The following is a 71156-nucleotide window of genomic DNA, read 5'->3' on the forward strand; positions in this document are numbered from 1 at the left end:
GACTATGTTTGGCTCCAGTGAAAATAGAGAGAATGGAAAAGAAATGGAGAGAAAATATGAGAGATTTTAGGTGAGAGGAGTGTTTGGTTGAAGTGATTTTAGAGAAGAGAAAATGGTAGGATCCGACTGTTTTTTCCATGGGCACATCATTTTACAACCCCCAAATTAGAGAGAACATTGGGAGAAGGGTTTGGATGAAAATTGCTCATCTATAGCTTCCCCTCCCCCCAAACTAAATTCAACTTTTTTTTTTTGGGGTTCCTTGCTTTACCTTTGGGTTGGTTATTTTATTCCAAAACAATAATTTTCTTTCCTTTATAAAATATTTATATAAAAAAGTTATACAATAGGATATAAAAGTAAATTTATACAAACTATTTTATACTCTATGTCTCTCAAATTTTTTACCCTCCAACCAAATACAAATTAAAAAAAACTGAAATATTTTTTATCTTCCCACATTTCCATCCTCTAACTAAACCAACCGGTTTAACCTCAACTCTCCTCCCCTTATTTTGTCACGATTCATAATTTTCCCGACCAGAAAAACTTACTATCGTCAGCCAGCCAACAAGTTCCAAATGCCCCCCACTACACTATACTCTACATTACAGAGTACTACTACACACATGCACTCAGTTAAAAAAACACAAGGGGACACGGCTGCACATAACAAATACAGTTTACCCCAAATCCAAAGGAATCTTAACCTTTCCCAACTCCTCACTCAAAACCCGCGAAAATCAAAACCCCTAAGAAATTAAAAAAAGAAAAAAACAACAACAACTAGTAGTTCCAACAAGCACTCAATTTTAAATTTCCAGTGCAATTAAGCGCCGTTACATGAAATGGATCGAATCGAAGCAACAAACGAGCTCTCTTTCCGGGTCGGGTTTTCCGGCCACAGTGGCCATCTCAGAGTGGAGCCAATATCCACCGTCGAGCGCTCCGACCCCGTCAATTCCCTTCCCGATTTCATTCTGGTCAGTGTTCAATCTCATTTCACACCGCACTTTTTAAATTATTGCTTCTGCTCTGCTTAGTTTGCTTGTTCAACTTTGGCCTTTTGTCGTGAACTCTGTGACATTCTTCTTGGCTTTTAGGGTTTGGCTAATGTCATTGTGCTATAATTTTCCATAGATTGTTGTAATTTTTTTGTTGTTTAATTGAGAACCTTTACTGCGTTTTGAATTTCTTGTTCAGCAATTCTATTAAATATTTGTTGGATCATTTTTTGTTATGAGCATTTGGCACTATGAAACTTTCAAATATTAGGAGCTAAGTGAAGCATTCAATGTCAAATTGGACAGGTTATAGAAACCTAAAGTTTCAAGTAGCTAACTCCTTTTTGTTTACTATAGTATTGTTTTCAGTCGCCAAAGTTTGCATGAATTTCAATTTTCGTCCCTAAAACTGTTGAAAAATGTTTCACTTTTATCCCTAAACTAAGAAATATTCATACCTATGTTCGCGCCTAAACTAGTGAAAAGGCACTTTAAAAAGTAAGTGTAGATGAAAAATGAACTTTATGCAAACTTTAGGGACGAAAACAATATTTTAGTCTTTTAATTATGCTACAAAAAGTGAGCACTCATTCTTTGCATTGATAACTTATGTAATTTCTGTTTCAGCCACCTGCATTTCCGAGGGAAACACCCAAGTCGATTAAAACGTATGTAGAAGAGACATATCTATTGCCTAGATTAGACCCTGAAGAATTTTCGCCTGAAAAGGTTGGAAGGCAGTGGGATTTTGATTGGTTTGGAAGGGCAAAAGTACCCCTAGAGCCATCATTACCACGCTCTATTGTGGTTCCTACATGGGAATTGCCATTTAGACGCCAGAAGAAAGGGTTGATGCAAGAAATATGGGAACCCAAGTCTGTTCAGGTATGAGATTACCGTTTCTTCAATGTGTGTTATTGGTCACTAATACTTCATTTGGCCTAATATTGACAAATCAAGAATGGTTGCTGTTGTTTATATTGCTATTTTGCAATTGATAATAAAGCTTACCAAAAGAAATTTGGCAGTATTCTTCATTGCGGTCATTATTACCTCCTCTGTTCCTGACTTAGTCTTGGGAGTTGGTTTATTATATTGTTTTAGGTGGATGTATCAGAACTAATTGTTGGAGCTCAAGACTCTTTGCCACGCACAGCTGGACCTGCAAAGGATTTTCTAAGGGGCAGCATAAATAACCGCCCTTTTCGTCCTGGAGGTTTGGATGAGTCCCAGTCTTTAGAAAGGATTCATCCTGAAGGTGCTTCAAATGGTGAATGGGTACGTGAAGTTTTGAATGGTGGCCCTGCTCAGGCCGTTACTCCAAGCTTGAAGAAAGGGTTGGACCTTGGCAATCTCAAGGTTAATTGACTTATCGATCGTTCATAAAACTTTTGACAAATTACTCTATATAAAGATTTTATACTGTAGACTTATTAAATACAAGATCTTTTCCACTTCCTTCTTCTACAGGTTTATCCATCCTCATGGAATGTTTACAAGGACCAAAGTTCGGTCAAGAGCACATCAGATGAAAAGCTGGTGAGTCTAGATTCTTGTTTACATATTAATTCCCTCTCAAGCTTGGGCTTCCTGGTGTTAGGATTGTCTAGACACCCACCCAATTGGACCCACTCGCTTGACCCAGACCGACTTGTCATGATTCGACTGGTTTCGACAGCAGTAGGTGGTTGATGGCAGTTTGTTTGTTTCCAGCAAGTTTTCCACCCAGATATGGTGGAGATCTTGAGACCTCCACCTCTCCTCTCCCCATCGCCACTAGCCCCATATTATACCATTGTCGCCAGATCTACAACTACCATTGTTTTTAGCCTGTTGCGACTGAATACACCCAAATGGTTGAGTTGCCGCTTTTGTTTAGTCGACAGCAGGTTTTGCCCTCCCCCACCTGATTTGCTCGGGTCGAGTGATGGGTTGAGCCCAAACTCGACTCAACTTGACCAGTGGACACCCCTACTTGGTCTCATGAATGCATGTTATTGTCTGGTATTTTATGCCTGGGTACTGATTTCCGTTATTTGAATATGCAGGGTGAGTTATCTGTACAGTTTGATGACTTGTTCATGAAGGCTTGGGAAGACGATATTGTTCCTGAATATGAGGGAGATGGTATGTATGATCTGCATTTTGATATTCTCTTCATGGATGCATCTGTTTTTGAAGTTATGATCTCATGAGCAAACTGACATGAAGGAGCAGAGCAAGCAAGGCTTGTTCAGCTTGGGCTTATGAATGACCCAGGTTGTCCTTGCATTGCATCAAGTAGATTCTTCTTTATTTATACATATAGAAAAAGGAATATTCTTAAAGTAGTTCATTTTCATTCAGAAGGCTACTAAAAGTCCTCTAAACAGAGATGGTTGGGGTGGCTTGCTCATTGTGATTTTTATATCCAGCTCAAGGACCAAATTTTAAACTGACTAGATCCAAGTGGGGCAAAATGGAATTTCACAGAAGTTTTGCATATTCTGTGATCTGCATTTTGCACTGGATTCTAGTATGTTTGTATTCTGTCACAATAGAACTGTTCTAAAAGAACAATATAGAGGAGATGAGATGAGAAGATAAGTGAATCTGGTCCCACTACCTCTTGTTTGGTGATGGTGCAGGAAGAGAAATTATAGACTCTGGGTTGCATGAAGGTTTTGTTATGAGTGGTTTGTAGCTCTGTGCTTTATATGTTCTACACAGACAAATCTTTTTTTTTTTCTCTGCTAGAGAAGTATTTAGAAAAGAATTTAATGAGAAAGATTAAAAATGACTACCCATACAATATTGACTTAACACTTAAAATCTCTCCTCTTCTGGAGAGATTTGAAAAATGGCCCTCAAAATATGTTTGTTTGTTTGTTTGTTTTTTTTTTTTTTTTTTTTAATCTCACTACTCTTCTCTTTATTTTTCATCTAGGTAGTGAAAGGGGAGAAGCAATGAACTTCTCTTTGTTTCGTTTCTCATAATCCAAATACACCGTCCAACTTTTTATGTGTGAAGGATTGAAGAACTATGGATTTTTTTTATCATTATTATTATTATTATTATTATTATTATTATTTTAAATATGCTTTTATGGATACATGGTTTTTATTGTAAGGTTTGTGTGGAAAGTTTTAATATTTATATATTGAAATAATATTGGTGTATCAATTTTAGCTTGGGAAAGATTGGTTTGGATGCATTTAGTCTTTTTTTCTTTCTTGGCTAATGTTCAATGCTGCTTTGAAGGTCCATTGTCGGAGGCAGAGTCTGTTAAATTGGAAGATGAATCAAATAAGGCTGATGTGTCCAGCAGCCCAAATGAGCCTGAATTATCTCTATTGGATGATATCTTGTCAGTTGAATCAAGAGGATCAACAACAAAATTGGATGGCATAAGTGATGGTGGTGGACAGCAGAAGCAGCAGGTGAGTTCTCCAAATGTGTATAATATCATGTTATTTGCCTTGCTGTCTGCCCCTTTCGCTGTTGGTTATGCCGTTCTTTTATAAGTTTATCAATTGGCAGGGGGCTGTTATTGGAGGTGGTGAAGGGATTGCAGAGCGCTTCCATGAACTTGTTCCTGATATGGCTTTAGATTTTCCCTTTGAATTGGATAAATTCCAGAAAGAGGTATTGGTCAAAGCAAATCATTTTTGCCATCTGTTCATATATTAGTTTTCTATGGCAAGAATAAAATGGTTAACCTAAACTTGCAACAGTAATTTTTTTTTAATGAAATGAAGCAGGGAGGAATATACTTTCCTCTAACTTTTAGGATTTTATTTTTCTCATGTTCTTAAATTTAATACCCTCTACCGGTCATGGTAGAAACCAGTATATTTTAAATTTTGGGTCTTTTGTAGAAATTAATGTTGAGGCCTGTAAGAACCTTTTTGGTATATCTTTAATTTCATTTATTATCATTAAACCATCCATTGCATTTTTTTCATTGAGTTAGTTCTAATTTTGTCATGTTTTAGAAGCTTAGGAGTTCTGGTAATATTTTGATTGTGCTACATTCCATTATAAATGGATTCCAAAAAAAAAGAAATATAATTTGCATTAAGCACATTAAAGAGGGCTGAATTGGACATTGCATTTTCTTCTTTACAACATCTACATATTATTTGTGATACAGCAGGTCTTCCTAGAAATGGCATCAAAGCTTTTGCTGTGTAGTAGCATATATGTTTTATTGACAAGTTTCATGCATGTGTAAAACCTTTGTGTGTTGTGCTATCTATTATTTCTTTTCTTTTTAACTGTAGTAGCTTGAAGGGTTATCTGCATCTTAACTAAGATTTATATTTTGGGTAATAATTACAGGCTATATATTATCTTGAAAGGGGAGAGTCTGTTTTTGTGGCTGCTCATACATCAGCTGGAAAGACGGTCGTTGCAGAATATGCGTTTGCTTTGGCATCAAAAGTATGACATGAGCTTTGAACTAGTGGTTTAATTTTTTAATTTTAAATAGTTAATTTAATTGAGTTGTTGAATGTAGCGCGTTGATTTTCAGATCTCCCGAATGTTGAGGATCTACTTATGCGTTAGAATAGTTATATTCAAGCATGAGTTGTTGTAGTTTTACTCATTTTCTATGCTAAGAATTTTTACTTGATCCTTATGCCATGCAGCATTGCACAAGAGCTGTATATACCGCTCCTATTAAAACCATCAGCAATCAAAAATATAGGGATTTCTGTGGGAAATTTGATGTTGGACTTCTCACTGGTGACATTAGCTTGAGGCCAGAGGCTTCATGTCTCATCATGACCACTGAAATATTAAGGTCAATGCTTTACCGGGGTGCAGATATTATACGTGACATTGAATGGGTAAAGGGGCTCCTTTTTTTTAACAGTAATTTCCCCCCTTCTTTTTACCAATTAAGTTCTTTCATTACTTTTAATTTTGCGATTCTAGGTATTTCATTATAAATTAGTAAAAATATTTTCTTTATTAATTTTTTTTTTTTGCTTCATTTATGAAACAGGTTATATTTGATGAGGTGCATTATGTCAATGATGTTGAAAGAGGTGTTGTTTGGGAAGAAGTTATAATCATGCTTCCAAGACATATTAACTTTGTTCTCCTTTCGGCCACGGTATTTGCTTTTTCCTAATATACATATTTAATGAACATTGCTTTTGAGATGAGTTGCTTCAATATCAGTGATGATTACTTTGATGATTTTTCATAGCTTTAGTGATCTTAGAGGGCTGGTACTGCCAGTTTATTTGTTACTCGCTTCTAAACCAGCTTTAAGCAAGTGAAGCATTTCATTGGAATGTCACATTTGTTAGCTTGAGGCCAGGGATTTCTTGTTGTTATGTGTAAACTATTGGTCATTTAAATTTCTCTTATATGTACCTGTCATTTCATTTATTCCTTAATTGTACACGTAAACTCTGCATTTATTTGCTGTTGTTAATTACGCCAATTTTTGAATTTGTTTATCATCCTGTTATCATGAAGTACACAGCTCAGTTGTTGACTTTCTGATGATGTTAATGTTGATTCATATTTTGGGATAATTTACAGTTAAGCTTTGCATTTATGTACAATGTACACTATGTTAAATTCATTAAGTTGTTTTGGGTTCTAGTCTTGCTTTGCCACTTGCTCAAGGTTTAAAATGCTACTTCCAGAACCTCCTTTTTTTGTTGTGAATGGAGGTTCTTCCAAGTTAATTGTACAGATAGAAGCACCATCAATTTTTGTGCTGGGTAATTAGTGAAGAGCTTAAGTTACTTTGCCTAACAACATTAGAATCAGATGAAAAGGAAGATTTTCTTGTTACTTGGGTTCGGCCTATCTATATATTGTAAATGCTCATTTCCTGAAATTGTAAGGAAAAAAAATTATATTGTTTCTTACAGACAAATGTGTTGGTTTACTGCATTATTAAACTTTTCTAATAAAAGTCAGCTCATGTAAAGATATGTATTAGTTGCATATCTTTGATGTTTAGTCTTTGTTTCTGCTATGTCTCTCTTTTTCATAGCCTCAAGATGTTATTATCATTTTACAGGTACCAAACACATTTGAGTTTGCTGACTGGATTGGGCGGACAAAGCAAAAGGAAATCCGTGTAACTGGGTAAGTAGTAAATCTGTATGCTTACTGGAGTTCTTTGTTTTTTTTTTTTTTGTTTGGGGGGGGGGGGGGGGAGGAAGGTCTTACTAGAAGCCCATTGGGACTATGGGCCACACAACAGGAGGTACCCTCTCCCTTCGCTCAAACCCCCCTTCCCTGGTATAGGCAAGATTCACTTTAGTTTCATGATCTTGAGAGCTTTGAAGTTTTTGAAATTATTGGTTTTTTCTTGCTTTCTTTTCTTCATTTTTACATGTTTGCTTTTCTTAAATAAGGATACAGCAGTAAGGGGATTTATATTATGCCTTTCCTGTTTGCTTACCTAAATTTCTGTAATTAAGTATGTTTTTGTTATCAGGACTACAAAAAGACCAGTACCACTGGAGCACTGCCTATTTTATTCTGGAGAACTTTACAAAATATGTGAAAATGAAAAATTTATGCCTGAGGGATTTAAAACTGCCAAAGATGCATTCAAGAAAAAGAATTTGATTGGTGTTGGTGGTGGTACTGGATCTTATGCTGGGGTCCCAGCTGCTATTGATGGCCGAGCTCAGAGACGCGAACATTCTAATCGGGGCAAGCAGAATAAGCATTCTGGGAGCCAAAATCTGGGGAACTTTACTGGGACTGTTGGGGGGAGTCGAAACTATGGGAACAGCCAAAATAACTGGGGGTCAAGGAGATCAGATGCTTCTCTGTGGTTGCAGCTTATTAACAATCTATCAAAGAAATCTCTATTGCCTGTATGTTAGAATATATCTTCCTTCAGTATATCACTGTTAATCATGCTTTTTTTATTTTTTATTTTTTAATTCTGGTGATTCTGAAAACGACACCGAGAACATTTTTAGAATTTGTGGTTTTGTAGCTCTGTTTCAATGTTTTAGAATTAGTTGTATGCTGCTGATTTTCTTTCTTAACTATAAAATGAAATGAAAACATAAAACTGCCTTTGGAAGATAACAAAGGTAGGTAGTTTTGTTAGATAAGTGTTTTATAAAGTGTTTTGTTTTCAGCCATTGAATGTTTCCCTCAACTAGGAAAAAAAACCCTGCTCTTTCCATTAGCTGTGTCACCTTCATTTTTATCAACGGAAGATAATATTTGTTTTTCCAACAAACATGAACTCATATTTCACTCTGATATCTATGAATTACTAGACTGTTTTATACAAATAGTGCACTGGATATAATTAGTTGCAACTTAGTGTTCTTGAAGAGCTGCGATAATTTAGAAGGGATTTTTGTTTTATTTTATTATTATTATTTTTAATGAATGATAATGTAGAAGTATTTTTTTTTGTTGATAGGTAGCTGTAGAATTCTAGCTGGTGCTTATTTGGGATCACTTTGGAATTGTTGTTTATATGATGTGCTTATGTTTGGATCATTTTGGACTAGATTAGGGTAGCTTAATTTGTGTGAGTTAGCATTAAATTATCTTGACTGTTTCTTTGTTAAATTTGTAGTTTTTAAGAAATAAGTTAGGAGCTTATTCTTGCCTTTACTCACATGTGTAGGTGGTTATATTTTGTTTCTCAAAGAATCGCTGTGATAAATCAGCTGATAGTATGTATGGAACTGACCTCACTAGTAGTTCTGAGAAAAGTGAGATTCGTGTTTTCTGTGACAAAGCATTTTCCCGACTAAAGGGATCTGACAGGAATTTACCACAGGTTTGGTCGCTTACTGATTATTTTTTTTTTCCCAATTTACACCGTTATTTGGGTGTTAGAGATAATAAAATAATGTGATGTACAGATTGTTAGAGTTCAAAGCCTACTTCATAGAGGGATTGGTGTCCATCATGCAGGGCTGCTTCCAATTGTTAAGGAAGTGGTTGAGATGCTTTTCTGCCGTGGTGTAATCAAGGTAAATATGCTTCTAGACTGTTTCAGTGTTGTATGACATTCAAATTTGGTTTCTCAAAATGATGTTTCAGTTATCCCTAATGCTCTTAGGAGGTTGAGGAAATGCTGCAATCAAATTCTTTATAATGCATCAGAGTTGAGGTTTCACTAATGTTATTTTTGTGCGTAATTGAGTTTTAATGGTCAGAGAAGCTATAGTGGGTTGATGCTTATCTCTGTTATTTTTAGGTTCTATTTTCAACGGAGACATTTGCAATGGGGGTCAATGCTCCAGCAAGAACGGTGAGGCTTGTTTGATGGTTTTACTTTTACCATAATTAGGAGTTGTTCACTGCTCCAGTATTCAATCGTTGTACTAGGTTTATAACTGACCTGTATGTTTTGCATACATCTTTTAATTACTGAAACCTTGAATGTTCAGGTTTTTGAAAGTCAATAAAACTGGCTGCTATTCTGATCGATCAAGTAGTTAGTTCCATGACATTCTAGGTCGTAGTAACTTTTGTTTTTGACTTTTTAATTGTTGTTGCATTAGTAACAAAAACGTTTTCTGTTTGCAATGTAAGCATCAAGCTACAGATTAGCTGTTATGGTCATGCTAGTGTTCCTCAGCTTGATGAAGTTGTATGAACAGTCACCTATGAAGGATAAAACATAGTTGGGCATAAGGTCCCCTCTTGTCATCCATTAAATATGGCATTGTGTGTATTGGTTTATGGTTTTATGTCCAGAAGTAGAAACATCAAGAATTACTAATTATGACGAATTAGTTTTTGTTTTCCATTTCTTTATGTGCTATGCTATATCCAGTTGTAGGTTTGACATTTTTGTATTAGAATTTAACCTAACTGAGGTTTTTGCAGGTTGTTTTTGATACTTTAAGGAAGTTTGATGGCAAGGAATTTAGACAATTATTGCCAGGAGAGTATACTCAAATGGCAGGCCGTGCTGGCAGAAGAGGACTTGATTCTATTGGTACAGTGGTTGTTATGTGTCGTGATGAAATCTTAGAAGAGAGTGATTTGAAGCATGTTATAGTTGGAAGTGCAACTAGGCTTGAGTCTCAGTTTCGGCTGACCTATATCATGATTCTACATCTTCTCCGTGTTGAAGAATTGAAGGTACAATATTTAATTTATGCAACTCCTATCTTAGAATAAGGGTTTTGGATAAAATTCTCTATGAAAGCTGAGCTTCTTTCCAAAAGTGGTTGTAGCTTGGGCTATCAGTACAGATACTAGTCATCCATACTTATGTAGGACATGAATGAGAAAGCAATACATAGATATTTTTATGATATAGTGGGCATATTCTTCAGGCTAATCAGTGAGATGTTTTCAGTTTTATAGAGAAATGGTGGTTGAGGATCTGTATCTACAATAAACCTTTTTGGACTGACGTCCTGTCAAGGGTTGTTTTTTTGGAAAACCTTGCATGTTCTTGAGGATTCTCCTTTAATAATTACAGTCCAACAGATTGTCTCCTGCATTCTATCATCAATCATTATTCTGCTTAAGTTTTTTCTCAGCCATTTCAACTAATCAAGGGAGTTTATTTAACCAATGTTGGTTGGGGGGACCCTAATTGCAGGTGGAAGACATGCTGAAAAGAAGTTTTGCTGAATTCCATGCTCAGAAGAAACTTCCCGAGCAACAACAACTTCTAATGCGAAAGCTTGCTCAACCCACAAAAACTATTGAGTATGTCAGCAGAATCTTGGTTATTAACGGACATATACTCTTCACAATAAATATTCTTTACTTTAGGCTTCAATGCATGCTAGTACTGCTGATGTTTTGTCTTGTCTGATTTTGGATACCTAAATGTGTTTTCTCTAATTGTTCGTCACTTACTGTGTATATCATATCATTAGTTTGGCCTCCTATGCATGAGGATAAACTGCTTAGCCTGTCAAGGGTGAAAGCCCCTGGATTACTTAGTAACTGGTTCTAGCGGGTGGGGTCAGTTGCCCATAAAAGTTTAATTAATAGTGAGGATTGTTTTACATTATGCTCTTCGCAACTAATTTGAGTGAAGTTATCTTATGTCAACCAAAAAAAAAAAAAAAAGTTAGGTCTTAGATGTCGTAGTTGTGACAAGTGGATATTCTTCCTTAATGCCACGTGTATGATAAAAAGCCCTCACTGCACTATAAATATATTAAGAGAATTAAGAGAATTTTTTTCTAGATGACTCTGTTACCAAAGTTTCAACAAGGTTGAAAACACTACTTCAAATAAAAATTCACTACCAATAGTTTCAAGAAATTTAAAATAAGTTTCACTATTTTTTAAAAAGTATTTTAATCATCTACATATTTTTATGTTTTATTAATAAAAGCTGGTCTTACGCATTGTGCTTGCACTAAGCGTTAGTGTGTCATATTAAAATAGTTTGCTTTAATTGAACTCTATTACAAAAATCAATTTCTTATACTTTCGTCATTTGGTTGTATCTAGTGCACAAAGCTACCACTTTTGTGAGGTTTGGAAAAGGTCATGGTAGGCAGCCTTACAGCCTTACCCCCAGTTTATTAGAAAGGTTGATTATCGGACTTGAACCTGTGACTTGTCGCTTTTGGTGGAAGGCGCTGGCTATCACCTCTGTACTTTCATCATTTGACTACATTAAAATTAATTCTTTGGTGACTTGCTGTATTTGTCTTGGAATTTTCTCTTACTCCATTTTTTTTTTTTTATGTTCATTCTTTAAAAGATGGTTTCTCAACTTTTTTGAATGCTGAAATAGCAATTTATTAGTCCTGGGTTGGAAAAAGTAACACTTTTCGCCATGATAAAAACTTTTATCATGAAGAAATTAAGCACCTTGTTTTATCAGATGTGGCATTTCTGGCTGTATTGTGGATTTTATGCTGTTTTAATTGTGAAGGGGAGAGGGGACCATCTAACATTTATGATTTGGTTATGCACACATCCTATGGACATGAAAAAGTATCATTGATGAATGTAAAGATAATTTATAATTTCATTACATTTTCATTAATTGCATATGGTTTATCCTTTAATATCAGTTTATCTTTCTTAGGGTGGATCCAATTTTTGTCACACACCTCTGGGAAAAAAAGATTCAATTTTTGTCCTCTGTACTCACATGTTTTTTTAGATGAATCCTATGTACTTACATTTCCATCTAAGACATGAGGGTAAGGGAAGGGTATTCGGGTTTAGTTGTTAGATGCCTACTTATGATGCTCTTTTTTGTCTTCCACTGTCTGAAGCATGTCTGTTTGCATGTAGATGTATAAAAGGTGAACCAGCCATTGAGGAATACTATGAGATGTACTCAGATGCTGAGAAATATGACAGTGCGATATCTGAAAAAGTAATGCAGTTACCTGCTGCCCAACAATGTCTTACTCCTGGAAGAGTGGTAGTTGTGAAATCAACATCGGTTAGTTCCTATTTATACTGTATCCTGGTATTCCAATACTTATATAATCGAGACTCCATTAAATTTACTACCTTATAATTTCTTTATTCTTTTTGTTCTTTGTTTTTTTGTGGGGGGGGTGGGGGTTTGCACCACGTGTGTCCTGGACTGTGAAGTGTTGGTATTTTTTGCTGGCCTGCATGCAATTATGTATTCATACACATGTTTTACTTAGTAAATTTCTTGATTGCTGATATTTAATCTAACCATTCATCATCTTCCAGGACCAGGAACTAATTTGGACCAGAACTGATAGTATCTTGTGATATGGGTTGGTTTTGATTGGGGTATGATAACAAAAAAAATACTTTTTGAACAAAGTGTGACTAAAATTATACATACATTTAAGAGAAAAAAAATGCATGAATAACAACTAGGATTAGACTTCAAAAAAAAAAAAAAAAAAGATTTTCCTAGAGTCATAAATTTCTCTTTTAATTCATACCTGAGGAAGAAAATCAAGGTGACATCTTTAACCTGTAGTTTGATGAGGTGGCACTTTAAATGTTTATATAGCTGACTGGTTCTGCAGTGATGACATTAACTCCCTTGACCATACGTTTAGTGGAATATGCTGTTAGATTCATAATAGCTGCATCTATATTAGCCTCATTGAACTATATTATTAAAATTCCTTCATTTAGCTGTTTGGATATATATAATTATGGGGGCTAAACCTAAATCATTCACAATTGGCAGGCCCAGGACCACTTGCTTGGAGTTGTTGTGAAAGCAATTTCTGCTAATAGTAATAACAAACAATACATTGTTTTAGTGCTGAAACCTAATTTACCAGTAACAGCACAAAGTCCCCCGGCTAGCATTAATTCACAAGATAAAAGAAATGCAGATTTCCCAGGAGGTTATTTATTGGCACCAAAAGCAAAACGTGCCCTTGAGGAAGACTATTGTTCTTCTGTCACTTCTCGCAAAGGATCTGGGGTTATCAACATAAAATTACCTTACTGTGGTGCTGCTGCTGGGGTGAGTTATGAGGTTCGAGGAATTGATGTTACAGGGTTTTTATGCATATGCAATTGCAAAATAAGAATTGACCAAGTTCGACTTCTTGAAGATGGTAGTAGTGTTGCTTACTCCAAGACAGTTCAACAGCTATTGGAACTGAAATCTGATGGAAATAAGTACCCTCCAGCCCTAGATCCAAAGAAAGGTATGACCATGTCTCAACTAAATTAAAATATCAGTTTTGGGGAAAAGTAACCTTTTGACTTGTGCATTCACTCTATATTGAATATGAAGCAAATCGTGTGTAAAATTTGATAGTAGGGTACATGTAAACACTTGGTGATTCTGTTTCAGATCTAAAGTTGAAAGACGTGAATCTTGTGGAAGCTTACAACAAGTGGACTGACCTGTTGGAAAAGATGTCAAAGAATAAGTGCCATGGGTGTATAAAATTGGAAGAGCACATTAAACTAGCAAAAGAGATAAAGAGACACAAAGAGGAAGTTAATGCTCTAAAATTTGAAATGTCAGATGAAGCACTTCAGCAGATGCCAGACTTTCAGGGTCGAGTATGTTCTCATGACATTCACCTCTCTTTTAATTGTTCAACTTTGTGGCAGTTTGATAATCTGAAGTAAAATGTGTCAATACTCAATCACAAAACATTCTGCCGAACATTTTATGTTGTTCATTTGCAGATAGATGTTCTGAAGGATATTGGATGTATAGATGCTGACCTTGTAGTTCAAATAAAAGGCCGTGTTGCTTGTGAGATGAACTCAGGGGAGGAGTTGATTTGCACAGAGTGTTTATTTGAGAATCAGCTAGATGATCTGGAACCAGAAGAAGCGGTGGCATTAATGTCAGCCTTTGTGTTTCAGCAGAAGAATACTTCTGAACCTTCTCTTACTCGCAAGCTGTCTCAGGCCAAAAAGAGGTTAGTTCCCCCTTCTTTTTCCCCATCATCTTTCTCCTTGTGTCTTAAAGATCTGATAATTAGATTTCTTGCTGTACTTGGTAGATTGCTCCCCATTATAGTATGCTGTGGATGTATAGGGTTGGAGGATAGATCAGTAGCTTTGCCTCTACTAGGAGATCATTGTGGGGGGTTTTTGTATAATTTTCTTTGGTGATAGCCATGAATTTGCAAATTTTGAATTTATCCTGGCAAGTGGTATGTATGGGAGAAGTTATGTGCTTATAAAGATCTGGCTTTTTGAGTTCTCATATTGAACAATTTTGCCCATGGAACTATTCTCTTTAGGGAGGTTCTGTGCTTTGGCAGGTGTCATGAAATTCCTAGATGGTAGTCTTGAAAATTGAGTACTGATATGATGGACATTGAGGTTTTGCATTTCCCCCACTTTCTTCCTGGTCCCCCACCCCAACAAAATAAATAAATAAATAAAAAATATTTATATAATCATTGTATTTTGCTATTTTCTTTCCAGATTATATGACACAGCAATAAGACTTGGGGAGCTTCAAGCCCAGTTCAATGTACAGATTAACCCTGAAGAGTATGCCAGAGACAATCTCAAGTTTGGTCTTGTTGAAGTGGTTTATGAATGGGCAAAGGTTGTCTTTTAGAGCACTTAAATTAGATTTATCCCTTGTTTTTGGAGTGGCTCACCGTCTCACGTTGCTTTTTTTTTTTTTTTCCTCTCCTGGCAGGGCACTCCATTTGCAGATATCTGTGAACTTACAGATGTTCCTGAAGGCCTGATAGTGCGCACCATTGTAAGACTGGATGAGACATGTCGTGAATATAAAAATGCTGCAGCTATTATGGGTAATTCTGCACTCTACAAGAAAATGGAAATTGCTTCCAATGCAATAAAGCGAGACATTGTTTTCGCAGCTAGCTTGTACATCACTGGAGTGTAACCATATCATAAATATGGAAATATGGAAGGGGATCTGGAGAAGCAAAGTATGGTGCTCTTACATGTGCATTAATCAATGACCTGCTCAACGTGCTCAAATTCAGCAGATTTGGTTGAAAGGCTCAAATTCAGCAGATTTTGTTGATCTTTCAACCATATTAGTTTCTGATAAACAGGATAGTGCTATAGATTACCTATCAAAAAAGTGATAGAGATCTATTAGAGCAACACTCACTCATTCTGCACTTTTAGTTCAGAATGCTTGCTTCATCTTAAAATTTCTGCCGCTTATTACAATCTTGTTAAGAGCATTAATGTCAATGTACAGTATTCCTATTTGTGTCCTATAGGTATATTTTGTTAGTAATTTGTTTATTTGTTTATTTTGCTGACTTTGTTAGCTAATTTAGTTGTTGCAAAATTGACCCAACCTGTTAATCCAGTGTACTGGATAGCTGATTGTTGTTCATACTTCATAATAGTATAAAACTGAACATTTGATTCTTTTTTTATTTTTTTTTTATAAGTAAGACAACCGGTCTCCTAAATAAAGGAAAGCAGGTTATAAAACTGAACGTCTGATTCTATCTGTTAAATAATAATTTTCATTATTAAATAATGTGGGCCATGCTCTTAAACATTACTTTTCAAAGATTGTATTGGTAGTTGGTACTGCAGTACTGCTAGAATAAGCGATTAGCCTTGAATTCAAGTGGCATGTCCTGGTGTTTCCATCCTTCAATTTTCAAGGTTCAAATCCCCATATTCCCCATCCCCAGCTATTGGATAATCATAAAATTATCATAAAAATAGTTGGAATGACTAATAATTACCTTTTCTTTCATAAGGTTTGTACAGAGATCGAATGCATAAGTGACAGTTTAATAGCTAGAATAAGTAGGATTCAAACCCCAAGAACCCACTCCCCTAATTTACCTAGCAAAATTAAAAAATATATATATATATATTGAATTTCTATCCAAACCTCTCATCACTTGGAATATATTGAAGTATTTGTGCTCTCCTGTTTAACTACATGTAAAGAATATTGAATAATTACCCGTACTGAAAATTATTATTTAATAAATTGGAGGAATACATTATTCCTTCTATTTAGTTTGTGAATCTCATTATGAGAGGGTTAATGCATCTATTTGAGGGTTGTGGGGTTCTCAAAAAAATAATGTATATATCTAATTATGTATGCATGAAATATCTTTTCTTAGCCTTGTTTAATGTAAATTTCGCTAGAACTTGATAAAATGTTTCCCTCTTTAGACCAAGAAGGAGAATTTTCTTAAGAGCTAGAATCTGAGTACAAAGGCTACATAGCACAGTCCAAACACAACCATCCTTACCTCTCTTAAACCCAAGCAGGTACCACGCAGATACCATTTCATATCCAACAGACATTTTTCATACGAAGTCACAATAAACATGCCTAGAAAATATGCAAATTCTAGATCTTTATTGAAAACAATGGCTGAATCAGAATGGCACCCATTCTCCAAATTTTTAATTCTCACTCCTTTTTGGCTTGTCTGAAGCATGAATTACCTAAAACAAAATTCATCCAAATAATTTAGTTAAAACCCAACTTGGAAATTTGGTGAAAAAACAAATTAATTTTAAGTGCTCATAGAAGCAAGCAGACTGGTGTGTACCGTATTAGCAGAACCAGGAATCCAATCATTAGTGGCTGGGTTACATTGGCAAGAGGTGTGGCAGCTGGTCACAGACTCAGGTTCTAGGTGGAAGCATTGGCCATTATTGTCCCCCATTTTGATGAACCCTGTTCCTGTCTAAATTACAAATACTTGTACAATCAATTTTTTTTCTCTGCTAGGTAAAGACCCAATTATAAAATTTTAATTGTTTTATCACACGGTCTTTCATATGTTATGTCTCAGCATTGAATGAGTAGCCATATGATTTTATCGGTTTGAAGTTAAGGAAACACACTGTCAAAACTCAAAACAAATAATAAAACTACTTGGGCATTTTTCTGCCTTAAAATTTTTTTTTTCAATTAATACAATTTTGTGAATGGAACATATAAATATTTGGAACATTTTTTTTTCTTTCCTTTTGGTTTATGAAACATTTTGAAAATCATATAGTAGCTGATTTTGTTAGATATTAGTGATGTATTGTACAAAAATGGCCAAATAGGCTACTAGTCTCTTAACTAGAGAAGAAAAAGAGAGAAACAAAATTGCACTGTAGCCTATTGGTGATAGTATTAGTACCGTGTGGTGCTCTTTGTCAACACAGTTGAGATCCTTGTAATACTCTGTCTCCACAAATTCCTCTGTCACTTTGCCTCCATTGTAGATCAGCTTCTAATTTAGTCCAGTTTCAGAATAGAGCACGTCAGATTTTATAGACATGGCTAAATAATAATAAACAATAAGACATTCCAACAAGCGTTTGTAGTCCAACGGTTAGGATAATTGCCTTCCAAGCAATAGACCCGGGTTCGACTCCCGGCAGACGCAAAAACATTTTTTCTGATAATTATTTTTTTCATTTTTTTCAAACAAAGAAATTGAGAAATAAATAGAAGTTGTCCAAAAAGAAAAACCAACCTGAGGATCATTTTCGAGACGCTGAAACTCAACGAGTTCGGGGATGAAATTGTTGTTGTTGTTGTTGTTGTTGTTGTCATTATTTGAGTTTGAGTTAGAGAGAGCATCGACATATTGAGTAGAATACTCACTACGCTGAGGCTTAGTGTGGCGCTTTGGAGCTGCTTCATCAAAGTACTCTCTTGCCTTTGCTTCCAACTTTGCTTCTTCTTCCACCGACAAGTGATCGTCACTCCTATTTGGCCTTTCCCTACAGCACTCCATTTTTTTCTCTTATTAAAATTTCTCTCTCTCTCTCTCTCTCTTTCTTTTTGCTATAATTGAGCTACAGAATTCAGATATGCCTATGCCTATGCTTAAATAGATGATATCAGATTTTTTTTTGTCTTTGGTTTTGTCGACTTGATAGTACAATCATTTGGGAAAAATATCAACCTTTTTGGAAAAATATCTTGGAAAGCTGGTCTCAGGGACTGGTAGATAGGTGGCAAGTTGGACTTTTTCTGCTAACCGACTAGTAGTTGATTACAAGAAGATATTACATACACATATTACATCTATATAATTTTGTGCTCTTGTTTTTAAATTTAAAAAATATATAGATATCAAAATATTTTGTTTTAAAGTAATAGTCAAATTAGAATGTTTAATGGATAGATTTTAAAACTTTGGTCAAATTAGTTTTTTGAAATATATGATAGAATTTTAAACATCAATTAGTTTATGGTGTAAGATGTAAGTAAAATTCAAACTACAGATTTCTTATTTAAAGGCAATAGATTTTATTAGTTGAAACCCCAGTCTCTTGTTAGCAATAACCTCTATATGCAAATACAATTTTACATTTTATCATATAACAATACAGCCTCACGCTGTAAAAATGTGTAAAAGAATTGTCTATTAATATGATAATCATCTGTCTTAACTACAAAAATGTGTAAGATATTGTCTTTTTTTTTTTTTTTTTTCCTTTTTTTTGCTACATTAAGAGTTCCACTATAGGAGATTGAACCCTACGGGCCTACACGTCTCCTATAGGAGGTACCTTAGACAAAGATGTTTGGTAGTTAGTCAATTGTAATATAAATGTTTTATTGCTGAACTCCTAAAAGCAAGTATACCCCAAAATATTAATTTATTGACTCTTTAATAAGAGCTTAGGACAAATGAAGTGTAATTTTTTTTTTAATGAAATTGGCAAAAAAATTATTGCTAATAAAATTATTTACAAGGAGTACATGTTGGAGGAAGACACCTCAAAGCAAATTACAAAGAAAATATAGCCAAATAATTATACAAATTGTAAATCATAAAGATGCGACCAATACAATTTTCTATAACAAAAAATCTATAACAGAGAAAAAAAAAATGAAGATTATTAAAATCTTAAAAAAAAAAAAAAAAAAATCCTAAGCTAAATGCATGGGAAATAAGGGTTGACAACCCCTAAAAGCAAAGAAGAAAGGCAGAGAGATCAATAAGAAAGGCAGCATATGACTCTTGAGGAACTTGAGGGACGCACTATCTGACACTTGTGATGGCGATCTATAGAGGCTCAGGCACATATTAGCAGCAAGTATCTAACATGCACCAAAAGGAGTCTAATTCTCACCCATTCCTATGATCCCTTTATTGCATTTGGTATATGCATTCTTTGTCAAGAGATCTAGATCTCATTATTATTGTGAGCAAATGGTGTTTAAGATAATTATTGTAAAATCATATATAAAATTTCTGTACAAATGAGTAGAGTGTATGATGTTCAAGATAATTATTGTAAAATATTATAAAGAAGTCTAATAGGAATGGAGTACACATTAGATATATTCAATTCCATAAACTAAAGGAAACTAATAACATCATGAGGAGGTTTGAAGGAGAATCAAACACCATTGGATCAATTAACATTAGTTTGATAAATTTTTAAGTTATTTTCATTTTAATCCTTTATGTTTCAAATTTTTTTTTTTTTAATTCTCCATATTTAATTTTGTTTTTATATTGGCCATACTACCCAATTTATGTTAGTAAATATGATAATTAGAGCATCTCCAGCAGAATCAGCAAATTTTTGTACTGTTTGGAGAATGAACGGTGACTTTTACCTTTATCTATCCACTTTTTCAAATACACTTTCCAACAGACTCTCTATCTCATTCTCTTTCTCATTTAAATATTATTTCTTCATTTATTATTTATTATTTTTTTTAACAACTACACATCTTCCAACATTTTCTTTATTCAACATCTAATTATTATAATAGAAAAAAAGATTTGAAGAATGAATAGTAGCTCATCAGACCTGATGAGCTACTGTTCATTAGCAAAAAAAAAATTGAGTTTTAGGAGAGCCCTCTTTCCTTGTTTTTCTGATTTCACTCTCCAAATTTTGGTTATCCATAGCCTGTTGGAGATGCTCTTACAGGCAAACACACACCAAAAAAAAAAAAAAAAACTTAGAATCTTTTTTTACCCCACTTTTTAGAAGATCCAGATCTTCTAGAGTTTCTAAGATACTTTACGACATTTAGTTCTTTTAATCTTAACCTTACATTTTATAATGAATGGTTCAAGTTAAACCATGTTATCAATCCACTTAAAAAAACCTTAAAATAATTAACCCAGCTCAACTATAATGATTCCACCTCAGCTTTTGAAACTAAGGGCTCGTTTGGATCGATCATAACTCAGTTTTTATAACTCATAACTCAAAATTCATAACTTAAACTCAAAACCCATAACTCATAACTCAATTCTCTCTATAATTCAAAAACTCCAAAACTTTTGTCTTGTTACAAAACCGAGTTACATATCTAAGCTTTTAATTTCACTTTTTACTAAAGTGGTCGAGCCTACCCCACTAACAGTAAACAAAACTACTTGGAGACGGAAGATGGAGTTATGAGCAGGTGAAAAATCATAATGCTGCATGCATGTATGATGTCAATCCTCAAAAAGAAGAACTTATCAAATTTGGGATTTATTTTTCATAATAATTAAAAGAAAATGTTAACAAATATCCTAAAAACATTGTTTTAAGAATTATTTTTATAAATATTTTATGGAAAAATGATAAAACAATTAATTTTCTGACAATTTTTTTATATTTTTCATAAAAATGGTGTTAAAAACTTTCCTAATATGATTTATTAACAATTATCCTAAAAACACCCGTTAACATGACTCAATTCAATAAGGATAAAACTTTAGACAAAATTTACGTACAGTACCTTAGGTGCTGTTCTTTATATTCCTCTCTTAAGATTCAACCATGTGGCTATTTAATTTAAAAATACACTTCTATCCCATGAGAAAAAATTCATATGACAGAATTTTAAAATGAGAACCTATGAAACAGCACCTAAGTACTGTACCTAAGTCTTGCTCAAAACTTATGTATCACAAACATCTAATTGCATTGACCAATAAAGATTATTAGCAGCAAGTAGCAAACATGCACCAGGAGAAGTTTAATTCTCACCCATTCCTATGATCCCTTTATTGCATTTAGCATATGCATTCTTTGTGAAGAGATCTAAATCTCATTATAATCACGAGTAAATGATGTTTAAGATAATTATTGTCAAATCATATTGAAAATATGAATGGAGTGCGTGATGTTCTAGATAATTATTGTAAAATATTATAAAGAAGTCTAATAGGAATGGAGTACACATTAAATATATTCAATTCCATAGACTAAAGGAAATTAATAACATCATGATAGGATTGGAGGAGAATCAAACATCTCAATTAATACTACCTATATCTTAGTTTGTTTGTCCTCTATTTCATTTTGGAATGTCCCAAAATATTGTCATGTTTCTAAAAATAAAAAATTATTAGTTTACTAATGTTCCTATTATACTCCTACTTTATTTTCAAAACTATTTGAAAAGAAAAATAACTAATATTTTAAAAAAATCAATTTAATAGGGGCACCATTTTTGTTGCCTTATTAAGAATTACTCTTTTAAAAAAAGCTGATAAATTTATTTAAGGGTAGTTTTGTAAACTTATACATTTTTATAAGGCAAACAAGACAATAAATGATGTTCCCTTAAAAAATTTGACTTTTCAAACATGACAAATAAATTAAGACGGAGGGAGTACTAGTTTGATAATCCTTTACGTTTTAATTTTTTCATTTTAATTCTTCATACCAAATTTTGTTTTTAGATTGGCCATACTACTCATTTTATGTTAGGCGTAAATGCACTTTTAGTCCTTACATTTTGGTTTTATTTTATTTTGGTCCTTACATTTTAATTTTACCACTTTTAGTCCCTAAACCAATTAACGCGTGTTATTTTTGTCCTTTTCATCAGTCAACCAACAGAAATATCTGAAGTGGCTGACAGAGGAATTAAAATATTATAAAAAATGTCACATTAGCATCTACTTTTTTTTTTAATTTTTTTTATAAATAATTTGTCAATTTTAACTAAATAAAAAAATTAAAAACAATAAAATATATAAATTTAGATCTAATTCATTTTGAACAAGAACATATCACAGATTTAAACATCAACACAAGAACATATGACCATAAACCCAGAACCAAACACAAACTCAAATTTAAAAACACAAAGAACATGATGACAAACATAAACTAGATTTAAAAATTTGAGCATAAGCCTCTCTCTCTCTCTCTCTCTCTCTCTCTCTCTCTCTCTCTCTCTCTCTCTCTCTCTCTCTCGATTACCAAAAAACCCTTTGTCTCTCTCTTTCTCCGATGGTTCTCTCAGACAAATCTCCGCGTCAGTCTCTGATCTCAAGCTTCCTCTACTCCTCTTCCTCCATCATCTCTACCTCGCACAAATCCTTCGGTCTTGACAAGACCATGCTCGATGCTGCTGCTCTAGCAAGCTCCAACAACGACGTCTCGTCTCCGACCAAGAACTTCATCGTTTTGGCGCTGATCGAGCTTGGCAAGATCAAGATGTACTCGTCGGCCTTCTACACCACCTTTACCGCTAGCGGTATTCTCAGCTGTGGTCTCATTCACATGGCTGTCACTCCTCTCGATCTCGTCAAGTGCAATATGCAAGTCTGATTCTTCTAGATCCCTTGCTCTCTTCCGTTTTCAGTTTCTTTTTGGCTTGAGTTGATGATAGTGGGTTTTCTCTAGGAGTGTGCATGGGTCGGATTGGGTCGGGTTGAGGGGATTTTTTGACCTAACCCATCATGATGGATAAAAAAAAAATTCAACCTATCACATAAGTCCAACCCAACCCACATAGGTTGGGTTGAACCCATGGGTTTGACAAATTTTTTTATATATTATTATTAAATTGAGTAGAAGAAAATATAAATATTAATATATTAAAAAAACCTAAAATTAGTATCAATGTAACTCCTTAAAGGCAAATAACATTAATGACTAAACAACAATAGTAATTTATTAGGGTTTGTGTGAACTAATTGGTTTTTATATAGAATAGGAAGAACCGGTTATTTAAAATTTTTTATTAATTATATAATATATTATATATATTAAATTAGTATTAGTAGGAGGAATAGAGGAAGTGTTGCTCTACAGCTGGTTTTTTTTTTTAATTATTAAATATATAATATATATTTAAATATACATAAGTGCCCTACAGCTAATTTAAAAAAAATTATTAAATATATAATATATTTTAAATATATATTAAATATGGGTGGGTCGGGTTGGGTTTGGCGGGTTTGTAATTTTATGACCCAAACCCAACCCAATCCACTATTAAAAAAAAAAAAAAAATTGTGACCTAACCCAACCCACCAAACCTTAAAAATTGACCCAACCCGACAAGTCGGGTTGGGTTTAATGGGTTGGTGGGTTTTCTGCACACCCCTAGTTTTCTCTAAGATTGGTGGCTGTGGGGTTGTGAACCCCAGGCAGTGGTGGTTGTTGATTGGTTTGGATTCGTTGGTTGTGGTGGGTTTGATGATTTTTCTGGATTGGAGGTTTGATGATTTTTCTGGGTTGGTTTTTTAATGTGGGTTTGATGATTTTTTCATGTCGGAGGTTTTGGTGGAGGATAGAGATTTTGTATGAATTTTTGTATGTTTATTTGATAAGAAAACACAAGAAAAGAAAAGAAAATCTTAGATTATTTTAATTTTCTGGGCAACTCTAAGAACATGTTACCCATTATTCTTCCGAAAATAATGAAAAAAAAAATTATTTAGGCAAAATTAATAAATTAATTTTTTTAAATTTATATGCTGATTTGACATTTTTTAATGTCAAAATAATTTTTTTTAATTTTTTTAATAGTATCGTCAGCCACATCAACTTTTTTTGTTAATTAGCTGACGGCAAAGATTGATATTATACATACTAATTGATTTAGAGGCTAAAAATAATAAAATTAAAATGTAAGAATAAAAAAAAAAGTCAAAATATAAAAACTATAAATACATTTACACCTTTATATTAATAATAATAAATAAGATGACCATTAATGACATACAAGACCCAAAAAAAAAAACTTCGAATCTTTTTTGTCCACACTTTTTAGACCCTCAACCAAACAAAACATAAGTGCTCGGACCCAAACCAAAAGGCAACAATTAATGTATAATAAAGAGATAGGAAAGATGGTCCACGTGACGTGACTGGATTTACAGAGTCAACTAAAGTCACAGATTCCAACCTTTTATTTTATTCTATTTGAATTAAAATACTTTTAATAATTTATTTTAAAAAAAATTAATTTCTTTTTTATAGTAAATGAAAATAATTGTTAAAATATTAATAATTTTTTTTCTTAAAAACTTTATTTTAATAAATTATTAACCAATAACATTTGTTAGTATTTTTATTTTTAATTTTTATATTTCCGCCGTTCTGCTTAAAAAATCAGAGAGTCCCGATCTCTACCATACAACTGTCCCCCAGTAACATTAATACGACTCAGTTGGTGAGTATCCATATAATCATAGATGATAGGGTCTATTTGGTAGATTCAAACTTATATTTTCATATTTTAAATAATATTACATATATTTTTATACACCTTTTTATTTATATATATTTCAAAAAATTTCAAACAGTAATTTTTAAACTCCTCTATCAAACAATCTCTAAAGAGTCGCTTAGTAATGTTATTTTAATAACATTATATATATTTTTAAAAAATATATATAAATAAAAAATATATAAAATTACGTATAATATTTTTTAAATACTAAAAACTGTGTTGGAAGCAAACTACTTAACAACCTCTTAATTTCCACAAACCAAGTTGTGTGACTATTCTCCCAAAAAAAAAACATAGAAATGATTCTATGCTTTATAATAAAAGTTTGGGTGGGTACGGTGGGCACAGGCCACTTCCCAATCTTCTCTCACTCACAATGTTCAGTAGCGTCAGTTGAGAGTTGAGGACCCATAGTCCTTTATCATAGCGGTACCTTTCCTTCCTAGCCAAGCCAGAGAGACACTCGCAGGTCCACTATTCCACCACCACTCAACTCTCAAGCTCAGCGCTCTCCACTCTCCAGGAATAATAATAATACTAATAATAAAGCACCTCCAATTTGAAACCATAATTGACAGACACAGCCTCTTGATTGTTGACTCACAGAGAAATTCAGAGAAGCGAAACAAGATTGGGTTTTAGTGCACAGTGACAAACAAAAACCCACAAATAGGTTAGACCTCTTTGCTAGAGGATAGCTATTGTTGAACTTAAACCCTTGTAGCTGTTGTTTCATTTTTTCTTTGTTTTAATTTAATGACATTCCCTTTTTTGACAAAGCCTTGTTTTTTATAGGTTTTTTTGACAAAGATGTTTACTTGTTTTAATGACATTTTACTTTTTTTGACAAAGTTGTTTACTTGTTTCAATGACATTTCAATTAAATATTGCAAAAATAGGAAATTAGACTTTGATGTTAATTAAATGAGCTTCATTAATCAATTGCACTTGCGTGTTTCTTTTGTGCCCTGCTCTGCTCATTTAATTATGTGCGTATAATAAATAATAAAGGGTCTTTGTTTTCTTAAATGCTGGTGGAAAAGCTTTGATCTGATTCTCAAGAAAAAAAAAAGCTTTTAGAAAGAGTCAGTGAGTGTAGTGCTTGAGCTTTGAGTTTATCTGATCTGCTGCTTCTTTCTTCTCTGAAGAAAATGACGAGCAAGGCGTCAAATTTCTCGGATCTGATCCAAAGAGTCGCCGCCTCTTGCTTGCTTCATCCACTAGCCGCGAGCCGCCACGAGAATCGAGCTGGAGTTGAGGAAGACGGGTCCAAGTCCGAGTCAGAGTCAGAGGCAGAGTTCAAGTCCGAAGAAGAAGAAGAAGAAGCAGCAGAAGAAAAGGAAAAGTACAAGGAATGGTGGGAAGGGACGAAGGAAGAGGCGAGAATAGAGAAAATGATGGAGATGGAGAGAGTGATGAAGGAAGTGTTCGAGGCAGTGTCGTCGATGAAGAGAGCTTACTCGACCCTGCAACAAGCGCATTGCCCGTGGGACCCGGAGAAGATAAGGGTGGCTGACGTGGCTGTGGTGGGTGAGCTGAAGAGGCTAGCTGTGTTGAGAGAGAGATTCAGGAGGAGCAGCTACAATGGAAGTAGAGGAGGAGGAAGAAGTGGAGGAGTGGTGGGGGTGAGAGAGGTGGTGGCGCCGTATGAGGCGGCGGTGGAGGAGCTGAAGAGGGAGGTGAAGGTGAGGGAAGTGGAGGTGGAGAATCTGAAGGATAAGCTTAGGAATGTTGCTACACTCACTACTGCTACTACTACTACTACTGTTACCAATGGAAAGAAGGGAAGGTCCCACTCTCACTCTTTGTCAAAAAAGAAGCTTTCTTGCACTCTTCAACCTCAAGGTCAAGCTCTAAAATTCTATCCTAATGTTTTTTTCTTTCCTAAAACTTTTTATCAATTCTACTACGACACCTCGCTTTGTTGGGTAGTTTTTACTTTTTACAGTTACACCCCATCTTTTCACACTGCACACTTCATAGTTCTTTTAGTTAATAAAATGCTGAAACTAATGGCAATCTTATTACAAAGTGATGTCACAATAAGTGCAACTAGTGCTAGATGTACATTAATAAAATGAGAAATAAATTTCTTAATTACATTTTTGGATAGTGTTTAAAAAATTGACACTTAGCTTTGTTTAGTAAAATTGCTAATAATCCTAGCATCAATAATTTAGTTAGATGTATGTTTTAACTGTTTACATTAATTCAAAACCAATAGTATCATTAACTTCTCCTGACATTGGAACTAAAACTAGTAATTATTCTGTAATTCAGAAATACAACAATGCTATACTCCTTTCTCTTACATGAATAATGAGCCTTATCAGTAGTTCATGTTTAGGTTGTTTTTAGTTTTTACCTTTTACAGTTACACCCCATCTTTTCACACTGCACACTTCATAGTTCTTTTAGTTAATAAAATGCTGAAACTAATGGCAATCTTATTACAAAGTGATGTCACAACAAGTGCAACTAGTGCTAGATGTACATTAATAAAACGAGAAATAAATTTCTTAATTACATTTTTGGATAGTGTTTAAAAAATTGACACTTAGCTTTGTTTAGTAAAATTGCTAATAATCCTAGCATCAATAATTTAGTTAGATGTATGTTTTAACTGTTTACATTAATTCAAAACCAATAGTATCATTAACTTCTCCTGACATTGAAACTAAAACTAGTAATTATTCTGTAATTCAGAAATACAACAATGCTATACTCCTTTCTCTTACATGAATAATGAGCCTTATCAGTAGTTCATGTTTAGGTTGTTTTTAGTTTTTACCTTTTACAGTTACACCCCATCTTTTCACACTGCACACTTCGTAGTTCTTTTAGTTAATAAAATGCTGAAACTAATGGCAACCTTATTACAAAGTGATGTCACAATAAATGCAACCAGTGCTAGATGTACATTAATAATATGAGAAATAAATTTCTTAATTACATTTTTGGACGGTGTTTAAAAAATTTACACTTAGCTTTGTTTAGTAAAATTGCTAATAATCCATCAATACTTATAGCTAGATGTATGTTTTAACTGTTTACATTAATTCAAAACCAATAGTATCATTAACTTCTCCTGGCATTGGAACTAAAACTAGTAATTATTCTATAATTCAAAAATACAATGATGCTATACTCTTTTCTTTTACATGAATAATGGGTCTTATCATGAATTTAATTAATAGGACCATCATTCAGGTGAAAGGAGTGAGTACTAGTAACCGAATAGTTTTCCAGCCAAAATTGTCCCCCCCCCCCCCCCCTCTCCTTTTTATTCCAAAAAACACAAAAAGGGGAAAGAAAGTATTTTTTCTCTAAGTTATGACTAGAACTCACTCAATTTAGTTCCTTGAATTTTACTTCAATTGTTAAATTAATCATGAAAGTTTAAATTTTCTCAATTTGTCCCCCTCTTTATCAAAATGAATTAATTTGGTCATTTGGTCCAAGACTGTTAGTAAACAACATTGTTTGAGCTTTTTTTCATTAGAAACTTAATTGAAACCATTCATGAGATCTACCATTTAATAGATCTTATTGTTTGATGAGTGATTTTTCTAAAGATTTAAAAATGTTTACATAGCTACATTTGCTAACAAATTTGGACGGAAGTTCTAGATTGTCTCATTTTGACAAAGTAAGAAACTAAAATTGACAAAAATTAAACCTTAATGGACTAATTCGACATTTGAAGGGGGGAAATTAGGTAAAGGACTGATAACATTTTAGCCTAAATTGTAGGAACTAAAACAATAAAAATTTCCTAGAAGGTTTTATGTTCTTCTGGTTGTATTGATAATATGTAAGGAATCTGATAACCTACTTTTAATTGTAACAGGTGCAGTAGCCCCAACTTCTGAGCTCTTTGAAACTACAATGAGCCAGGTTAGAGAGGCATCCAAGTCCTTCACATCCCTCCTCCTCTCCCACATGCGCTCTGCCCACTGGGACATTGCTGCTGCTGTCCGTTCCATTGAAGCTGCCACCACTGCCACTGATAGTATCACCTTTACCAACAACACTTCATCTGCCATTGCTAGCCACCATGCCAAATATGCTCTTGAATCCTACATTTCCCGCAAAATCTTTCAAGGATTTGACCATGAGACCTTCTACATGGATGGCAGCCTCTCATCCCTCCTCAATCCAGACCAGTTTCGCCGTGACTGCTTCACCCAGTACCGCGATATGAAGGCAATGGACCCTTCTGAACTTCTTGGGATCTTGCCGACCTGTCACTTTGGCAAATTCTGCTCCAAGAGGTACCTTTCCATTGTTCATCCCAAAATGGAGGAGTCCTTGTTTGGAGACTTGGAACAGCGGCGCCAGGTATTGGCCGGGAACCATCCTAGGAGTCAGTTTTATGTTGAATTCTTGCAACTTGCCAAGGCTGTGTGGCTGCTTCACTTGCTGGCATTCTCACTTGACCCAGCACCTAGTCAGTTCGAGGCAAGTCGGGGAGCTGAGCTTCATCCACAGTATATGGAGAGTGTTGTTAAGTTTTCAAACGGGCGCGTGCCTGCAGGTCAAATTGTGGGTTTCCCAGTTAGTCCTGGATTCAAGCTTGGAAACGGTTCGGTTATTAAGGCTAGGGTTTATCTGGTATCTAGGACGTAAGGCAAACAATTGAGGTTGTTATATGTCAAGCTGGCTGTTCTTAAACAATTAAAGGGCTTTTTGGGATTGTTTGTTTATTACTAATGCTGTTAGGATATCATTAGGTTATTCTTGTAATTAAGACGGTTAGATCACTAATGAGAAGGTAAATGTAATATTAACATTTGCTGTTTTTGGAACCGGATGTAGCCACTTCAGATTCTAGACTTGAAATCTGGAACCACTTAATCAGTCTTAATTGATGTTTTCCATTTTGTTCCAAACAATGCAGGCTCATGTTTCATTGTTAGAGCTATTGCCATCAATGGAGGACCATGTTTATGCGTAAGATACCAAGATATATTGCAGATGAAACAAGCGTTCTGAAATTCATTTCATTGCAGTTTCAAATATGCCTTACTAGTCCAATCAGTCTGTATTTAAAATAACGGGTCACCAGGCCATAAAGAGCTAATTGTACAAGATGTTCTGCAAGATATCACCATTGGCTAGTAAATTAACAATAATATCAATCTAAAGTCTAGACGAGATCTAAATGAGCAACCGGCATAACATCTCAGTAAATTGATCCAAAAAATCTATACAGGTAACATCGAGAACAACTCAACCCTCAGATCTTGCCACGGGTATAACCACTCAATTTCTTTTCCTTTCAGGCCGGTAAACAAGTACACGATGAAAATCCCACAATATAGTGGTTTGTTTTCATTCAAATTTACAACGTAATAATGTACGCAATGTCCAATTTGGAGAAATGGCAAGGAAAGCAGCTTGCAAACTATCACAAAAGGATCAATAATAATGAATAACTTTTCAAGTCACTCTAGTTTGACAGTCTATTCAATGTTACATACACTACCCTATATAAATAACTGAGTGGTGAACCAAAAAATGTAGTGGTGATCTTATCTCTCCACAAAAAATCAGAAATAGATGAAGAGGCAATTTCCAAGCAAAGGCTGCACCTTCCTGCTTGCTAATTCCAAACCAGGAAAGCTATAGAGTTGGACTTCACCTCAGAAAATTCTCTTGGCCTGTCATGGAGATGAAATAATGAGCACTTTCAAGATTTTCAATGACAGAGTGGTTAATTGACTTATATGTAGGTTAAGCAAAAGTAAATCAGCATAAGCCTCTGCAAACACTCAAAATGATTATTAAAATTTTTATATTAAAAGAATCAATACTTTCAAGCTTCACAGAGAATCATGAACACAAAAAGATCTACCAACCTAAAAAGATATTTTTTTTTTTTTTTTTTTTTTTTATAATTATATTTCTTAGTTGAGGATAATCCATAAGGTTCAAAGACATAATAACTAAACATAGTAGTCTACTAAAGTCTAATGTGAACGGTCATGCAATTCCAGAATTGTGCCCACTTCATATGTGAAGAGTGTCATCAGGCCAATTCAGCAGTCCTGCATTAGAAATGGAACTCTAGTTTGCACATCTGGACCAATGAAACTCATGGTAGATACAGTGAGACAAAAAATTTCAACAGCAAATCCACATTCCATGAATGAAAAACCATAAGTGGATAAACTGAAGAGACCTGGTGCACTACCTTATGGAACACCAATTTACACTTACCTATGAGCATAGGCAATTCTTCTAGTCTAGAAAAAAGTTCGTTTAACATTCCAAATTCTAGTACATTTTCTCTATGTCTAAAAGAATGAAATAGTAAACTCCATTGCATATGAATGAAAACGGCAGGATGAATAGCAATTCCCAGAATCAGGTGCATGCAAGTACCTAGATTTAACTAAAATTCAATACCAAGATGCATTAACATAATTTTAATATCTTACTTGCTCAAAAGTTAGAAACATAATAGCATTCCAAGAACCCAGCCGGCCAAAATTAGGGAAGAACCCTTTATAAAAGGCAAGAAATCCCTGCAATATATAATTTTTTATGAGTTAGTGCTTATTACTGAAGTTGATGGTCCATGCAGACATTTATGTCAAGTTCTTAATCAAGAGTAAGAACTTGTTTCTCATTTTAAAAGGAAAAAAATTCCACGTGCATTTAGCCTCCACCCTATATTTTAGGCAGAGGAGATCACTGGTTTCTCATTATATTCCCTCTATCCCTTTTTCATTTCTTTTTTTTTTTCTTTTTTCTTTTTCTTCTGATAAGTAGATAGTAGGGGAGGGAGGTGGTGCAGTTCAAACCACAAACATGGGACACCACAGAGGATGCCATTGCCGTTGAACTATCACTTGAACCCCTCTGTTCCATTTTATATGTTCACTTTAGAATCCAATGTTCTAAGGGGATGTGTTATTTAATGCATCATCTTTTAAATTAAAAGGCATAAGATTTTAACATTATCATCTTTAATTTAAACTCATACAAAACAAGAGGACAAAAAACAATAACTTTTTTCAATTCAATAAAAGGCAATTTTAGGATTTTTTTTTTTTTTATAAGTAGAAAGATTAATAATAAGAGATGTACAATTTTTTTTTTAAATTGAAAATTTGATAGTTAGAGTTGGAGAGGAGAGATTTGAACCCTAGATGTCTCCATTGGAAACACCAAGAGATGCTACTTGAGCTACAAGTCTCTTGGCTAGGAAAATTATTAAAATTGTTCTTATTGACTTTTCAAAGTAGATAATGTGTTGGGATATTCCAAAAAGTAATAATGGACAAAAAAATGGAACATAGAAGAGTTTTTTTTTTCCTTGAATGATCTCCATTTTGAAAATCGGTAGCCTTTTAGAGAGTCCAATCTAAAGTGTCTTTGTGAGGTGTGTGTGTGAGAGTGAGAGAGAGAGAGAGAGAGAGAGAGAGAGAGGGGGGGGGGGGGGGGGGGGAGAGGAGAGTAATATTCACAAATACATAAAAGAAAATTATTAACTTCAAAGACAAATCAACATACCTCACTCTTCAAAGTTTTGATGAAGCAATCAAGCGTGTTTTTGTAAGTTGAATCTCCCATCATTCTAGATTTCACCTGGAACATAACAAGCATGGCATCCAAGCCAACATTGACTGACTAGCTCATCCTTAAAAAACTATATAAAATTGCTTCATATGATAAGAAACAAATTTTGATCACAATCTTTCACTAGCACAGCCGCGTTAAAGCCTGCAGCGAATAATTTTGCAGATTATGCTACAACAGGAAAACAGCTTCAACAGCAATAAAAAGTTAGAAAAGCAAGAAAGCTTGCACAGATTCACTCATATAAAAAAATATCATCTCATAGTCAAAATGAACTTATGAAGATATCTAAATGTTATTAGTACTATTTACAAGGTTACACACATGAGAGACAGCATGTGACTCTTTTGAATCCAAAATAGTTGGTTTTTATAATTATCATGTCGTGCTTGTTTTAAATTATCCAAGATTTGCATCGTGTCCATCATATTATCAATTTTTCCATCAGTGTTGCAAATTTCAACAAAGTTCAGTGGAAATTTTCTTAAATGAAAACAGTTCTGGAGGACTGAGTCCGATATAAAAGCTTGAATTTAGAGCCGATTTGTCAGAATCAATGAAATAAAGAGAACATCACAGAAATAATGACAGAATAAATTCCTACAATAGTGAATGTCAACTTGTCATATACAAACATACAACTATAAATCAAAGCATACGAAGATGAAAGTAGACTATTGGAAGACTGTAAACCATACAATTCGTGGCTAAAAGTAGAGGAAGAAGAAAAAGAATGCATACCACATCAACAGGAGAACCAATACAGACAGCAAAGAAACCTGCACCTAGACCAGCTAGCAGATGAGTTAATATATTGTCCATGAACCCTGGAATGTTCAAAATCATCTGCATAAGTATAGTGTGTTAGGACATTTTGGAAGTAACTTAACATAGCAACAACTTCGAAATACAAAACAAGGTCAACTTAAAAGACCTAATACTTTTATGTTACCTGTTTCACTTGGTCATAACTGGCTAGTTCAGCAGCATTTACTATAGCATTTCTTGCTATATTGGGGCCAAGGCCAGTCCACAGCGCCCCTAAACCTTCCTAATTTTTTATAGATATTCGAAATGATACACTTAGATACTGGGAAAAAGAAGAAGAAGAAGAAGAAGAAGAAAAGAAAAGCACAATACTACTGCAAGAAAACTGACCTGCTTCACTATGGTGAAATAAGCATCCCAAGCTCCAGAATAACGCCTAGGCACGCCAGCCGGCAATTTTCCTTCTGCTTGAAGTCGAACTTTGACAAGATCAGTTGGATTAGCCACAATAATTGCTATAGCACCTGTCAAGTTTTTTTATTTATTAAAAAAAAAAGTTTATTATGAAATCTAAAGAAGCAATGGGAATGGTGACAATAGTTTGAGAAATTTAATGCAGGTTGTATGCAAATTCGAACAGCAGGCAGGAAAGTGAGAAACATTTTCACCTGTTAAAAAAGCAGCAAGTATTTTGTGGTATAAAGGAATTTCTCCAATAAATTCGCTGCCAACTAGATATCTTTTGACCTGTTCAACATGCAATTTATGAATACACATAAACTTGTGCCACTGAGAAAGCATAATAATTAATCGTATTCATGAAAAGAACATATAATAAACTCACAGGACCATATAAGCCAATCCGTAAGCCTCCATAAAGACACTGGCGTTGTAATCCTGGAATAAGGCCTTTCCAAAGTGCCGACAAACCTTCTTCCCTGGCAATGGTGGCCATAGTACCCAACAAGCCTCTATATTTGGGAAAACCCACTCCATCCACCCCAGCTGCTGCTGCTTTCTTTTGAAGCTGAAGCCTGACTTTAGCAGTGTCCAAAGGAAGAGTACAGAACTGCCAAAAAATCAATGAAGACAACGACAAGTGAAATCCACTCGTATTTTTGTGAGCTCCAATAGGTGTGTGTGTGTTTTTAGAAGAAAAGAACTGTGACATTACTAAAGAAAGCAAATGCATTATTCATAGAGCATGAACCATTATATCATAATGCTTAACTACAAAAACAGATTATGGAAACTAATACCTTAACTCAGGCTAAAACAAAATCCATCACTTTGAGATCATGTACTGCTGTTTTGCCTTATTAAGTTAATGCATCAATTTTACAATCAGAATACAATTCTTAAATAATCAAGTAATGTGTTTCTTTCGTTGTCATAAAGGAAAATTTTTATAAACAAAACAGGTTTTCAAAACTGAATTTCAAACTGCTTGAGAATGAGGAGGAATTATCTGAAGTCAAATAAGCTTAAACAAGTAAAGGGGGAAAAAAGATAGAACATAGCACACAATGTAGTATAATACCATTACTCATTGACTAAAACCCTTCAACAGTAAACTAGGGCAATGCTGTCTAATACCTATAAAATCACATTTTAAAAAGAAAATCATAAAAGAATATAGCTGAAAGCCAAACATCAATTGCAAAATTACCAATTGTCCTTGGTAGGCGCAGTCTCCCCATTTAAATGGGAGTTAGAGTAGAGATAGAGTTCAAACTCATGTCCATCTACTTTTAAGAACATGATAAATTACCAATTATTCCAAAAGCTTAAGTTAGTAGAAAATGGTGAACTTAATAATTTAACCATTTTTCTAACAGCAATATAACATTAATAGTTAGTAACAAAACTCTTACACCCAGATCACGTTTTGGTAGTCACAGCAGACAAACACATCAAATCAAGTAATTGAATTTCATAAGCTTTGATTACAACAGACACACCTGTTTTCAACACAAGAAAGAAGCAGTAGCTTATTTGCTTATTTGCCGATGCTTGATTGAATTATAGTTGTAGCTAGAAAAAATTGAGACTCTAAAAAACTGTACATAACCCAGAAGATGAAAATTAGTAATAATTTAAAATTAAAAAAAAAAAAATTTTGATGACAGACAGACAAATGGTTTTTGAAATTCAGCTGTACCACATTTCCTAGAACACCCAAATTAGACATATAAATCAAAAGAATCACACTACGCTGATAATAATAAATCTCCTTAACAACCCAGATTAGTAAGCAAAGCATACTCTTTGAGCTCAATACACGAAAGAAAAGTCAAAGATTGTTAATACCCAGATATCAAATTAAGTAAAACGCATAAATGAGAATTGAATGAACACAATTTTAAGTCAAAATCAGGAAAGATCAATGGTACCTCGGCAAAACAAGCCGCGAAAGCGCTGCACAGGAATATTTCAGCGAAAGAAATCTCGATCACAGGCTTGAGATCTGCCATTGGAAGCTGCAAAGGCTATATAGTATTTAAACTAAAAGAAAAGCTAGAAAGCAAAGAATTGGTAATGGAGTGGCAAATATTGAAAAAAAGAAAATGTGGGTTTTATTTCTTTATTGAGAGAAAGGTTATTACTAATGAGTCACAACGAAGGAAGAGCACGTGAAACATAAGCGCCTACAAAACATTGGACACCATAGTCATAGGATAGAAGCCTGTGCAACTGGGTTTTTTCACTCACTTTCCTTGTCATTATCATTTCAATTATTTATGTATTTTTTTGGGTAAGTGGGTGGGAGTTGTTATGGCAGTTAATCGCTTTTAATCTCATTCTAGTATTTAATGCGATACCAAAAATAAAATCCTAGTATAATTTTTCGTTACATTGACACAATGTTGAAAAGACATTACTTGATTTTCTAAATGATTTATATAAACAGTAGATCTTCATATGATATATTTGAAAGTGTACTAATGTAATTCATCCACGTATAACGTAATAAAAAATTAAGCATTCCCTTCCACAAATACAGATGGAACTTAAGGGTCTGTTTAGATATCTGTAATAAAAAAAAAATTGAAAATTGAAAATATTGTAGCAAAATAGTTTTTAATTATATGAAGAGTGTCATGAGACCCAGTTTTAAAGTGTGTGTAAAAAAATGTGTAAAAATACATATAATATTATTTAAAAATTGAAAATTATTATTTGAAAACACAAAACAAACACCCCTTATTCTTGCCAATCTCATAAATAATAAATTTATGGGTCTATTTAGGTACAATTTATTATTAAAAATTAAAAATATTATAACAAAATAATTTTTAAATATATAAATAATATCATGAAATCTAATTTAAAGTTGATTTTGCAGATTTTTATTTTTATGAATCTCATAAACAGTAAATAAGACCCGCTATTTTAATAACAGAAGCAGACGCCAACCTAAATTCAGCTGTATCCAAACTCTCACATATTCAACCTCCTAGGTCCTAGGGTACCTGAGTTTTTTTGTTTTTTTCGAGATTCACTTTACGGTGGTTATTTATATATGTATGCAAATCAAGAAAAAGGCATGCTTTAGATGCTGGAATCACTGTACGAAAGATTCCTTGACGTGTATAAGCTGTAGAAAGTAGAATTTATATATTTCCTACCTTTATTTATATTTGTAAAAAGTTGGAGAGTTGCTTTATGTGTCACTATGAAGTCTATAATCAGTAATTCCATTGTTCCTGTCATGCAGAAAGTGTACGGATTCAGTTTTTTTTTTTTTTTTTAAGATATAATTATAATTAACTAGCAAAGCTTACTAATTAAGGAGTTTCCTTCTATAAAATACAAAAACTAGAAAAGGCCTCTCTCTCTCTCTCTCTCTCTCTCTCAATATTAGGCTCGTTTTGAAAGGAAGGGAAAAAAAAATTGAAAATGGCCTATGGATGGCACTACATCTAAGAGCATTAGAGCATTCACATTCCATTATTCTATCATATTTTATTTTACTATCTCAAAAAATTTACTTTATCAATTATACTATACAATTTTACAATACTCCCAGTATCTCAACTTTTATTTTACAATATAACATATTAAAATAATATTTTTACACAATAAAATAATATATCCTAAAACCCAAATAAAAACAAAAACTCAAAACCCAAATCACATCTGCAACCACCTGCTACCACCACCACGAAGAACATACCTAAACTGATTTTTATCTCCAAAACTTAGTACCCAAATTGATATATATCAGTTGAAAACCAAAGTCATCTTCACCACAGCAACCCCAAAAACCCCAACCACAAACTCATGGCCATCGAAACCTAGAAACCCATAGAGAAAACAAAACCCAAAAACCTTAGCCACAGAAACCCATGGCCACTTCACCACCACACCACAACAACCGCCCACCTTTACCACCATGAACCCACATACCAATATTCCAATTCCTTCAAATTACACACAACACCAATGGCCACTATTTCTAATCACCTACAAAGCGAAGAAGAACCAAAAAACCACGAATTCGACGATGGAGAAGAAGAAGAAGAAGAAGAAGAAAATGAAATAGAAAACGAAGACAAAGAGCTCGAAGGCTAGGACGATTGGGAAGCTGAAGACGAAGCCGTAGAAGATGGAGGCTCTAATTCCAATCTCCTTTGCTTGTTCTGCGACTCCAGGTACAGTTCCTGCGATGTGCTATTTGACCATTGCATTTCGTTGCACCATTTTGATTTTTGCAGGGTTCAAACGATGTTGGGTTTGGATTTCTACGATGGGTTTAAGCTCATCAATTACGTCCGGTCTCAAGTCGGTTTGTTATTTGATTTGAGCTTTTGTTTGGTTGCTGAGAATTTGAGTGAAAAATGGAAGAATGTGTATGAAAAGTTGGGTCTTTGTAAACTCACGTCAAAAATTAGCTACTTTGTTGTTTCAGTGAACACATTTTCTCAGCATTGAGAAAGCATGTTGTTGTTTACTTTATAATTTGTTTGGTTGCTGAGAAAATTAAGAAGAATAAGAAAAAGACCACGCTGTGACCTTGCAAAAAAAAAAAACACCACCATTGTGACCTTACCATGCTGAGATCCACCACAAACAAGCCACCACTGCACGTCGAGAGAAACAGGGAGTGGGAGATGGAGAGACAGAGTGGGAGTAAAGGAGAGAGAGAGAATCACTAAAGGAGGAGAGAGGACTGAAAAACACAAAAAATAAAGAGAGATAAAAAGTTAGAAAGAATAAAAAACTATTATTTAGTTTTACAATTGTGTTACAGTACGATTCTACATTTAGAATTGCAATTTTTTTTTTTTTTTTTTTTTTTTTTTTTGCAATAGTCTACATTTACAAGTCTGGATGCAGTGGGGTTTTTGGGCCTTTATACTAAATTGAACCAACATATGGCATTTACCATTCCCAATGTGAATGCTCTTAGGATTAGCGGAAGCAAATGGCTAAAATGCTAAATTGATCAACTAAATATAATAAAATGCTCTTGGAGGGAAAGCCAATTTTTTTGGTTGTGCACTATAGTTTAGATGTTTAAAAAAAAAAAAAAAGTGTTACGTCCACAACATTCAAATAATATTTTTATAACAAATCATAGGTGGTTAGTTTTTATTGGTTCTAATTTGAACCTACAACTGAAATTCATTTTCTACCCCACCAATAAAAACTCATAACAACCTGCCCCATATAATTTGTTACAAAAAATGTTGTGAAAATGTTCTGAACATAGCATTTCTCTTAAGACATTATTTTTATTAAAAGATATATTATTTTATTATGTTGGCAGTGGTGGTTGTTGTTTATTGTAGTGGATATATTATTTTATTGTGTTGTTTATATCATTTTACTATATTGAATGCTAAAATAAAACTAATTGCTAATTTTTTTTGCACCACCGATGATGCTATGGGCTATATATGTGTCTAGTCAAGGTTTTTTTTTTTTTTTTTTTTGAGAAGAATGTCTTGTCAAGGTAATACTTTGCACATCAGAGTCTCATCTTCGGAATGGACGGTCATTCTCTGGTTAAACTAGCATACATGCTCTATGGGGTCCGTTCGACCATTTTATATAGTGAAAGTTGGTTGATGGAATCGCCAAGGAAGCTTAGCCCCTTCTATCTTGCGTGTGAAGGGTGACTTAGAGGTTCGATCCAAGGCTTTGCTCATGACATCGTTTATTAGGCCTTTACGGGACGGACTTTTGTGGCTGCGTTTATGGTGGTGCTCTTTCCCATAAGAAAATGTCTCACTTGGTGGAGTTCTTAACTTTCGCCTATAGTTGTCGTCCCCTTCATCACTAGTGTCTAAACTGGAGGGGGAACACTTCTGTTGCCCGAGATGTAGTTTCTTTTTTAAGTCGTCAATCTCCTACTGTAAGACTTTGTTATCATCCTGCTTTTAGGAGACGTGACTTCTTACCCTAGAATGGCTTCTGCTTGTATGGTCCTTACGTACACTACCCTCCTGACGTTTGTCCTGATCTCTTTCCCGCTCAAGGTTAAGAAAGTTGTCTTGCTGTTAAGAACCTACAGGCTCTGTTTGGTGTAGACTTGATCCCATCATGTTTAATCGTTACACTCGCTGAGACACAAGTTCTCCCTACAAACGGCGTCAATTGTAAGGTCACAATTTGAAACCCAAGCCCAAAATATACGGAGTCTTGGTCCAAGAGGCCCAATACAATTAATTTGTAGAGAATAGGTCGAAGAACTAGAGCCTAATGAGCTGTACAATGGTAAGTATTGAATTAAATGACAATTAAGCACAAATAAGAGATATTGATGTTAATGGACTTTCAGTCCGAGGAGGTTACAATTATATATGTTGATCACAGTTGAATATTGAGACAATTAACTTGACAGCCTACATTCATGTTGGCAAACCCTGCACTAACTACATCTTTATTTCTCAAAAACTACATCTTTATTTTGTTAAATTGAATGTTTGAAAGAGTCCAACGAAGTATATAAATAGGAATACATAGGTCCATTATGCATGAAATCTTAGAATCATAGCAGCTAGTTGAATTGCAAAATCATGGTATTTTACAAAGACATGATCTACTCTATTTTTATATAGTCTATTGTATTCTAACATATATGTCTTCATCGCATTACATCAAACACAGAAATATCATTCATCAAAAAGAAATCCTACAAAAAACAAAAAAGACAACTTCAGGGAGTTCAAGTATGGAGGGAGTGAGGCTGAAGTACTCAACAAAACAAAGACAATTGTTGATTTGAAATTTTGAATAAACCTTCGCAAAACAAATGGAGCATTAATAAGAATTTAGCGCAAAATAACTATTAAAAAAATTACAAACAAAAGCAAATGATGTATATACAGTTGATTTGCATTAAATTTCCTTGTACCTTGTTCCCAATATAAGTTTATCAAAACTACTTAACTAAAATTTGGAATTTATTCTTTTATGAAAAAACTTGTGCAAGGTGGTAAAATGAAAATGACATAGTAAGCTTCTGACACTCGCAAGTTTAAGAAACCAGCAATGGCAATGACATTTTGACCCAAAAAAAAGAAAAACTCACATATTATAGATTTCCTATAAACAATCTTGTGGACAAGGAAGATTCCTTTGTATCATGGCCAACTTTTTGTGGAAAGAAAAAAAATTAAGGGTACCACAGGCCCAATAGGAAGCTACAAAGTCTATGTATCAAGTGCTGCACTTAAAGTAAATTCAAAAGTTTAAATTGAAAAAAAAAATAGTATATATGTGCCCAATAGGAAGCTACAAAGTTAATGAAGTGATGACTTACCAGTCCCAAGCCACCTTCCTTAGAATCCTTGCAATCAGAGTCACCATAATAAGAGTTAATATAATCGAAGTTACCCTGAGCCATACATCCTTTATATGTCTTCCAATCCGCTTTGAGTTGTCCAGTAAAAGCTGCAAGTACCATCTCATTACAACATATTTTATGGCACTTAGAAGCTACTATAACATACAAAGCAAAAAATGTGGAAGCCTCTAGCATACCTTTGAAATGCATGAACCTGCCATAATCTAAATTAGAGCTTCTAATTTATTTATTTATGTATTTATCTGCTTAATGATTTCTTATAGTAAATATACATAAAATGCAGTAGGGGGAGGTTACTACTTCTGATTCAAATTGCAGCTACACCAAAGTTAAATAAAAAAGATTAAAAAAAAAAAAAAGTGCGCTTTTGTGAGGGCGCTTCGCTTTAGAGGGAAAAAGCCCCAAAGGCTCTGTGCTTTGCGCTTAAGCACGCTTTTAACAACACTAACATGACCAAGCATGCTCAATGTCTAACAAGCATGTAAACATTGCAGTACATGTTCCACGTCTCCGATGTAATCAATATATGCAAAGGGAAAAAAAAATGCCATGAGACTATTGTTTTTCTTAATTAAAAGCCAGAAATATATTATTTTAAAATAGGGAATTACAACGCAATTTAGGAAAGTAGAACTTGCATAAATTGGAGGAGTTGTGATTGAGGATGTTAGAGAATGGAGACTCTGGTTTCTATCAAATGCCTAAACAGCTATTCTTGTCCTCCTTCAAGATCTCGAATGCAAATATCCAATTTTTGTAGTTGATTTTGTGCATTCTTAAGGATGCCATCATATTTGTTGGTCTTGCAACCAAAGAGAAATTGCAACATAGCATTTATCTTTGAGAATCCGATCCATCGTTTCCTTCTTCACCATATCGTGCTTTCTCCTTTCGGGTACACCAAGTTTGAAACCAATGACCATTTCAAAAATAACAAAGACTATAGCTACAATCATGAAAGAAAAGCAATCTTCTCTCTTGGATGAACGAGCAATTCATTTATTAAAAAAACGTACAATTATTTCAAAATATAACCAAACAAAGCAACACCAATACACAAACATCCTACACCACACCATAAATATTACAAAATGAAATTTCCAAATCTATTAGTTCAAGGAGACAAGGACCATTAATAATACAGAACAAGAAATACCCCCAAAGAAAGCACCTGTTTTGAACAGAATTGTAGTAACTGTTACATTCAACTCTGTTCTTCAATTCCCACTTGATCATTTTGACCATAGCCTCTTTAGAAAATAGTCTTCCTTGATTAGTACTGGCATTCCTCCGAAGCCAAATATGATAGACCATATGCCGATCTAAACACAGGTGATTTCTCATTGTAGAACATAATTAGCCAACAACACTTTAGGTTTTAGACAGCAACTCATTATGGTTCATCATATCCACATCGAGAAAGAACAATCACAAAATAAGTGGTACATACTTTTAATTCTTCTTTTACAAATAGCACAACGAGCATCAAGATTAGCATATCATTAATACATTCGATCTTTTGTTGACAATCTGTTGTGAACCCTTAGCCATCCTATAAATGCATGTTCTGGAATTACTTTGGGAAACCACCTAGGATGCACGAACACTTCATTTAGGGTGTCGTACTTGTGTCGTGTCCATGTCATACTAGTGTTGTACTTGCCATTTCATGTTATAATTTTTCATAAATTACTCGTGTCACCGTGTTGTATCGGTACCCGTGTTTGTGTCCATGCATCCTAGGAAACCAAATGATGGTCTTCACCATTTAACCTTGGGGCATTTCTTCCTTATACAGTTCCACTTCCATGCACTTGCACAAGAATATTTTGCTATTCTCTTAGTAATTCAAATTAGCCTATATTCACTTTCAATCTCAACCAAATTAAGCTTACTCTAGATGTTAAACAAGCAATCTAGGGATGCATAACAAAGAAAGTGCCTCATAATATGGATGTCCTATAAAAAATATTGTGAACAGGGAAGATTCCTTTGTATCATGGCTAACTTTCTGTGAAAAGAAAAAAAAAATCAAGGGTACCACAAGCCTAATAGGAAGCTACAAAGTTTATGTATTAAGGGATTCACTAAACTTAAATTCTAAAGTTAAAATTGGTGAAAAAAAAAACATGTATATATACGCCCTATAGGAAGCTACAAAGTCAATGTAATGATGACTTACCAGTCCCCGGTCAGCTTCATTACAATCCTTGCAATCAGAGTCACCATAATTAGAGTTAATATAATCAGAGTTACCATGAGCCATGAATCCTTTATATATCTTTCAATCTTCTTTGAGTGTGGTACATCAAAAGAGCTTCCTAGCCTGCCTTCACCTCTAGGTCTTGCCCCATCGTATTCATCATGACTTCCCTTAATTTTGATAGCTTCTACTGAATTGTCAAAATCATGACAAACATCCATACCCTTATAAGGAGTGATGCAAGTGTTGTTGCTAGAATGAGCCATCATATATCTAATATCTTTAATGTCTTGCTCGTATACTAGGCGAAACCACATTTCTTAACCTCCAAGCATTGAAAAACAAGATAATCAAATCTAACCTCTATCTGAATGAATCCATTCTCATCAATTTGACTCAATAATGCTGTCCCATTCTCATTAAAATTTTGTGGGGGTAAATAGAATAGCCAAAGGTGATCTGATTTAATTTGAACAGATTTCTTGCCCAAGATTTCTGAAATGGTTGCACCTTCATGTTTATTGACTAGAATCTCACATGACAAATAAAGATAGTTAGATAAAACATGATTGTTTGGTTGAAGATTATGGCCTAAAAAAACAACACACACATCCATTCCAATCCACTTAGACAAAACATTTTTGTTTGGATGAGTTACTTGTGCATTCACTATAGCCCCCACACTCTGATGGCTAAACCACCTCAGTATTTCACTCCCTGTAATAACAATAACAAATACAGCTGCCAAAGTAGATTCTATAGATTCCTTGTCAATATCCTGAAACATACAAATAATGATATTTAGAATTGATATATATATATATATATATATATAGAGAGAGAGAGAGAGAGAGAGAGAGAGAGAGAGAGAGAGAGAGAGAGAGAGAGACCTGAGGAACCACTGATTGCATTCTAAAGAAAATGTCACTCTGACCTAGATTATTAGCCAAATTAAAGCAATTGAAGAGGAAAAGAAGTGGTTGGCAGAATTTGTCAAGTGTTAATCAATTTGGTAATGGTTTCAATGAGCTACAACCATCAACCATCCAAGTGCTTGATGGAAATTGTGGCAATGAACGAAGTCTTGTGCAATTCCTCAAATAAATATGTGTCAGTCTAGATGGTTGAATGATACTTTCAGGAAGACCATCAAAAGTATTTTCACTTAGATTTAAACAAATTAAAGAGGATAAGTAACCAAAATCATTTGGGATTGTTTAGAGATTACAGTCACTCAAATCCAATTTCTTTAAGTGACACAAACCTGGAAAGGAAGGTGATAACAAGCTCATAGGATTTAGCTTCCTCGTGTGGCATTAAATTAAAGGAGAAAAGCTTATTCCAAAGTTTAGGTGGTGACTCTTTAAATCCCCGAAAAGATAATCTTTTAAGATTTCTTGAGAGAACAATAGAGGAAGTAAGCTCTCTTAAAGCTATTCCACTCACATTGAGCTCCTCTAGACTTTCAAGATTCCACAAGTCCTCCGGTAGATTATCAAGCTTCGAGCATCCAACCAAATTGACATCTTCAAGCGACTTAAAGCTACAAATGATACTAGGAAGGCACACAAGATTTTTGCAATCTCTTAAATGCAATGAAGCAAGGTTAGTCAAATGTGCAATTGAAGAGGGAAGTTTTGTAATAGCAGTTCTATCTAAGTGAAGTTTCGATAAGCTTATCATATTTCCCATAAATTCTGGAATTCTCTTGATTTTTGAACAACCTGAAAGGATAAGAATCTCAAGAGACTCCATTTCAAACTTACTTGGAAGAGTATTAAGGTTATGGCAACCTTCTAGATTAAGATGAGTAAGCCTTTTATGAACTACAATAGATGGGTGAATTTCAATCAAATTTTTACAACCTTTAACATCTAATTTCTCAAGATTTGGGACTCCAGTGACGTCAGGGGTTGCAATGAGGTTTAAGGAGTCTTCCAATTTGATGGACTTCAGCTTGCCAAAATGCTGTTAAAAGTAAAAAATACTGAATAAGAAAAGTAAGATTAGGTTCCACAAAGCTTAGAATTTATAAATTTTTACTAAACGTATATGAGTATTTAAATAAAAATGTTACCTTTATTCCATTCCAAAGTCGAACAATTTTGGTATCGCACATGCGAAGTTCAACAAGCTCATTAGGAAGATGTTTCGAACCATGTGGAAGATGAACACCATGAATTATAAGCAACTTAAGGTTAGGCAACTTTGAAAAGGCATCAAGGTTCCAATGTGCCTTTACAGATTTTTGTAGTTCACCCAATTCACGCATCTTAGGAAGTACAAGGACTATGCCCTAAACTGCTTCTGCTTCCTGATTAGTAAAGGAAAAGAGATGGGTGAATTGCAAGATATATGATTACTAAAATGGTTCAAATTTAACTTTTTAAAATAATGTGATAAGGTATATGCTCAAGTTCTCCAAATGATCTCTTACCATGTTTTTCATCAACACATTGTGAATATCCTTATTTCGCCACAATCTACTCCACTTCCTAGGTTCTTGAGGATACTATCAACGAATTATATCTTGACCCATTTTTTGCAGTAATTCATGCATGCAAAATTTATTTTCATACTCTTGCAAGAGGGACTTTTCAATAAGAACATTTAATCCAATTTTAGGGTGAAGACCAAGACAATCAAGTATTTCTACTACATAATCTTTGTCTTTCATATTAAAGAAACATGCCATATGTAGAAATATTTCTTGTTCCACTCTATGAAGGCCATCAAAACTTATTTGAAGTATTTTGCTCATTTCTTTTGCCGGAAATTCTTTGAGCCTATCTTATGCAATTTCCCATTCCTCCTTTCTTCTATTGAACAAAAAAGAACCCAAAACCTCAATAGTTAAAGAATGACCTTGTCACTACATAAAAACTGTACTATTGCGGTGGGCCAAAACCATTGCAAAAGCCAAAAAAACTGCCGCTAAAGGTCCATTTAACCTTTAGTGGTGGGGGCTATTGCGGCGGTTCTACCCACCACAGTTGCGGTGCCACTATAGATTTATTATTGTGGTCAAAAAAAGTGCCACAATAGATTGGCCTATTGCGGCGGGCATAAAACCGCCGCCATATGAGGTTACCATTCCGGTCAAGTGACCTTTTAGCAGCAGAAATTAAGCGCCACTATAGGGTTTATTAAATAACAGACTCTACGCACCTTTTAGCAGCGGTTATGCCCTCCGCTATATGTGTGAGGCTTTAGCAGTGGGCTATAAATGCCGCTATAGGTCTCCAATTATTTTATAATTTTAGTCCTTCAGCGGTTGTTTTTGCCCACCGCTATAGGTTAATGTTTTTTCCTCCTGGGTTCTAAAACCACATTTCTATTACAAATAACCTATAATAATTTTAGCTCTACTAAGACAATACCACAAATGTAACTAGATAACATCACAAATATCTCCAAACTAACATATATTAACATAGAAATATATTATCAAATACATAACATTGTCTATAACCATCATCATAAAATTAACAAAAGAAAGATGTGCTCCTTTGTACCCAAAAAGCCCTTCAACACTTAAATTAAGCTAATACTATAATCAAAGTTTCAAAGTGTTTCAAAATATTTTTCAACACTTGCAAAAAATGCATTTGTTCAAATATGGTTCTTTGTACACAAAATGTCCTCAAACACCAACATAAAATTTATAAGCTACTTGGTTGATAGGATGCAGCTGATGATTTTTGGAGAGCTAGGGATTGTAAGATCGGAGAAACATCCTACATACAAAAAAAAAAGGCAATAATTACGACACAATGATATCAAATATTGGAATCCAAAATTGCTTTGCAACATCCAAAATTGCTTTGGTTGTCATATCAGCATGTATAGGTATGAAAGATCAACCAAAACAATGCAAGTAATATCAACATGGTATCTATTGAAAAACAAAGACATGGGGTATTCTCAGCAACTGCAAAGTTTTGAACTTAACACAAGAACAAAAAAATTGTGACCATTAAACTTGTCAGCAACTAAAGATCAAACAAACAATACAACTATGATACCGAAAAAAACAAAAACAAAAAATATAGAATACCTTGAATCTATGTTTTGTGAAATAATATTCAAAACCCTTTTGGTGTACAAATTTAGAATTACAAACTAACCAAATTAGTAGACCAAGCACTTACTTTAGAGTAACAAAAGACACAAATGCACACGTATTCAACTTTAAACACTTATGGGCTATCTCAGTGTCATATGAACTGCTACTAAGCCATTGCTTTCTTTCTTCATTAAAAACATCTATAATAAATTTAGCCTAATTAATAGTCAAGAAAAGTCTATTAAACCATAGGTTCCATCATTCCCTTAAGAGTAGAAATTGCCAAGAATTCATGGAATTCCTCTACTAAGCCTAGTATTCAGAGAATCAAAGGGCACCAACCTAAACAGACTCTGATTTAGCTCATCTCTCTTTGCAAAAAACCACCACTTCTTTGCTTTATAATCTTACACTCAAAATTCTTGATAGTTCTTATTAGAAAGTAGTCAACATTCTTCCAACTTTAATCAACATGTTTCTCCTAGGAAGTGTTATAACCATAGTCCACAAAAACCTTTCTAATTTTTCGGTAGTGATAGATGAAATGAGGTTTGTCTTTTATATTGAACTGTTGCATGGGAATGGATATTCCATAGGGTATAATTTGAAGTCAAATTTTTTGCTTTTCCTTCTTTAAGAGCGGGAAATACTTGGAGAAAACCAAAAGAGAACCTCCCACTTTAGAGTGACGAAGGCTAAATTTTTCTAGAAGATTGTTAAAGAGTGAATATCAGAAGAAAACACACATAGTACCTTTTTTCCTATAAGTAGAAAACATACAGTATTTCCAACAGCGTAGATGCCATCCTAATGAACAAGTAACTTATTCTAAGCTCTATATGACCATATCTCAAGAGAGTGGCTTGGAATTCTAAATTTATTTGGAAATTTGTAATACTAAAATCTACAAGCAAACTCTAAGGCATGTTGCTTAAGGAGTGAAATAAACAATACTTAAGAGATCACAGAATCAAAATGTGAAAATATGGCAAGTTAAGTCAATGGCAGTGGCTGATTACATGATGCACAATAAGATAAGAAGAACAAAATGTGATATACATTCGATTCCAATGGCAAAAACATTTCTAAACAAACATACTCACCCCAACCAAGAAGGGCTACCACAAATAGTTAATAACACATACAAGTTATCAATTAGTTGCTAAGACTTTAGGCTTTTAACCTAGCCATTCAAATTCCACTAATTATGGCTAAATTGCAAGAGCAAATAACTGAATAAATGAGTTTCATTGACTGCCACTACTAACAACCAATTAGCAATTTGAGTATTATCAGAAATCAAAACAACAGCCAAAAGCGTTGTAGCTCAACTAGCACTTCCTATTGGCTAAATTGCAAGGTGAATAACTAAATAAATAACCTTGCTGCTGTTGATACCCTATTTTGCAACCCGTATTTAAACTCACATTAAGGGTAAAAGGGTAATTTCACATTGGAAATATGCATCTTGATTCTGGTCATTAGATTTTTAATCTCATTTCACCAAAATGATCTTGAAGTTGTAACGATCAAATCGACTGGTCATGAGCCCTAATCGGACCATTAGATTGAAAGTTATCATCAAATCAAGTTTTAATGGCTGAGATGCACTATTACAAATTGAGTCTGACTATATGTGATTATGAACAATTGATTTCAATTGGTTATAAATATAATCAATTTGAGATCGATGATGTGTCATAATTTGATTGGTTAGGATTACATTTTATGGTAGAGTTACATACACCTAATTAACTAGATAGTTAAACATTAATTATTCAATGAGTAATTTGTGCAATTATCTTTTAATTAGAGTAAATTTAGAGCCAATTAAGTCTGAAATGGGAGTGATTGGAGTCATTTAATGTTAATTGGAAGCTAATTTGGGGACCTATTAATGTTAATTGTGCTGAAACCATTTTCTAGCAAATGACCTCTGCTTACCATTTCATTGATATCTCTCAGAATATTTTGAATCTGTGAATGAGATTATTTTTCCCAGAAACTAGACATCCGGGGCTTTAATTTGAGCACAAGAATGAGACAATTCCGATCAGAATTTAGGCAGATATGATTTTTCAAAATTGGCTCTATAGGCTGTGACAGCAACTATGGGAAAACCGAATTTTGGCTTGCTCCTCACTCCCACCAATCTTTCCATTTAATACACCAGATTTTTCCAAAAGCTAAAATGAGGTCTAGATTCATGATTCCTTGTCAACTCTCATTAAATGGCATTCCATTCATATTTCCTCCACCACTACTATATAAACCCCCCTCTCCTTCATTCCAAAAGACACAAAAAAATCCCCCTCTCTTCTCTTCTCTTGAGTTCTAGTGAAGTTGAGTAGTCTTGTCATATCTTAGTCTTCCTGAGACTCAAGATATTGAGTGAGACTCACTCTCCCTCTCCTAGTTCTTCTTTTCCTCCACCCTTAGAACCTCCATAAAAAATCTCCTCCTCCGTTGCATGGATCTTGCATGAAGGTATAATCTCCTTCCCTAACTGTTTGCTTATATTGTTGTGATGAGAATTTAAGATTAAAGCACGATAATTCTCTTGAATATGTTTGAATGTTCTTAATTGTTCTTCACATGTTCTTATATGTTCTTCATCACATGTTCATGCATATCACTAGATTTAATCTTAAATCCACATCAAAAATATGAAAAACATGTTTGTTTAGTAATTCTTTCAAATTCTTGAATCTAAGTTATCACTATCCACACACATTCACTAAAGTTCATTTTTTAATCCAAACGTCATGCTTAATAAATTGAATTGGGGTTTATCACATGCACACACATTAAATTTAACATACAAATTGATTAACATATTGGATGATGTGATATGAATGTTGGTCACCATAGTCTAGAAGACCGGATTCACCGGACAAGGTGGGTGCCTAACACCTTCCCATCTTGTAACATAGCCTCCGAGCTTAGATCAAGGGTTAGTAAATCAAATATTTATCCATGTAATTTTTTATTTTTAGATTGTAATTAGGAAACAAAGCCATGTACTTTATCTTAGATTGTATCTAGGACCAAAGTCATGTAATTTTCCTATGATCAATGTAAATTCAATTTCAAATTAATAAAATGAGGAATTTTTCATTCATGATTTTCTTATTTTTCCAATAATTAAATAAGCGGTGACTCCATTGTAAAACCCTTAATCTAAAGGGAAAAATATAACTAGTCGAATCTCCATTTTTGAGAGACAATAACACGACTCCACCCATTCACGTGGGTTTGGCCCAACATCCTATAAAAATGGGCCGGGGGCGCGGTCTCTCATAGCTGCCTTTAATACTTAAACAAGTTTCATTGACTACCATTACTGGCAACCAATTATTAATTGCAATTTGAGTACTATCAAATCCAAAACAACAGCCAAGAGCCCTGTAGCTCAACTCAATTGGCACTTCCTAGTAATAATAAAGCCTTGGTACCAAAACTATGGAGTCAACTAAAGAATTGTGCACACATATTTTCTCTACCATTCTATCATATCCATCATAGCAAATTATCAGCAAGGAGCTCAGCAAACAAACATTAATGCCAACCATCACAGCAAATTATAAGACAAACCCATCAAGGAAATAGCATGATCAAAGGAATTAAACAAACATTATTGCCAACCTGACTGCATTGTGAAGTTATTTGTTGCATTTGTTGAAGCATGTGAGCCATTCTTTTCTCCATCTCTTCGAATTGGCTAAGTCTTTCCTTCATTTCCTCAAAAGAGGACAATTTCTCCTGCATATTAGCCAAGGAAGCCTTCAGTTGTGCAACTTCGTTATCCCTTTCTTGACTTGATCGTATTTGAAGGTCCGTAAGAGCACTCTTGCTACTTCGCCCACTTGGGCTTGGACCAAATCCTACCCTACAAATACAACCTTTGCACTCCTTACCCATCACTTTGGCAAACACATCATCTGGTGCCCATGTAATACTACCACTTATGTCAGATGATTGCAATTGATTCGAAGGTTCAGCCAACAACTCCTTCCTTTTATCCTGATATTTGGGATTGAACAAAACAAAACAATTAGAAATTAGCAACATCATTTGATTCAAGACAACAAAAATTATATTGAGAAGCATACACAATATATTTGACAATAAGCATAGACACAAGTGGAATTTTTTTTTTTTTCCAAATTATTATATTCAAGTAATTTTGTGTTCTACAAATGTGAGGCATGAAGCATGAAGCTTAAGTTTTGACTTGAAAAAGCTTTTCAACATGAGCGAAGTCTTCGGGAAGTTAACCCGGGAATGGAATCCTTTTCAAGTTTCTGCTCTTATCACTTCTCTAGTAATGCATATGTTTGATACACTTATGCCAAATATTTATCCAAAACTAGGATACACAATTCCTTTCACAAAAGGTTGAATTGATGCGACCCTTTTAAATTGGTGAAGAGTGGAATCTGTGGGATTCACAAAAGTCTTACTAATGCGGAAAGGATTTGATCACATTCTTATTAATGACACATCTTTATGCTTAAAAAGATTGAAAAAAAATGCTACCACCTGCCAGGAGTGCTTGACCGCTAACCACTAGGCTTCATCCTTTGTTAGGTATATAGGGTAACAAAATAAAGCATCTACTTACTATTCCATTTTAAACAATATATAATATGGTTATCTAAATCATAAATATGATATAGTTATTTAGGTACTCTCAAGACACTCTGGACCTTAATAATTTCTTCAAAAAGATTAGGGGAGAAACTATATGTTTTTGTGATTTGTGTGCTCATGGGTTAAAATTCCTAAGCTTTAACACCCACTGTTGATCCTATTCCTATCTATCACTGTGCTATGACATCTTAGTTCTAGAAAGGCAGCTTTCCTAATGAAGAAATACAATTAAATTGGGGTAGGGCATCAACCCCTCTTAAGAATGTGTTGGTTCAATAATATAGAACCTTCACATCTCAGTATCTAATGATTGTGCTTAATAATGCAATATGGGATGCATGGGGGCCTAGCTTGGCCAAGTTGCACAAGGAGGCTAAGGCTGGTTTCGCATGTGCCATATGATTATTTAAATTTTTACTCTCTTAAACAAAAGCAATTCACCATTTTTTAATGAAACCACTATACCCTGAATATGAAATGGATTACTCACCATTTTTGCTTGTACTACAGGATTAACTGTAGATCCATCTTTACGAGTGTGCAGTATTGAATATAATGCTGCACACTCTACAGGACGTCCATTCGCTTTTGCCTGCAATATGAACAACATATTTATGTAGTGATGAATATTGGTTCCACATAAGCTTAAGATAAGTCAAATCATTTAAAAATTAGTCATAATACTTATTACCTTCTTTGCAGCGTGCACGGCAAAGCTACATGAACCAACAGTATGTAAGTCCTCCTGTTTAGAACGACGGTCCCTATTCTTCTCTGACTCTATCTACAAAATGATGGAATTACAAAATATATCAAAATTTTACACATGGAATAACTTCATTTACAAGACAAACAAACATTAGAGGACAATGATGCTTGAGACAGATTATAGACCAACCTAAAGAAACAAATTATTTAGCTTGTCATCGACGAAAAGACAAAGGTCACTAATTACCCAACCTAGCAGTAAGATAACAATGAATAAACTACGGATTTGCTTTGCAATTTAATCTTTAACTGTTGTTCAATGAAACAAAACAAAAGACAAATAAAAACCCTACAAAACCATATACATAGTCTAGTCTAACTTATTAGATGAATTATCTACCCAAAGTACCACAGTTTCTCTTGTCCAATTGCAAGTTTAAACTTTCCATCACTACAATAGCCATGGAAAACAAAGCAACCTAACTATTACAAATCCATGAAATCAAATACATTCAATTTGCATAAACAAAGAAACAATCAACACCAACTGCCATAAAAATGCATAAACAAAGAAATTCAGAAAGTAGTAATGCAGAAATAATGTTGCTTTGGTATTTCAATATTGAGAAGGAATCAAGGAACTAGTAATGTATGTATCATTCCCCTAAGCTTGATATGTCCAACTGCTATGTATCTAAAGTACTATTTTTTTTGTTTCAGTCAGTGCATAAACAAAGAAATTCTTGCTACAATCTTATGACTAGTATCAACAGAAGTGAGATCTTTTGAGCTCGTACCATGTCATTCCAACAGAAGAAAGTTTCCCCTCATATTAATTCAATATTGACTAAAACTGGGGGGGGGGGGGGGGGAAACAAAACAAAAAACAAAAAACAAAAAAACAAAAACAAAAACAAAAACAAAAAAATACTTGCTTCTATTCAAGGCAAGAGTGAAGATACCTGTGGCAATAGCAAATGGGGTCTCTTAATAAGAACTAATTCTCTAAAACTTGATAACCTTATACAAATGTGGTGCCAATGTGGAAGACTTTCAAAATAGTGAAAAAAACAATTTTTTTTATTTTTTATTTTTTTTTTTTACACACGAGGCAGATCTAGAAGAATATATAGTATAATCCAGTATGAATCTTTTCACAAAATTAGGGTGACCTCATGTAATCATATTGATATAATAAGCAAAGAGTAAGCATGTCAAACATTTTTTTAAATGTTTAAAATTAAAATTAACAAAATTAAAAAGAAACCATTCATTTAGGAAACTCATCAATATCCAAACAGAGAATGTAATTTTAAAAATAACAATGTAATAAATTTGAAAATTATCTTGTGCTTGAAAAAATAAACATAACCATAATATAAAAAATGAAAAGAGAGAGAGAAAACAAACATACCACTACATCATCAGTATACCAATGGTCAACAAGAACATCCCAATCTTCTGGTATGCATCCCTTGGGTCGGTTGTTCTTCACCCGTGCTTTGTTTCTTAGATGTGGTATGTAATGAGATGTTTTCAGCCTACACTTGTGAACCCTCCAAGCCTTCCTAATTTTTTGTAAGGTAAATGTCTTCAAAGCTGCATATGCAGTAGGATTCGTAGGGACGACGTATTTTCGCTACAATCAAATAGTTGAGTTAGCAAATTACAAATTTTTTCATGCTCAAATGCTTATGTATAACCTAGTACAAAATGTCATAATTGCAAGTATTATAAGTTCCTAGTTTACCTCTACAAGATGCCAACACTCTTCTTTAAGTTCTTCTGGTATGTCCTTCCAAGTCAGATATCTAATTGGGCACATGTGGGGTTTCCGTGCAATCGTCTTCAAGAAACCAGTGAAAGCCCTCGCCCCTTCATCAACCGGCTGATACATACTATTTAGAGGCAATTCAATTACTTTGTCATCAGGAAGATCCCAAACATCCAAGTACTTGCTTGGCCCACGAGTGGCATATACAGGTGGCCGCACATCTGAAATTTAAAGGAGCCAATATCGTTAAAGTAAGTAAATATATATGAAATTGAATATATGTTTTTGCCTAAGGATTAATATCATAAAATTTAATGTACAAGGGGTCTTTTAGAATTTAAAGGGACTTTAGGGATTATATTTATAAAGTAGGGTTTGAGACATCAGACATGACAACAACCATCATTAGACATATAGCATAAGGGCTAAGACATAGAGTCTACTCCTTCATTTAATAGAATATTTAAGCAAACTAATAGCAAATTTGATATCAAGTTGTAAGCTCATACCTTGCGTAGAAGCTTCACGCATTTTTTGGTTCGTTTCTTGATTCACATGTTGTGTAGAAGCTCCTTCCACGGTTACGCTCTTGGAATGCGTGCGCAAATTTGCTTTTTGCCTTGCCATTTCAACTGTCGAAGTTTAAAATTATAAAAAATAGTATATAGGCACAATGACAAGTAAAAAACAAGTTGATATCAAGTTGATATTGCAAAACTTGTGCATGGTATTAACACGAAACAATTGAAAGTAACATTAAAATTTTCTTTTCTCTTCTCTTTATCCTTTGTTTTACATAATGCTGTTGCATTAACTTACTATGGAGTTATCATTAAATTTAACTAAATTAACATGTTAACAACTTAAATTTCTTGCCATTTCATAGTTGGAAACTTCTAATATTATAACACACTCCTTACAAAATATGGGTAACTTATCCACCTACTGGAATTCATTAGAGCATCTATAAGTTGTTTAAACAAAACATAACATCATGCGGACATAATAACATTAGATATAGCGGAAGACTATCTATGCCTATGACAAAGCAACAGAACCACAACAGGGGTTGAAATGATTGGTCAGGAACAAGGAAATCGATGGTCGGTACAGTGACACCGCTACTGGTAGAAGTCTGTTTAATTTGAATAACAATAATCACAGTTATAATCGCAATCATAAGAATAATAATAGTAATAATAATGTTGTTAATAAAAATAAGAAAGCTGAGGCGATCGAGAGCAAATTGGTTTGTAGTCTGGAGGATCTTTACAAAGGTTGCAGGAAGAAGATGAGGATTTCGCATTTGGTTCCTGATGAGTTTAGGAAAGTTTTTTTTTTTTTTTCTAATATATTAATTTTTTGCATATTTTATTTTGATTTTGATTTTGATTGTGAATTTGTTAGATAGATTAGTGCGTGAGTGTGGAGTAATGATTAATCAATTTGTTATTGACGAAATGGAGGAGGATGAAAGGGGTTTGGCTTGGTTGTGTGCCGTTTGGGTTAGATTGAGAGGGTAGATGCCCTCAACGGTTTGAGGTTGCTGAAGAAAAACAGAGGTGGCCGGAGGTTGAGAGAGAGAAAGCTCTGTGGAGGAGATGAGAGAGAGCAATGAGAGGCGTGTTTAAGGAGAAGACCTCCTTTTGGCTAACGCTGTTATCGTTAGGGTTAATAGCACTCAACTTAAAATAGGTCATATGCGTTGCACATGACCCTTGCTTATGTGTTTCTTTATGTGCTTGACACCTGTCCCTGTTTGCAGCAGCTGCTGCAAACATGTTTGGAGGAAATCTGTGTCCTACCCATAAACTGATAAAGCACAAACCAACGCACATTGAACTTTGTTTCTCATCATCAAATAAAATAAAATAAAAAACAAAAGTAAAAAATCCCTTTAAAAAAAAAAATCAAAACATCATAGAGAATGTTCAAGACAACTTACAGAGAGAATGTTTGGTTTTTGGGAGTGAAAAGAGATGGATTGGGGTTGCTAGTTGGCGACCATTGAGTCGATGGTTTGGTGGTGGTGGTGGGGTTGTTGTGAAGATGGCGGCGGTGGTGGGACTGAAGGGATTTTGGGGTTGCGAGAGAGAGAGAGAGAGAGAGATGGGTATTTGAGTGTTTGGTTGGGATTTTGGGTCTCTGAAGGGTTAGAGAGAGATAGAGTAAATGAATAGTGTTTTTGGTTTTTGGGAGTGAAATGAGAGAGATAGTGTTTTTGGCAAAAATGAAAAGGCGCTAAAAATGAAAAGCCAAAAAAAACAGAGGGAAGATTTAGGGGGAGGCGGGGATTTAGAAGGTCTATTGTGGCGGTCTTTACCACCGCTATAACTAAGAAGACGTGCCGCAAAATAGGTACCTATTGTGGTGGTCATATCAATGCCGCTACAATTCGCATATTGCAACAGTTTTCTCTACCGCTGCTATAGTATATGCGTAAAATGATATATTTATTGCTGCGGGTTTTTGGAGCTCCGCTATATCTAAGTTACCCGCCACTAAAACATATATATTGCAGCGATTCTATGTCCCGCCACTATAGGACACTACAAAATACTAGAGCTATTGTAGTGGTCCAATAAAACGCCGCAATAGACACCATTTACAGTGATGGTCCAACAAAAATGCTGCAATATGCAACATATAGCGGCATTTTTTGCACCTGCCACAAAAAATCCACCACAGTAGTTTAGATTTCTTGTAGTGTGTGCATAATTCACATACTGTTTAGACAACTTTAAAGAATCTTAAATAGGATGATCTTTGTTAAAAGAATTCAAACTAAAAAGATGAAGAGCTTTATCATCTTTCAATCCTTTAACTTCGTATATTCCACATACTTTATGTCTTATCAACAAGTGCTTATCTCTTGTTGTTATTATAACCCTACTACCTGCACCAAACCAATTTGGCTCTCTAGCTAACTTTTTCAACTAGTCGAATTGATTTACATCGTCAAGGACAAGAATAATCCTTTTATGACATAACCTATTCTTGATCATAAGAACTCTGTCATCAACGTCCCGTATATTCATGCTTCTTTCCCTCAAAATTTCACAAATAAGTTTTCGTTGTGATGGAAGCAAACCATGTTCTTTAGATTCTTCTCTAATATTATTGATAAAACTACCACCTTGAAAATCATTAAAAATCATCCAATAGACAAATCTAGCAAGGGTTGTCTTACCAATTCCCCCCATCCCCCAAACCCCTATGATGCGAGCATCATTCGATCCTATAGCCAAAAGCAACATCAATTCCTCCACTTGAGCATCTATTCCTACTAAACCTTTGGTATCTCTTGGGAATGCATAACTTAATTTGTGCAATATCGCCTGCACAATATCTTCGATAAATTCTGACTCATGCCTGCAAAGAAGTGAGATAATCAAACAATGAAATTCAATCACCCATATTACCCTCCACCTCTTGAAACAGTGCAAATAATTAGTGTTAAATTTTGTTGTAATTCATCCTCTAAGAGATAGAGAACTAAATAAATGCAATAACTCATACATGAAGTAGTAAAAACACACACACACACACATATATATATATATATATAAGGAAAATGTTAACAGATGTCGTAAGGGCATTGGTTTTACGAAATATTTATAAAAAACGTTTATGGAAAAAGAAAAAAGTAATTAATTTTTTGACGGCTTTTTATATTTCTCATAAAAGTGGCATTAAAAGTTTTCTAAAATTGTCCGTTAACAAATACCCTTAAGGCTCCTGTTAACCAGACCCTATAAACAATGCTATTAAGTAGATGTGAGGCTAGGAGTTTAGCTCAGGGGTAAGAATGAAGTCCTAGTTTGACATAATATTAATTCAAATATGATAATGAATATAAGTATTAAAATAATTTTAAAAAATTACTATCTTGATTCTCAAAAAAAAAAAAAAATCATATATATAAGGATTTAATTTTCACATAAAATATAACTTAAGTATAAATTGTAATTTATTTTTAAAGCACGGTATTATTTAAAATATTAACAAAAATCAATATATATATTCATTAATTGAATAACTTAAAAAGAGATCCAAATATTAGAAATTTAAACAAGTAATTTAATTACTTACGAGTATACCTATAAATTTTCAAGAAATTCTATATGTGCTTTGATTTATTTTTATTTAAGCCCCTATTTCATTTTCAATTATTGCGGATATATTTATGAAACTCCTAAACAAGGTGCTAAAAGAATAAGATAAATTTTTTATTATAGTTGATAGTTCATTCATGTCACGTACCAATTTTTTTTTCTTCGTTTAATGAAATGGGTGTGTCACATTATGAAGAGAGAAGTGTAACCTTTAAACAAAAATCATGATAGAGATATAAAAGTGTTATATATATATATATATATTTATATTTAATGTGAGTTAAATCCTAAAATATATAAACATTTAGAACAACTTTTTAGGCTTGGCTGAGATAGAGAAGTAATTTTTATAAAATCCAGTACTTATAGAAGTGAGAGGTTATTGGTGGGGGAGGTTTATTTGTTGTGAAATCCGGACCGGACCGTACGGTCCGACCGGAATAACCGAAAACCGTTCATCAATGCGGGTTTTTAGCTCTCAAGAACCGGCCTATACAAGAAAAGCAGTAAACCGCAAACCTCCCCGCTTTGAAAACCGTTAACGGTTCTTGCGGTTCAGATCTGAATTTTTTTTTAATTGGAACTTACCACCATTGTTGATGCTTCAAACCGCCATGTGATGCTGTTAGACCTTTAGATCGCATTGCCTCTCTTCTTCTTTTCTGTCTCACTCACGCTTTCATTCTAATTTTTCTGCGTTTTTTTGCCATTTTGCCGTTTCAGTTTCTGTGTTTGGACTTTCAGCAAAAAAAATGGTTTCTACATCTGGACTGAGAACGATGGAGATGGTGAAGTAATAATACTTGGCTGTCATCTACTCACTGACCAACTACTTTATTCTTGGGCTCTGTTTTATATTAAGGCTATTATTTAATGAGTGGCTATCATTTAATGAGTAGACTTCTAGCTTCTTCTTTTTAAGTCCTTTATCTCTTTTGTTTTTCACTTTAAATTTCATTGAAAAGTTGACAGTTCAAATAGGCTTGATTTAATTTGTGCCTAAGGCATGGGTTTAATTTAGACGTAGGTTTCATAAATATATATATATATATATATATAATTTATTTTTTTATCTTATCAAAAAAAATTATTTTTATAAAATTACAGTTTTGGTACCTAAATATTTTCTTATTTTAGTCAAATTTTCTATTATTTCTAATTTAAAATATTTATTTATTTATTAAATTAATTATAACGTCATCACGGTTCAATTTTGGTTCGACCTCAAAAACTTTAAACCTCTCTTTTTTATGGTTCAATAAATGGTCCGGGTCTGAAAATCTTGGTTTAATACAAGGGGGTGAAAACATGTTTTTGGAGGGGCCTCTCAAATGGGAAATAATAAAATTGAAGGATGTACCCTTTGAAATACACATACATATGGTGTAATTGTGTCTAGAAGCTGAAGATGCATGGTAGCTTGTGGGATTAAAAAATTTTAAAAGAAGTTTCTTGTTTGAATACAATAGAGCACTGTTTAGAATTTGTGAGTGTCATTTGTAATAGTAAATCATGTGATTATATATACTCCTTATGGTTGATAGTGGATTTTAATTAGTGTTATCCAAAAATGTAGACGTGAAGATTTTTGAGTTATGTTAAGTATCATTAAGGTGAAGCTAGTGTAAAGCTTCATTAAGGTAGTTATATACTAGTAGAGAATTAAAATTTGTTTGTTTACTTTACGTCTATGTGAAAATTTGTTTTAAATCATTTTAAATTCAAATGAATTCCATGCTGAAAAGTAGTAAGGAGATAAAATTTCCTACGTAAAAATGGTAATGTCACATTATAAGAAGATAGTAATGAGCTATAATTAAAGACTTAGGTTCTACATGTCAAGATAATCTTACATCTAAAAGAACTACCCACTTAGTGTTGTATTATAATAATTTATATGATATATTAAGTATACATGTCAAAGGGAGGAGCGACTATTACACAAACAAATATAAAGATTGTTGTTGTCATGTCAAATGCTTTAGAATCAAATCCTCACAAGTAGTTACAATATAAATGAGGTATGTTACTGATCAAAAATATAAATTTGGTATGTTCATGAAATATTAAAAGAACGTGGTATGTTAGCGAAGATGGTAATTTAATATATTCAATAGAAATCATGTTGATTCTCATTAAAACAAAATAAAAATAGTAATCATGTCAATAGCATAAAATACCTATCATTTAAAGACCATCCAGAAAGATTGGCCACTTCTCTCAAAGCAACTCTCCACGTCTGAACTTTCTTTATATTCTCTTTGAAACATTTCTCATGTTTAACAAATGCTTGTGCAAAAGTTCTTGTTTGTTTTCGTACATCAAATGGTTCCACATCGTAAAAAATGGGCAACACTATTAGTCCCATCTTTTTTCTGCATTTCATGATCTTTACAAGTTCATCTAAACACCAAGTTGAGGATGCGTACTTTTTTGAAAGAATGACAATAGCAAACATCGATTCTTCAATTGCTCTTAAAAGCTCAGTGGAAATAGGTTTTCCTTTCTCGAGATTTTCATCGTCCTTGAAGGTGGAGATACCCTTTTGTTTCAATGCATTATATAGATGATCTGTAAAACTTTTACGAGTATCCTTACCTCTGAAACTTAGAAAGACATGATACTTCCACTGATGGCCATAAGAAGTGGAAGAAGATGGTATTTTTGTATCCATGAAAGCCAATCTAAGTTAACAAGTAAATTAACCTTAATCACAATGTAAAATACTAAAAATATGGTTACTCATTAAAATTCATTCAATTAGATTTTTAAGTATAAATAAATAAATAAGGGAATAAAAAAATGATTAAGAAATTTACTAGAGTGAAACTAAAGAAAAGAAATAAAAGAGAAGGATGGGAGTGACAAGTGAGAACTTACAGATTTTGCAGAATTGCAGAGTGTCGCTCCTATAGTGTAATTGCCGGTTTAAAAAGGAATGTAAAATATTTTGAGAGAGTCTTGTATTTTTTTTTTTTTTTGGTAAACAGAGTCTTGTATTTTAAACTTATGGAACCACTTTTTTTTTTTTCTTATAATATAGGAAAAAACTTAGGTGCTCCAAGAGCAATGCTCTTCCTCTCACATGAAAGATGGCCCCATGCGTGAGTCCCGGTGTAAGAATTATCCTAGTATATAACTCACTTTTAGTTTTAGTCAAGTCGGCGGTGGCCGCATTTTTATGGTTTCCTTGACTTTTAAGATCAGAATTGAGGCAATTTTGAACAGTGATAAATCCAAAAAAAAACAAATACAGACTTTTTCACTTCCGTCTAATCGTATCTGTCAAGTATTCACTTCACCTGGACCTACTGCACTACTGACTACACAAGCGAGATTTCGCGTCTGCATTCATTCAGTGCCTCTATCAACGTGTGAACACAATTGCATGTTATTTAGATTTGCTGCAAGCAGGAAACATCACCTTCAGCTACGCGAAAATTTGAGGAGCGCCGGAACCCAGAAAAAGGAACACCGAGATAAGTGTGGTGCCGTTCAATGCCTCTGTGAGAGAGAGAAGTGGCCTTCTCTTTTTCAAGACTTTCCTGATGTGGATCCACGTTGGTTCCGGCGCAAAACTAATTAATATGCACGCGTGACCAAAATGAAGGTGAAATGAAAGCGATAAATATTAAATACCATAAAACCAAGTACGAGGTTGGTAGTTAAGTGGGATATATCATATAAGGTAATGGTTATCACACATTCATTATTGTACACACACTACTACCTGAATAAAATTTATGTTTTTAAAACATGATTTTAAAAAGAGTGTGTATGCATAGTATGCAATAACAAGTATATAATAAGATTATCACTATTATATATGGCTATGACAATGATTCTATCTTCATGAAGCAATATACGAATTGTAAAATATACGATAAAGTTACGTCTCTCAATATTTTTTAATTGAATGCAAATTTTGCTAAATCAATCCATTATTGGATTACATTTTCTTCTATTATATTTTATGCTTTCACAATTTCAAGATGATAAAAGATCAATAGCTATCATCAATCAAATGTTTAAATTTCAAGTTTTAATGGTTTAAAATTATGCATAAAAATGAATTCATAGTTTGAATAGTAAATAACATTCAATTAATATGAAATTTGACAGCATGTTAAAAATATATAAATTTAATAAAAAGTTATTAAGTGATGTAACATAACTTAGAGTTACACTAATTAAGTGTAAATTACACCCAACCCTATATCTATATATATAATTTTTTTCTAATTTGTTAAAACAACAAATTATGATTAAAGTAACATAATTTGATTATGTGAAGCCTCATTAAGGTAGGGCCTTTGACCCAACCCTAGATAGTAAACCACAAATACATAATCCCAACTGCCAAAATTGTTAGACTCTAAAAATGATAGGAAACTATTTGTTATAAAAGGAAACCATTTATTGAGTTTGTATATGCAGTTTTTAGTAAAGAGAAAGAGAAAAATGAAAGCAAAAACAACACAGACATTTATGTGGTACAACATGATTATATTGCCCTTATTTAAAAAAAATAAAATTAAAAAAAAAAAAAAAAAAACCCTATCCCACTCATGCATGAGGCCACTAAACTAGAGACTAATATTACTTTCTTATTAAAATAATATGCCGCCATCTCCAACGCTCATGCTTTTATCAAACACCTAAATAGGTATTCTTATCCTCCTTCAAGGTCTTGAATGCATAAATCCAATTTTTTATGCTAGTTTTATGCATTCTTCAGGATATTTGCTTCTCTTGTGAGTTGTGACTACTGAGAAATTGCATTGCATCAATTATCTTTGAAAATTCATTTTGTCTTCCTTTCCTTGCATACTTACTCCTTCCAAGGGCATTTTTAGTGAAGTTCTCTCGTACCTTATTGGAAGACCGTCTTAAGAGTGTTTGTTTTGTTTTCATTTTTTTGAAGCCTAAAAAATATAATTAAGAAAGAAAAAAAAAAACCAAATAATCAAACAAAAAATAAAACTAAACCATTCACATACACCATCAAAAGAAAACAGGCCCGCAAAGGCCCATTTCATCAAAATATAAGCTGCTCCTAATAATAACCTCTTGAGAACACAGCAATAGGCCCTAAAGGTAAGCCCATCTAACAACACTTCCAGCATCACTTTAAGAAAGCGTTACCAAGCTTATTTCTTTGTGCCAACTGTGTAAAGCCCAACATGTCACACAAAAGGGCTATGAAATATTGAAATATATGTACCCAGGGCTTCACTTGATCCAAATGGTGGTGCTTCATGAAGAACAACGGCCCAAAGTTCAAGCCCGAATGGCTTGACCCACATGAGAATACATGGCTCAATGTCCAACAAGTATGTAAAAGCATCTTTGTCTCTTTTTAATTATTTTGTGTGGGCACATTCAGTCCCATACAAGCAAACAGGCCCCTCAATAGTCCATTCACAAAAAATTTCAGCACCGCAGTTTGTCTTACTAAACTGTTCTTAGAAGAAATATAGGGAAAACGAGAGGTCCAAAAGATATGCTAATTCCCATCAACTGGACTCTTCCCAGTACTTTCAGATAATGTTACTAAGCTCGTTCCTAACTTTGCACCAATTATGGAAGCCCAAAACGATAATGTAAACAGAAATAGTTCAACCTAGCTAATTTCGAAAATCTGACAACTCCCAGGCATAAATGAACCCAACAGTTTATGAATGGTTCAAGCTTGACTCTGAAAATATTTTGTTTATACTCGTTTATTTAGCAAATGAGCTTCTAATAATGTACTGTATTTATGAACAAACTTGAAAGAATGAGACTTAATTAATTAAGCGCGTGTGTATATATATTATATATATATTTCCAATCCGTTAGTTAGTAATTATTAGCATAGATTTCTAAAGGGCTAAAATAATTTAATTATTGTGTTTACTATATAAGATAAGTATAAGTCAATCAAATAACTCATGAATAAATTCAACCATATTTGAAATGAAAATTATAGATTTCTTATTTAGCTTGACATGATTGAATTAGTATTCAACCATATTTGAAATGAAAATTATAGATTTCTTATTTAGTTTGACATGATTGCACATTAATGCGACATAAACAAATAATGTTGTTGTACAATATTAATTTAGTATTTGATGAAATTACATATATATCTCATTCATTTATCACAGGCATGAAAATCTAAATCCTAACTTCTTTTTTGGCATATGAAAAAGAATAATGCTAAGAGTTTGCCTTTTCTTTTCTTTTCTTTTTTTTTTTTGAAATTAAAACCCATAAATATATTATTTGAATATAAGGAATTACAACATAGTTCATGAAAGTACAACCTGCAAAAATTGGAGGACTCGTGGTTGGGGATGTTAGAGAATGGAGACTCTTGTTTCTATCAAACGCCTAAACATGTATTTTTGTCCTCCTCCAAGATCAGGAATGCATAAATCCAATTTTTCTAGCTTAAATGTTCCATTTCAGAAATAACAAAGACTGTAGCTACATCCATGAAGAAAAGCAGTCTTCTTTTTTTGATGAATGAGCAATTCATTTAAAGAAAAAAAAAAAAAAAAACAAATGTGCAATTAATTCAAAATACAACCAAACAATACAACACCAATACAAAAACAGCCTACGCTGCACCATAAACTTTACAATGAAATTTCCAAATCTGCTAGTTCAAGGAGACAAGGACCATTAACTGCTACTATTTTGAAATACAGAACATCAAATACCCCCAAAGATAGCATATTCTCCTGTTTTGAACAGAATTGCAATAACTGCTACATTCAACGCTGGTCCTCACTTCCCACCTGTTCATTTTGACCACAGCATCTTCAAAAAATAATCTTCCTTGATGAACAATAGCATTCCTTTGAAGCCAAATATGATACACAGTATGCCAGTCTAGACACAAGTGATTTCTCATCATAGAACATAATCAGCTAATAGAACGTTGGGTTTTAGGCAGCAGCTCATTATGGTTCACCATATCCTCATCAAGAAAGAACAATCACAAAATAAGTGGTCCATACTTTTAATTCTTCTTTTACAAACAACACTCTGAGCATCAAGATTAGCATATCACTAAAACATTCGATCTTTTGTAGATAATCTGTTGTGAACCCTTTGCCGGCCTATAAACACTTGTTTTGGAATTACTTTAAGAAACCAGATGCTGATCTTCACCATTTAAACTTGGGGCAATTCTTACTTATATAGTTCTATTCACCTGCACAAGAATGTTTTGCTATTCACTCAGTAATCCAAATTAGCCTATCTTCACTTTCAATCTCAAATAGACTGAGCTTACTCTGGATGTTAACAAGCAATCTAGGGACGTATAACAAAGAAAGTGCATCTAGTGATACGAAAAGCTACCCGATAAAAGATGCAAGTACCATCTAATTGCATCAGATTTTGTGGCATTTAGAAGCCATTATAACATACAAAGCAAATAATGTGAGAGCCTCTAGCATGCCTTTGAAATGCATTAACTTCCCATGACAGAATTAGAGCTTCTAAGTTATTTATTTATGTATTTATCGATTTAAAGATTTCTTACAGTAAATAGACATAAAATGCAGTAGGGAAGTTATTCATTCAGATTCAAACTATAGCAAAACCAAAGTTAGAAGCGGGACCTTCTTTATTTCTTAAGCAACACAACCAATGTCTATGCAATTATCTAACCCCATTAGTCCAAGATTCAAAACTAATTCAAATTAAGCCAAGTACATAATAATTGAAATCCATCAAAACAAGAAGGGATAAGAATATGAAAAATCATGGAGGGGAGTCCAAATAAAATAAATGCCGAAGAAACTTGTTATTTCATAGCAAAACCAAAAGCAGAAGAAAATAAGTCTTTTTCCAAATTTATTCACACCCTAGCTAAGTATTTAAATAATAATAACACAAATAGAAAAATAGAACTCAAAAAAGAAAGCTCAAGTGAATAAGCCAAAATTCAGTAAAAACAATTTATAGTCAAATATCTTCACATGCACCTTGTAGGCAATATGTCAAGAATACAGTAGCATGAGTTAAGCATATCAATTCCAACTAAGGGTATATATAGGAATACATTAAAATCACAGTAGCTAGTTGTATTGCAAAATCTAATTATTCTACAAAAGCATGATCTACTTGATTTTAGATGAAGCCTATTGTATTCTAACATATAAGTCTTCATCTCATTACATCAAACAAAGAAATATGATTCTATCAAATTAAATCCAAGAATACGAAAATGGACAACAATGATGCATTTAGGTATGAGACCCAAAAAGTGAAGATAAGGAACACTCACCTTTCATGGGATGGTTGTTCTACCATTGCTTGCAACTACTTCAGGTGCTGTTGACCGTGAGTGAGATAGGGAAGAATGAGAAACTGTCGGTAAGTGCAAATAAATATAGAGCAGTTGAGGCTAATATACTCAACAAAACAAAGACAATAGTTGATTTGCGGTAACTTTCCACCAAAACTAATAGAAATTTAATAAGAATTTGGTGTAAACAACAAAAACAACAAATTTTAAATTTTAAAATAAAACGAGCAAGTGATGTATATATGGTTGATTTGCATTAAATTTCCTTCTAACTTATTATCAAAATAATGTATATATGGTTGATTTGCATTAAATTTCCTTCTAACATTTAGTAAAATTATGCCATTTTCATTTTACCACCTTCTAATTTGTAAAAGGTGGTAAAATGAAAATGGCATAGTAAGCTAACACTAAGAGGTTTAGGAAACTAGTAATGGCAATGACATTTTGACCAAAAAAAAAAACTCACAACAATGTTTTGGACAAGGAAGATTTCTTTGTATCATGGCCTACTTTTCTGAAATGAAAAAAAAAAAAAAAAAAAAAAAAAAAAGGGTGTTATGACAGGCCCAATAGGAAGCTATAGAGTCTTTGTAAAGATGACTTACCTTCATTAGAATCCTTGCAATCAGAATTAGCATGAGCCCATACATTAATTCTCTATCTTTCAATCCTCTTTGAGTGTGGGACATCATTAGTGCTACCTTGACCACTAGCTCCAGCCCCCTCATATTCATCATGGCTTCGCTTCAATTTGATTCCTTCTATTGAATTGTGATGAACATCCAAACCCTTGTAAGGAGTGATGCAGGTGTTGTTGCTGGATTGAGTTGATAGCATTTCTCTGATGTCTTCCATGTCTTGTTCGTATACTACACGAAACCAATATGCTCCAATTTAGATAGTTGCACCATACTTTTAGGAAGGCAACTAAAGTGATTTTCACTTAGATTTAATTTGGTTATAGAGGATAAGTTTCCAATATCATTAGGGATTATTTGGAGATTACAGTAGCTTAGGTCCAAGCTCTTTAAAGAATGCATACCTAAAATGGAAGGCAATAACAAGCTCACAGGATTTAGGCTTCTTCTTGGCATTAAATTTAAGGGGAATAGATTATTCCATAGTTTATGTGGTGGCCCTTTACATCCCTAAAGAGATAATTCTTTAAGATTCTCTAACATAACAACAAAGGAAGGCGGCTCTCTTAAAGTAATTCCACACGCACTAAGCTTCTCTAGACTTTCAACATTCCACAGCTTCTCCGGTAGACTGTCAAGCTTCGAGCATCCAGCCAAATTAATATCTTTAAGTGACTTGAAGCTACAGAATATACTAGGAAGACACACAAGATTCTTGCAATCTCTTAAATGTAATGAATCAAGGTTAGTCAAATGTTCAATTAAAGAGGGAAGTTTTGTAATAGCAGTTTCTTCTAAGTGAAGCTTTGATAAGCGTTTCATATTTCCCATAAATTCTAGAATTCTCTTGACTTTTGAACAGCCAAAAAGAATAAGAGTCTGAAGAGACTCCATTTCAAACTTGTTTGGAAGACTTCTAAGGCTTTTGCAGTTTTTTAGATCAAGAAGCGTAAGTCTTTTATGAACCATAATAGATGGGTGAACCTCATGTAAATTTATACAACCATTAAGAACCAATTTCTCAAGATTGGGAACTTCGGCAAAGTCAGGGGTTGCAATGAGGTTTAAGGAATTGTTCAATTTGATGAGCTTTAACTTGTCCAAATACTGTTAAAAGCCAAAATATACAATAGAAGAGTTAGATTTGACAAACCTTAAAAACAAAGTTGTATCAAAGTACTTAAATAACAATCTTACCTTTGTTCCTTTCCAAAGCCATTCAATTTTGCCATGCAACTCGTGAAGTTCAACAAGCTCAAATGGTTGACAATTCGATGACAACGACTTTGAAGGATACCCACTCCAATCAAGAAATCTTAAGTTGTTAGAAAGATGTTTGGGACCATGTAGAAGTTGATCATGAATTATAAGCAATTTAAGGTTAGGCATCTTTGGAAAGGCTTCAAGATTCCAATGTGCCTTTTCTGATTTATGTTGTTCACCTAATTGAAAGACAAGTCCTTCAATTGCTTCCATTTCCTAATAATAAAGAAAAAAAATGAGTTAGTTGCAAGATATATGTTTACTAGAGTTGTTCAAATTTCAAGATAAGGCATATTCTCTAAACAATCTCTTACCATATTTTTCATCAACATGCTACGAATGTCCTTATATAGCCACAATTTGCTCCACTTTTCAGGTTCTAAAGGACAATCTCGACAAACCATGTCTTGTCCCATTTGTTGTAGTAAGTCATGCATCCAATATGTATTTTTATTACATTTTAAGAGAGACTTTTCAATGAGAACATTTAATCCAATTTTAGGGTGAAGGCCAAGATAATCAAGTATTTTTACTATATAATCCTTGTCCTTCATATTGAAGAAACATGCGATAGGTAGAAATATTTCCTTTTCAATACCCTCAAGTCCATCAAAACCTATTTCAAGTATTTCAATAATTTTTTTGTTAGGATATTCTTTGAGCCTATTTAATGCACCTTCCTATTCCTTCTTACTTCTATTGTACAACAAAGAACCCAAAACACTAATAGCTAAAGGTAGACCTTTAGCATAATCTACAAAAGATGTGGAAAAGTCTAGATAACCTTTGGGTGGATCACGTTCTTTGAATGCTTTCAAACTAAAAAGACGAAGAGCCTCAATATATTTCAATCCTTGAGCCTCATAAATTTCATGTACTTCATGCCTTCCCAACAAATGTCGATCTTTTGTTGTTATGATGACTCTACTTCCTGAACCAAACCATTTAGAGTCCCCAGCTAACTTTTCTAGCTGATCAAATTGATCTACATCATCAAGAACAAGAAGAATTTTTTTATGACATAACCTATTCTTGATCATATGAACTCCATCACAATCATCCCTTATATATACACTTTTCCCCATCAAAATCTCATGAATAAGTTTTTGTTGTAATGGAACTAACCCACATTTTTCAGATTCACTCATAACATTAGCGATAAAACAACCACCTTGAAATTCATTAAAAACCTTGTCATAAACAACTCTAGCAAGAGGTGTCTTACCAATACCCCCCATCCCCCAAATCCCAATAAAGCGAACATCATCTTCTGATCCTATGGCTAAAAGCGACATCAATTTCTCCACTCAAGAATCAATTCCTACTAAGCCGTTGGTATCTTTGGGGAACAAAGAACTCAATTTAAGCGAAATCTCTTTTATAATATCTTGGATAAATTCTAACTCAAGCCTGCAAAGAAGAATGACAATTAAGCAATGCGATTTAACCCATCATTTCCCCACACACCCACCCCCCACCACACTTTAAAAAAAAAAAAATCCAAAATTATAAATAAATTACTGTAGCAGTTATGTGTGTGTGTTAGTGTTTATATATATAATATGCAATTAAGGGTTGACCGCTAATAGCTTTTGTTCAAATGGGGGGACTTATGATCGAAAAGGTCCACCTATAAGGGGAATAATAAGGTTGAAAGACGTTCACATTAGAATATAAGTAGACACTGTGTGATTGCATTTGGAAGCTGAAAGATGCATCATGCATGGTAATGTTCAAAGATGTAGACACGGAGGTTTTCAAGTTACCTTAACTATCATAGCCTTGTTTGGATATTCTAGTCTATTACTTGTATGAAAGCACTTATGCTATTCCCGAATTACAACAAAAAAATGTTTAAGACAAGCGCATGCAAGCTTGGGTTGGGTTGAATAAAAGTTAGTTTTTTTTTTTTTTTTTTTTTTGGAGGGGTGGGGGGGGGGGGAGTTGAATAAAAGTTAGTTGTTATATTCTTCATTAAAGTTGAGTTGTCATAGCAAAGAATGAAAATTTGTTCTAGGGAATCAACATTGATAATTAGGAAATTAAGGAGTTCAATAATTTCAGTGTAAAAATGGTAATTGCACATTTAAAAGAAGATAATAATAATAGTAGGGTTTTAATGGAGATGAGATGAGATGAGCTAAGCATAGCATTAATATTTTAAAATTGTTTATTTAATTTTATGTAGAACATGAGCTAAGCTCGAGCTCTCCACCAAATTAATTAGATTTCATGTATGCCCTTGGTTTTTTTTTTTTTTTTTTTTTTTGTTGAACAAGGTTGAGTTTGTTTAAAAATGTATTACAATAATAATTTATTAAATTATTGTTGAAAATATATTATTTGAGTTTATTGAGTAAAATTATTTCATTTAAAAACTTATAAAATTTAGATTCGTCAATATTTATTGTTGAAAATTATAAAT

The 71156-nt window shown here is 33.7% G+C and overlaps 6 protein-coding genes and 1 non-coding gene across 10 annotated transcripts; 3 read left to right on the plus strand and 4 right to left on the minus strand.

Moving 5' to 3' along the window:
* Positions 1-623: 623 nt before the first annotated feature.
* Positions 624-15777, plus strand: LOC126728061 (DExH-box ATP-dependent RNA helicase DExH11). The gene is made up of 23 exons (XM_050433941.1): positions 624-983; positions 1632-1889; positions 2109-2363; positions 2475-2543; positions 3053-3131; positions 4246-4424; positions 4525-4629; positions 5326-5427; positions 5637-5837; positions 5996-6106; positions 7034-7101; positions 7457-7844; positions 8621-8776; positions 8862-8972; positions 9200-9253; positions 9835-10092; positions 10562-10671; positions 12229-12382; positions 13121-13592; positions 13742-13956; positions 14086-14324; positions 14839-14965; positions 15062-15777. Exons 1-23 carry the CDS (start codon positions 849-851, stop codon positions 15272-15274), a joined length of 4059 nt encoding a protein of 1352 aa, XP_050289898.1. The 5' UTR covers positions 624-848; the 3' UTR covers positions 15275-15777.
* Positions 15778-16527: 750 nt separating this feature from the next.
* Positions 16528-18202, minus strand: LOC126728071 (uncharacterized). Its single transcript, XM_050433948.1, has 4 exons — positions 17862-18202; positions 17523-17615; positions 16938-17075; positions 16528-16830 (listed from the first exon to the last, which is right to left on the minus strand). Exons 1-4 carry the CDS (start codon positions 18123-18125, stop codon positions 16789-16791), a joined length of 537 nt encoding a protein of 178 aa, XP_050289905.1. The 5' UTR covers positions 18126-18202; the 3' UTR covers positions 16528-16788.
* TRNAG-UCC (transfer RNA glycine (anticodon UCC)) lies at positions 17700-17771 on the plus strand. The gene has a single exon. It is a non-coding gene; the product is annotated as a tRNA-Gly (tRNA).
* A 6983-nt stretch (positions 18203-25185) lies between the features above and the next one.
* LOC126728079 (protein GRAVITROPIC IN THE LIGHT 1) lies at positions 25186-29724 on the plus strand. Its single transcript, XM_050433954.1, has 3 exons — positions 25186-25502; positions 25978-26674; positions 28680-29724. Exons 2-3 carry the CDS (start codon positions 25981-25983, stop codon positions 29456-29458), a joined length of 1473 nt encoding a protein of 490 aa, XP_050289911.1. The 5' UTR covers positions 25186-25502; positions 25978-25980; the 3' UTR covers positions 29459-29724.
* Positions 29725-30131: 407 nt separating this feature from the next.
* Positions 30132-35893, minus strand: LOC126728087 (mitochondrial uncoupling protein 2). 2 transcript variants are annotated; one of them, XM_050433961.1, is made up of 9 exons: positions 35578-35891; positions 34029-34253; positions 33853-33931; positions 33575-33708; positions 33369-33467; positions 33158-33262; positions 32351-32425; positions 31273-31359; positions 30132-30492 (listed from the first exon to the last, which is right to left on the minus strand). In XM_050433961.1, the coding sequence occupies exons 1-9, from the start codon at positions 35656-35658 to the stop codon at positions 30475-30477; spliced, it is 903 nt and encodes a 300-aa protein (XP_050289918.1). In that variant the 5' UTR covers positions 35659-35891; the 3' UTR covers positions 30132-30474. The 2 variants fall into 2 exon arrangements, with proteins under 2 accessions (XP_050289918.1, XP_050289922.1); XM_050433965.1 differs by lacking the exons at positions 30132-30492; positions 31273-31359 and having other exon boundaries at positions 32405-32560; positions 35578-35893.
* Positions 35894-46647: 10754 nt separating this feature from the next.
* Positions 46648-59328, minus strand: LOC126728100 (uncharacterized). 3 transcript variants are annotated; one of them, XR_007656401.1, is made up of 10 exons: positions 59108-59328; positions 57595-57776; positions 54914-55036; positions 54381-54625; positions 54045-54269; positions 52614-52706; positions 52413-52514; positions 51187-51292; positions 50915-51031; positions 46648-46940 (listed from the first exon to the last, which is right to left on the minus strand). XR_007656401.1 is itself a non-coding variant. In XM_050433971.1 (9 exons), exons 1-9 carry the CDS (start codon positions 59161-59163, stop codon positions 46866-46868), a joined length of 1479 nt encoding a protein of 492 aa, XP_050289928.1. In that variant the 5' UTR covers positions 59164-59328; the 3' UTR covers positions 46648-46865. The 3 variants fall into 3 exon arrangements, 2 of the variants coding, with proteins under 2 accessions (XP_050289928.1, XP_050289933.1); XM_050433971.1 differs by having other exon boundaries at positions 50915-51292; XM_050433976.1 differs by lacking the exon at positions 57595-57776 and having other exon boundaries at positions 50915-51292.
* Positions 59329-69411: 10083 nt separating this feature from the next.
* LOC126695968 (disease resistance protein Roq1-like) lies at positions 69412-70026 on the minus strand. The gene has a single exon (XM_050392786.1). It carries the CDS (start codon positions 70024-70026, stop codon positions 69412-69414), a length of 615 nt encoding a protein of 204 aa, XP_050248743.1.
* Positions 70027-71156: the final 1130 nt, after the last annotated feature.

The sequence above is a fragment of the Quercus robur genome, chromosome 1 (assembly GCF_932294415.1).
Source record: "Quercus robur chromosome 1, dhQueRobu3.1, whole genome shotgun sequence".
Taxonomy (NCBI): domain Eukaryota; kingdom Viridiplantae; phylum Streptophyta; class Magnoliopsida; order Fagales; family Fagaceae; genus Quercus; species Quercus robur.

Excerpts from the sequence above, each read along its gene's own strand:
- LOC126728061 (XM_050433941.1), top strand. The coding sequence starts at position 849 with ATGGATCGAATCGAAGCAACAAACGAGCTCTCTTTCCGGGTCGGGTTT. Across the intron at positions 3,132-4,245 it reads TCCTGAATATGAGGGAGATG|GTCCATTGTCGGAGGCAGAG; the intron begins GTATGTATGATC and ends GCTGCTTTGAAG. Across the intron at positions 7,102-7,456 it reads AAGGAAATCCGTGTAACTGG|GACTACAAAAAGACCAGTAC; the intron begins GTAAGTAGTAAA and ends TTTTGTTATCAG.
- LOC126728079 (XM_050433954.1), top strand. The coding sequence starts at position 25,981 with ATGACGAGCAAGGCGTCAAATTTCTCGGATCTGATCCAAAGAGTCGCC. Across the intron at positions 26,675-28,679 it reads TTGCACTCTTCAACCTCAAG|GTGCAGTAGCCCCAACTTCT; the intron begins GTCAAGCTCTAA and ends TAATTGTAACAG.
- LOC126728100 (XM_050433971.1), bottom strand. The coding sequence starts at position 59,163 with ATGCGATCTAAAGGTCTAACAGCATCACATGGCGGTTTGAAGCATCAA. Across the intron at positions 52,707-54,044 it reads GGTATACTGATGATGTAGTG|ATAGAGTCAGAGAAGAATAG; the intron begins GTATGTTTGTTT and ends ATCATTTTGTAG. Across the intron at positions 52,515-52,613 it reads CCGTGCACGCTGCAAAGAAG|GCAAAAGCGAATGGACGTCC; the intron begins GTAATAAGTATT and ends TTCATATTGCAG.
- LOC126695968 (XM_050392786.1), bottom strand. The coding sequence starts at position 70,026 with ATGTCGCTTTTAGCCATAGGATCAGAAGATGATGTTCGCTTTATTGGG.
- LOC126728087 (XM_050433961.1), bottom strand. The coding sequence starts at position 35,658 with ATGGCAGATCTCAAGCCTGTGATCGAGATTTCTTTCGCTGAAATATTC. Across the intron at positions 33,932-34,028 it reads GGATTGGCTTATATGGTCCT|GTCAAAAGATATCTAGTTGG; the intron begins GTGAGTTTATTA and ends CATGTTGAACAG. Across the intron at positions 33,709-33,852 it reads ACTTGCTGCTTTTTTAACAG|GTGCTATAGCAATTATTGTG; the intron begins GTGAAAATGTTT and ends AAAACTTGACAG.
- LOC126728071 (XM_050433948.1), bottom strand. The coding sequence starts at position 18,125 with ATGGAGTGCTGTAGGGAAAGGCCAAATAGGAGTGACGATCACTTGTCG. Across the intron at positions 17,616-17,861 it reads GTCTCGAAAATGATCCTCAG|AAGCTGATCTACAATGGAGG; the intron begins GTTGGTTTTTCT and ends GGACTAAATTAG. Across the intron at positions 17,076-17,522 it reads TTGACAAAGAGCACCACACG|ACAGGAACAGGGTTCATCAA; the intron begins GTACTAATACTA and ends TTTGTAATTTAG.